The sequence below is a fragment of the Pseudophryne corroboree genome, chromosome 4 (assembly GCF_028390025.1).
Source record: "Pseudophryne corroboree isolate aPseCor3 chromosome 4, aPseCor3.hap2, whole genome shotgun sequence".
NCBI lineage: Eukaryota > Metazoa > Chordata > Amphibia > Anura > Myobatrachidae > Pseudophryne > Pseudophryne corroboree.
This window is the reverse complement of record NC_086447.1, coordinates 322,038,085-322,110,173: the sequence shown is the minus strand read 5'-3', so window position 1 is coordinate 322,110,173 and position 72,089 is coordinate 322,038,085. Positions and strand designations below refer to the sequence as shown.

At 44.7% G+C, this 72,089-nt stretch overlaps 1 protein-coding gene across 2 annotated transcripts; it reads left to right on the top strand.

Annotated features, from left to right (window-relative positions):
- The first annotated feature begins 16,100 nt into the window (after positions 1 to 16,100).
- On the top strand, positions 16,101 to 59,917 carry LAMP3 (lysosomal associated membrane protein 3). 2 transcript variants are annotated; one of them, XM_063916342.1, is made up of 6 exons: positions 16,101 to 16,225; positions 25,281 to 25,714; positions 32,475 to 32,594; positions 44,414 to 44,471; positions 47,173 to 47,340; positions 57,245 to 59,917. In XM_063916342.1, the coding sequence occupies exons 1-6, from the start codon at positions 16,183 to 16,185 to the stop codon at positions 57,376 to 57,378; spliced, it is 957 nt and encodes a 318-aa protein (XP_063772412.1). In that variant the 5' UTR covers positions 16,101 to 16,182; the 3' UTR covers positions 57,379 to 59,917. The 2 variants fall into 2 exon arrangements, with proteins under 2 accessions (XP_063772412.1, XP_063772411.1); XM_063916341.1 differs by lacking the exon at positions 57,245 to 59,917 and adding an exon at positions 51,756 to 52,395.
- Positions 59,918 to 72,089: the final 12,172 nt, after the last annotated feature.

Here is a 72,089-nt window from a genome sequence, read left to right as displayed (position 1 = left end):
ATCCTGTCTGACACTGCAATGCCACTCCTAGATGGGCCAGGTGTTTGTGTCGGCCACTTGGGTCGCTTAGCTTAGTCACACAGCTACCTCATTGCGCCTCTTTTTTTCTTTGCATCATGTGCTGTTTGGGGACAATCTTTTTAATCTGCCATCATGTCTGACACTGCAGTGCCACTCCTAGATGGGCCAGGTGTTTGTGTCGGCCACTTGGGTCGCTTAGCTTAGTCACACAGCGACCTTGATGCGCCTCTTTTTTTCTTTGCATCATGTGCTGTTTGGGGACAATTTTTTTGAAGTGCCGTCCTGCCTGACACTGCAGTGCCACTCCTAGATGGGCCAGGTGTTTGTGTCGGCCACTTGTGTCGCTTAGCTTAGCCATCCAGCGACCTCGGTGCAAATTTTAGGACTAAAAATAATATTGTGAGGTGTGAGGTGTTCAGAATAGACTGAAAATGAGTGTAAATTATGGTTATTGAGGTTAATAATTCTATGGGATCAAAATTACCCCCAAATTCTATGATTTAAGCTGTTTTTGAGGGTTTTTTGTAAAAAAAAACCGAATCCAAAACACACCCGAATCCGACAAAAATTTTCAGGGAGGTTTTGCCAAAACGCGTCCGAATCCAAAACACGGCCGCGGAACCGAATCCAAAACCAAAACACAAAACCCGAAAAATGTCCGGTGCACATCACTAGTTTTAACACAAAACTTAGTAGATTTACTCACGTCCAAACGAAGATTTTTCATCGTTGAAGTGATCGGAGTGTGATTGACAGGAAGTGGGTGTTCCTGGGCGGAAACTGGCCGTTTTCTGGGAGAGTGCGGAAAAACGCAGGCGTGTCAGGGAAAAACGCGGGAGTGTCTGGAGAAACGGGGGAGTGGCTGGCCGAACGCTGGGCGTGTGTGTGACGTCAAACCAGGAACGAAACTGACTGATCGCTATTTGTGAGTAAGTCTCAAGCTACTCAGAAACTGCTAACAAATTTCTATTTGCAATACTGCTAATCTTTCGTTCGTAATTCTGCCAAGCTAAGATACACTCCCAGAGGGCGGCGGCTTAGCGTGTGCAATGCTGCTAAAACCAGCTAGCGAGCGAACAACTCGGAATCATCCCCCATGTGCACTGCAGTGGAGGCAGATATAACATGTGCAGAGAGAGTTAGATTTGGGTGTGGTGTGTTCAATCTGCAATCTAAATTGCAGTGTAAAAATAAAGCAGCCAGTATTTACCCTGCACAGAAACAAAATAACCCACCCGAAACTAACTCTCTCTGCACATGTTATATCTGCCTCCCCTGCAGTGTACATGGTTTTGCCTAACTGCTAACAAAGGCCCTCATTCCGAGTCGTTCGCTCGGTATATTTCATCGCATCGCAGTGAAATTCCGCTTAGTACGCATGCGCAATATTCGCACTGCGACTGCGCCAAGTAATTTTACAATGAAGAAAGTATTTTTACTCACGGCTTTTTCGTCGCTCCGGCGATCGTAATGTGATTGACAGGAAATGGGTGTTACTGGGCGGAAACACGGCATTTCAGGGGCGTGTGGTTAAAAACGCTACCGTTTCCGGAAAAAACGCAGGAGTGGCCGGAGAAACGGAGGAGTGTCTGGGCGAACGCTGGGTGTGTTTATGACGTCAAACCAGGAACGACAAGCACTGAACTGATCGCAGATGCCGAGTAAGTCTGGAGCTACTCAGAAACTGCTAAGTAGTTTGTAATCGCAATATTGCGAATACATCGTTCGCAATTTTAAGAAGCTAAGATTCACTCCCAGTAGGCGGCGGCTTAGCGTGTGTAACTCTGCTAAAATCGCCTTGCGAGCGATCAACTCGGAATGAGGGCCAAAGTTCCTGCTGCGATCAACTCGGAATTACCCCCCGTAGTACGATGGTGTCGGGAGGTAGCACAGTAATGTGGGGTGGGAAGGTAGCACAGTACAGTGGTGTGTGAAGGTAGCACAGTAATGTGGGATGGGAAGGTAGCACAGTAATGTGGGGTGGCAAGGTAGCGCAGTAATGTGGGGTGGGAATGTAGCACAGTATGGGTGTGGAATTGAAGGTTGACCACACTTAGGTCGACAGTGTCTAGGTCGACCACTATTGGTCGATAGTAACTAGATCGACAGGGATTCTAGGTCGACAGGGTCTCTAGGTCGACAGGTCAAAAGGTCGATATGAGTTTTTTAATCTTTTTTGGTGTCGTTTTCACTGTACAGTGACCGGGAACCCCAATTAGTGCACCGTGTCTCCTCGCATGGCTCGCTTCGCTCGCCATGCTTCAGGCAGGTTACTATTCCCAATCGTATTCCACATGGATGGTAAAGTATGAAGAAGTTCAAAAAAGATTTTTTTTTTTTTTTAAACTCATGTTGACCTTTTGACCTGTCGACCTAGAACATGTCGACCTAGAGACCCTCTCGACCTAGAGACCCTGTAGATCTAGTTACTGTCGACCAATAGTGGTCGAACTAGACACTGTCGACCTAAGTCTTGTCCACCTAGAGACCAGATACCGCGCAGTATGGTGGTGTGGGAAGGTAATGCAGTACGGTGGTGGGGGAAGGTAGCACAGTACGGTGGTGTGGTAAGGTAACGCAGTACGGTTGTGGGGGAAGGTAGCGCAGTACGGTGGTGTGAAAAGGTAACGCAGTACTGTGGTGTGGGAAGGTAGCGCAGTACTATGGTGTGGGAAGGTAATGCAGTAATGTGGTGTGGGAAGGTAACACAGTACGGTGGTGTGGGAATGTAGCACGGTAATGTGGAAAGGTAATGCAGTACAGTGGTGTGGGAAGGTAACGCAGTAATGTGGGGTGAGAAGGAAATGCAGTACTGTGGTGTGGGAAGGTAGCATAGTAATGTGGTGTGGGCAGGTAGAGGCAGTGCGGGAATGTAGTCTGGGGAGGTAATGCAGTGAAATAGTGTGGTGATGTAGTGTGGGGAGATAGCTAGGATTACCACCTCATCCCTTTAATTCTATACACATATTAATAACACAGGTTCTATGGCTGGCTGACTTCAAAACTCCATTTCACCTGGTTTTAATCAGCGACAGAACCTGTGTAATTAATATGTGTCCAGAATTAAAGGGATGAGGTGGTAACCCTAGAGGTAGCGTAGTGATATAATGCAAGGATGTAGTGCAGTGATGTAGTATGAATAAGTATCATAACAATATACTGTAGTGCAGTGAGGGGATGCAGTGAGGGGAAGTTACACAGTAATGTAATGTGGGGAAGTAGCATAGTGATGTAGTATGGGAAAGTAGCGTAGTGATATGGGCCCTCATTCCGAGTTGATCGGTCGCAAGGCGAATTTAGCAGAGTTACACACGCTAAGCCTACGCCTACTGGGAGTGAATCTTAGCTTCTTAAAATTGCGACCGATGTATTCGCAATATTGCGATTACTAACTACTTAGCAGTTTCTGAGTAGCTCCAGACTTACTCTGCCTGTGCGATCATTTCAGTGCTTGTCGTTCCTGGTTGACGTCACAAACACACCCAGCGTTCGCCCAGGCACTCCCACCGTTTCCCCGGCCACTCCTGCGTTTTTTCCGGAAACGGTAGCGTTTTCAGCCACACGCCCCTGAAACGCCGTGTTTCCGCCCAGTAACACCCATTTCCTGTCAATCACATTACGATCGCCGGAGCGAAGAAAAAGCCGTGAGTAAAATTACTTTCATCATAGTAAAGTTACTTGGCGCAGTCGCAGTGCGAACATTGCGCATGCGTACTAAGCGGATTTTCACTGCGATGCGATGAAAAATACCGAGCGAACAACTCGGAATGAGGGCCATAGTGTGGAGAGGTAGTTCAGTGATGTAGTGCAGGAAGGTAGCTTAGTGATGTGGTGTGGGGAGATACTACAGAGATATAGTATGTCACCAGGCAGAGGCGGGGCGGGAGGGGGTGTGCCAACGATGTTAGAACGCCGTTGGTGGGGCGCGGTTTGGACAATGCAGGTGTATCCGGACCGTTGCTGGGGCACGCCGCGGTGGCTGTGTGACGTCACATGTAGCCAATGTGAGCCAAAACATGGTGGGTAGGTGCAGAGCTACTCGGCGGGTGCGAAAGCATCGCTGCCATGCGATGCTTTCGCACCTGTGCGCGGGGAGGGGGGGGGGGTTAGAGCCTGACATGCGGGGCGCACTAGCCCTGTGCTGAAAGTCCCCCCCACATGTCGGAGATTCTAATCGTAGATGTGCTAATTTTAGTTTAGTTAATTTCTTCACTCCCTGACGTCACCCGACCCCATAGCCCTGCATGTTAATATGGACGATATTGTCCATATTGGCTTGCAGGCATAAACGACCTGGCACCAATGATGAACGACAGCGGGGCCGCGCATCATTCATCATTGGTGCCTCCACATTGAGCGATATGAACGAGTTCTCATTCATTACTGAACGAGATTGTTCATATCAGCCGCACACAACGGCAAGTGTGTAGGGCCTATTAGTCTTGGTATAAATATAGCGCAGGGAGGCATGGTAAGACATGATAAGGCATATTAAGGTCCTAATTCAGAGTGGGACGAAGGTACTGCATCCCATGCAGACTTCTGATTATGCACACAACGGGCCTTGCGTTATCACCTGCAGTTACCCTCTTCTGCTGCCTGACAGACAGCGGCATGTTACATAGAAACATAGAATTTGACGGCAGATAAGAACCACTTGGCCCATCTAGTCTGCCCCTTTTTTATCCTTAGGTAATCTCAACCCTTTTTTAACCTTAATTCTTCGTAAGGATATTCATATGCTTATCCCAAGCATGTTTAAATTGCTCTACAGTCTTAGCCTCTACCACCTCTGATGGGAGGCTATTCCACTTGTCCACTACCCTTTCTGTGAAGTAATTTTTCCTTAAATTTCCCCTGAACCTCCCCCCCTCCAGTTTCAGTGCATGTCCTTGCGTTCTAATACTCCTCTTCCTTTGAAGAATGTTTCCCTCCTGAACTTTGTTAAAACCCTTGGTATATTTGAAAGTTTCTATCATGTCTCCCCTTTCCCTTCTCTCCTCCATACTATACATGTTAAGATCTTTTAGCCTTTCCGGGTAAGTTTTGTGATGTAGGCCATGCACCATTTTAGTTGCCCTTCTTTGTACACTCTCTAATGTATTTATATCCTTCTGGAGATATGGTCTCCAGAACTGGACACAGTATTCCAGATGAGGCCGTACCAATGACCTATACAGTGGCTTTATCACTTCTTTTTTCCTACTACTGATTCCTCTCCCTATGCAACCAAGCATCTGACTTGCCTTTCTCATTGCTTTGTTGCATTGCTTTCCTGCCTTTAAGTCACTTGAAATAGTGACTCCTAAATCCCTTTCCTCCTCAGTAGTTTCCATTATAGTACCCTTGATACTATATTTAGCCTTTGGGTTTTTGAGACCCAAGTGCATGATTTTGCATTTTTTAGCATTAAACTGTAGATGCCACGTTCTTGACCATTTCTCTAGCCTAGCTAGGTCATCAATCATTTGTTTTACCCATCCCGGTGTGTCTACCCTGTTGCAAATCTTTGTATCATCTGCAAAAAGGCATACTTTCCCTTTAATACCATTTGCAATGTCACCAACAAAGATATTAAAGAGAACTGGTCCGAGTACAGATCCCTGGGGTACTCCACTGGTAACATTTCCTTCCAAAGATTGCACTCCATATACTACAACTGTCTGTTTCCTATCCTGCAACCAGGTTCTTATCGACTTAACTGTTTTGTAATTCACCCTCACGCTTTCAGGTTTATTTAGCAGTCTGCGATGTGGGACAGTGTCAAATGCCTTACTAAAGTCTAGATATGCTACATCTACAGCTCCCCCTTGATCTATTATTTTCATCACAGAGTCAAAAAAGTCAATAAGATTTGTTTGGCATGATCTCCCACCAGTAAATCCATGCTGTTTTGGATCCTGTAAGTTGCTTGATTTAAGATATTCCACGCAGACTTCCTGTCCTCGAAGCCCCTGCTGCTATCGGTCGCGAAGTTGTATCCCAGCTTGCGACATCATCAAGAGTTAAGCATTGACAATACCACTTGGCCAGGGCAGCCACTTTGTCAGTTCCTGAACTCCAGCAATGTCACTGATTGTAGGGATGATGGTGATGATGATGATGATGATTATTAAGAAGAAGAATGATAATGATAATAATAATAATAATAATAATAATAGTAGTGATAATAATATAACTTTTGTATTTCTTATTACGTACTTTTCATTGTTGCACTCTGACAGCGCTGGGGGGTTGGTGAAGTGCTGGCTATTGTTATGCCCTCTGGGTCCTTTCCCCCAGCCAAAGCCAGCATGACCCATTCATTTACATACTGTAGAAAAGGCCATGTTTTGTTAGTCAGTTAAGCAGTACACTCATTCTATGAAATCACAAGTCTTACGGGGGGGTTCTTGGCCAGTTCAAAGTCTGCAGAGCAATCACCAGTGCTGTGATTTGTGGGTATTTAGAGGACGGGGCTAATGCCGTGAAGTGTCCACCCCCATCAGTGGCCTCTACTGTATTCAGGAAAGGTAATGTATCTCCTTCTCATTCCCTCTCTCCCCACTCTCTCTCCCTGACACTGTCTCTCTTGCTCCTCTCTCTCTTTCTCTCTCTTCCTGATGCACTCCCTCTATCTGACACTGTCTCTCTCTCTCTCTCTCTCTCCCTGATACTGTCCCCCTCTATTTACCTCCATCCCTGTCACTGTCTTTCTCTCTCTCATACTGCCCCTTTTTCTCTCCCTGATACTGTGTCTCTCTCTGATACTGTCTCTCCCTCTTTCACTCCCTGATACTGTCTCTTTGCCTCTCTCTCTCCCTCCCCCTAACACTATCTCTCTGCCTCTCTCTCCTTGACACTGTATCTCTCTCCCACCCTGACACTACCTCTCTCTCTCTCCCTGACACTTGCTATCTCCCTCCCTGATGTCCTCTTTCTCTCGTTCTCTCTCTCCCTCTTCTCTCCCTGACACTCTCACTCTCTTTTCCTCCCCTCTGTTTCTCTCTCTCTTCCTCCCTGACACTCCCTCCCTCTCGATCGACTCCATCTCTCTGTTCATCCTCCCCATTCTCTCTCTCTGATACCCTCTCTCCCTGATGCCCTCTCCCCCCCATCCCTTTCTCTCTCTCTCCCCCTCACACTCTCTCTAACTCTCTCTCTCGCTCCTGTCTCTTTCGCTCATTCCCTCTTTTTTCATTAAACCCTCTCTCCCGCTCTTTCTTGCTCCTCTCTCATTCTCTCTTTCTCTCTCTCATACCCCTCACTCTCTCTCCCATAAGGGGCATTGTAGTGACAATGGCAGGAGACGGGGGACACATTTCAAGATTTTACTATGGGGCCCATAAAGTTCTAGTTATGCCCCTGCTGCTACATCTATGGTGAAAGTGATACCATGTTGTTCTCTGCCAAGTTCCTTCAGGATGCAGTCACCATCCCGGCTGTCGGGATCCTGGCGATCAGGCGAGTATTCAAATGACACTTCTATCCTCATATTTTCATGTTCCCTGTATTACTTATCGCATGTAGGTGGGCGCCTCAATCTATCAAACTTGCAACTGCTCATGTTCTTTCTTCTTAGCTTCTTTTTTTTCCAAAGGATGCACCTGAGCAGCTCTGTGGCGATTTTCTAGGCTGCATGGTGCTGTTCCAGACCCCCTGTAAGCCACATGCAGGTGCTATAGGGCAAGGATGGTGCTGCCACCTAGGCCCTGAACCCTGGATAGTGGATCCTATTGCATATCCATACTAATATCTCTAGGAGACTGATCCCAGTTCTCAATGATACCTGCGGTTGCTTTTGTGATTCATACACTGACTAACCATTGTATCTCATGTAGACTTTTTGGTCCTTTTCGTCCTGATCTGTATCTATGCATACTTGATGGGCTAGGATAGGAATTATAGGAATAGACAGAAATGACATGACTCTTTTCTACACTTACAATCCAGCCAAGTTGTTGGTGAAAGTACACTACTTTTTCCGTGTTTTGTAATGCCCACACCTGATTTCACTATAACTAAAATACTATTGACATATGGACACATTTCCATCTCTTTCCTCCTATTTGTCACCATTGGTACTATTTCAGTTTTTGTGCATGTCTTGAGAGAGATAGAAAGACCAAAGGGAAGACATGTGAGTTGTTAATGGTCTGTAATACGCAAAATATTAGTAACTTGTCATGTTATTGGCTTTTGGCATGGGTTAAAATAAGAATTTACTCACCGGTAATTCTATTTCTCGTAGTCCGTAGTGGATGCTGGGTACTCCGTAAGGACCATGGGGTATAGACGGGCTCCGCAGGAGACTGGGCACTCTTAAAAGAAAGATTAGGTACTATATCTGGTGTGCACTGGCTCCTCCCTCTATGCCCCTCCTCCAGACCTCAGTTAGGGAAACTGTGCCCGGAAGAGCTGAAATTACTAGGAAAGGATTTGGAATCCAGGGTAAGACTCATACCAGCCACACCTATCACACTGTACAACTCGTGATAACTATACCCAGTTAACAGTATGAACAATAACTGAGCCTCTCTCAACAGATGACTCATACAATAACCCTTTAGTTAAGCAATAACTATATACATGTATTGCAGAGAGTCCGCACTTGGGACGGGCTCCCAGCATCCACTACGGACTACGAGAAATAGAATTACCGGTGAGTAAATTCTTATTTTCTCTGACGTCCTAGTGGATGCTGGGTACTCCGTAAGGACCATGGGGATTATACCAAAGCTCCCAAACAGGCGGGAGAGTGCGGATGACTCTGCAGCACCGAATGAGCAAACTCAAGGTCCTCCTCAGCCAGGGTATCAAACTTGTAGAATTTTGCAAAAGTGTTTGAACCCGACCAAGTAGCAGCTCGGCAAAGTTGTAAAGCCGAGACCCCTCGGGCAGCCGCCCAAGAAGAGCCCACCTTCCTCGTGGAATGGGCTTTTACTGATTTAGGATGCGGCAGTCCAGCCGCAGAATGTGCAAGCTGAATCATGATGAGCGGATTCGGTTTTACTCGGTTTTACTCGGTTCTCAAAACCGAATCTTATTGGCTCACTGATGTCACGTGTTTTGGATAGCCAATAAGATTCGGTTTTGAGAACCGAGTAAAACCGAGTAAAACCGAATCCGCTCATCACTAGCTGAATGGTGCTACAGATCCAGCGAGCAATAGTCTGCTTTGAAGCAGGAGCACCCAGCTTGTTGGGTGCATGCAGGATAAATAACGAGTCAGTTTTTCTGACTCTAGCCGTCCTGGAAACATAAAGTTTCAGGGCCCGGACTACGTCCAGCAACTTGGAATCCTCCAAGTCCCTAGTAGCCGCAGGCACCACAATAGGTTGGTTCAAATGAAACGATGATACCACCTTAGGGAGAAATTGGGGACGAGTCCTCCATTCTGCCCTTTCCATATGGAAGATCAGATTTCGGCTTTTACATGACAAAGCCGCCAATTCTGACACACGCCTAGTCCAAGCTAAGGCCAAAAGCATGACCACTTTCCACGTGAGATATTTTAGCTCCACGGTTTTAAGTGGCTCAAACCAGTGGGATTTTAGGAATCCAACACACGTTAAGATCCCAAGGTGCCACTGGAGGCACAAAAGGGGCTGAATATGCAGCACCACTGTAACAACGTCCGAACTTCAGGCAGTGAAGCCAGTTCTTTTTGAGAGAAAAAGGGATAGGGCCGAAATCTTGGCCTTTATGGATCCTAATTTTAGGCCCATAGTCACTCCTGACTGTAGGAAGCAGGAATCGACCCCCCTGGAATTCCTCTGTAGGGCCTTCCCGGCCACACACCAAGCAACCTATTTTCGCCATATACAGTGAAAAAGTCTTGTTGTCACGTCTTTCCTAGCCTTTATCAGCGTAGGAATAACTGCATCCGGAATGCCCTTTTTCGCTAGGATCCGGCGTTCAACCGCCATGCCGTCCAACGCAGCCGCGGTAAGTCTTGGATCAGACAGGGTCCCTGTTGCAACATGTCCTGACTGAGAGGCAGAGGCCATGGGTCCTCTGAGAGCATTTCTTGCAGTTCCGGGTACCGAGTCCTTCTTGGCCAATCCGGAGCAAAGAATATTGTTCACACTCCTCCGTTTATTACAATTCTCAGCCCTTGGGTCTGAGAGGAAGAGGAGGGAATATATAGACCGACTGGAACACCCACGGTGTTACTAGTGCGACCACAGCTATCGCCTGAGAGTCCCTTGACCCAGTGTAAAACCTTTTTTATCTTTTTATTGAGGTGGGACGCCATGTAGTCCACCTGAGGCAGTTTCCATCAATTTGCAAAACTGCGTGAAGACTTGCTGATGAAGTCACCACTTTCCCGGGTGGAGGTCGTGTCCACTCCCGGAATGAACACTGCTGACAGTGCGCTTACTTAATTCTCCGCCCAGCGAAGAATTCTGGTGGCTTCTACCCTCGCCACCCTGCTCCTTGTGCCTCCCTGGCGGTTTACATGAGCCCCTGCGGTCTGACTGGATCAGAACCGATTGGTCGCGAAGCAGGAACTCCGCTTGACTTAGGGCGTTGTATATGGCCCTTAGTTCCAGGATATTGATGTGAAGGCAAGTCTGTTGGCTTGACCACAAACCTTGGAATTTTCTTCCCTGTGTAACTGCCCCCCACCCTCGGAGGCTTGCATCCGTGGTCACCAGGACCCAGTCCTGAATGCCGAATCTGCGGCCCTCGAGAAGGTGAGCACTCCGCAGCCACCACAGGAGAGACATCCTGGCCCTGGGGGATAGGGTGATTAACTGATGCATCTGAAGATGTGATCCGGACCACTTGTCCAGTAAGTTCCATTGTCCTTGCATGGAACCAGCCGAAGGGGATGGCCTCGTATGATGTCATCATCCTTCCCAGGACTCGAGTGCAGTAATGCACTGACACCTGTTTTGGTTTTCAATGGATTCATGAGCTCCTGAGCTCTCTCTATCGGGAGATAAACCCTCTTCTGGTCTGTGTCTAGGATCATGCCTAGGCGAGGCAGATGAGCTGTAGGAACCAACTGCGACTTTGGAATATATAGAATCCAGTCGTGTTGCCGTTTCACTTCCAGAGAAGGTGATACGCTGTCCAGCAACTGCTCTCTTGATCTCGCTTTTATGAGGAGATCATCCAAGTATGTGATAATAGTGACACCTTGCTTCCGCAGGAGCACCATCATATCCGCCATTACCTTGGTGAAATTGGTAATGACAATCCCGTACCGCAATTCTGAGGTACGCCTGATGAAGTGGATAAATGGGGACATGAAGGTATGCATCCCTTATATCCCGATTCATTTCAGGCATGCAATGACCGCTCTTAGCGATTCCATCTTGAACCTGAACCTTTTCAGGTATATGTTCAGGGATTTTAATTCAATATGGGTCTAACCGAACCGTCTGGTTTCGGGATTATAACATGGTCGAATAATAACACCCTCTTGTTGAAGGAGGGGACCCTTGACCACCACCTGTTGAAGATACAATTTACGAATTGCAGTTAACACTGGCTCCCTCTCTTGGGGGGAAGCCCGCCGGGTCCTCGGTGAGGGGGCATCTTCTCACAGTCCAGCCTGTATCCCTGCGATACAATTTCTATTGCCCAGGGATCTAACAGGGAGTGAACCCACTTGTGGCTGAACTTACGAAGGCGTGTCCCCACCGGGCCTAGCTCCGCCTGTGGAGCCCCAGCGACATGCGGTGGATTTTTGTAGAGGCCGGGGAGGACTTCTGTTCCTGGGGACTAGCTGTGTTGTACAGCTTCTTTCCTCTGCCCCCGGCTCTGACAAGAAAGGACGCACCTCAGACTTTCTTGTTTCTTTATTCGAAAAGCTCCCCCGGCTCTGACAAGAAAGGACGCACCTCAGACTTTCTTGTTTCTTTATTCGAAAAGCTGCATTTAATAATGTCGTGCTTTCCTAGGCTGTGCAGGAATATAAGGCAAAATATCAGAATTACCAGCTATAACTGTGGAGACCAGGCCCGAGAACCTCTCTCCACACAATCCTCAGCCTTCCATATGCCTCTTAAGTCGGCATCATCTGTCCAATGTATATTCTACAGGACACGTCAAGCAGAAATCGACATAGCTTTTGTCTCTAGGACCCAGTATACTCATGTCCCTTTGGGCATGCTTTATAATTATATATCTATCACTTAAGACAGCATATTAAAATATTTATATGCATACTAGGGTCTCAATCTCTGCTGATAAGGTACCTGTCCACGCTGCCACAGCGCTATAAACCCATGCCGACACAATCGCCGGTCTGGGTAGTATACTAGAATGTGCACGCTATCTGCAGGATCCCTGAGAATAGCTAGTGCAAACAGGACACCCAAGGGGAAGATTCTCAACACATCCTGGCCCTAGTGGGGAAAGGATACAGCCTGAGAATTCTCTTGTGGGAAGCTGCCGTCTCTTGTCTGGAGATTCCCACTCTTTTTCCTCATGAGAGGAGGGAAATTTATCTCAGCATTCTTCCCCTTAACATGTGTACTCTCGTGTCAGGGACAGATGAGTCATCAGTGATATGCAAATCATCTTTTATTCCAATAATCATATATTGAATATCTTTTAGCCCTCTTGGCTGTAACTTTGCATTATCGTAGTCGACAGTGGAGTTAAACTCCGTGTCGATACTTTGTTATTTTGGATAGTGAACATAGAGAGACTCTGAAGAACTCTGTGACATAGGGACAGACCAGGGTAGATTTCCTTTCTGTTCCCTAACCTTTTGTGCAATAATTTTACCTCAGCACTTACACATATCCAAACAGGTGTCGGCGTTGTTGACGGAGACACCCTCCCACACACTTATCCGCTCTATCACCTCCTTAGAGGAGCCTTTTACCTCAGACATGTCGACACACGCGTACCGACACACCACACACACAGGGGATGCTCTATTTGAAGACAGTTCCCCCACCAGGCCCTTTGGAGAGACAGAGAGAGAGTATGCCAGCACACACCACAGCGCTATATAATACAGGGATGTACACTATACTGAGTGATTTTTCCCCTATAGCAGCTTATATACACAGTTTTGCGCCTACATTTATGTGCCCCCCCCCCCCCCTCTCTTTTTTACCCTTTGTGTACCAGGATACTGCAGGGGAGAGCCTGGGGAGCTTCCTTCCAGCTGAGCTGTGAAGAAAAAATGGCGCCGGTGTGCTGAGGAAGAAGGCCCGGCCCCCTCAGCGGCGGGCTTCTGTCCTTTTATGTACTTTAATGGCGGGGGTTAATGCACATATACAGTTTATCAGACTGTATTATGTGCTTTTCGCCAAGTAAGGTAATCTAATTGCTGCCCAGGGCGCCCCCCCCCCCAGCGCCCTGCACCCATCAGTGACCGGAGTGTGTGGTGTGCTAAGGGAGCAATGGCGCACAGCTGCAGTGCTGTGCGCTACCTTAATGAAGACCGGAGTCTTCAGCCGCCGATTTTCAACTTCTCTTCGTTCTTCTGGCTCTGAAAGGGGGACGGCGGCGCGGCTCCGGGACCGGACGACCGAGGACTGGGCCTGTGTTCGATCCCTCTGGAGCTAATGGTGTCCAGTAGCCTTAGAAGCCCAAGCTAGCTGCAAGCAGGTAGGTTCGCTTCTCTCCCCTCAGTCCCACGTAGCAGTGAGTCTGTTGCCAGCAGAACAGGGACCATCAGAACAGAGACACCTTGGCGTGGCCTGGTGGCTTAAACATATTTTTGCATCATGTAGTTTTCAAATGTCATTGCTGGGCCTTTGCAGTGTGCTGGGCAGGAACATAAGCTCATGCCAGGCAGCCAGAGGCAAATAGATGGTGGTGCCTAGAGGCAAAGAAAGCTGTGCAGAAGGGTGTCGAGTGTCTAGGTCGCCAAGACTTAGGTTGACAGTGTCTAGGTCAATCACTATTGGTCAACAGGATTTCTAGGTCGATATGTTCTAGGTCGATAGGTTAAAAGGTCGACATGAGTTTAAAAAAAAAAAATCTTTAGTTTACGATCCACGTGGACTACGATTGGGAACGGCAACCTGTGCCGAGCACAGTGGCAGCAGAGTGAGGCTCCTTGCCTGAAGCATGACGAACGAAGCGAGCCATGCGAGGGGACGCGGTGGACTAATTGGGGTTCCCGGTCACTGTACAGTGAAAATGACACCAAAAAAGATTTAAAAACTCATGTCGACCTTATGACCTGTCGACCTAGAGCATGTCGACCTAGAATCCCTGTCGACCTAGACACTGTTGACCTAAGTCTTGTCGACCTTCAATACCACACCCGTGCAGAAGGCTGCATATCATAGTGAGATCTGTGATTATAGCTGAAGCTGGCCTAATTATCACAGGACTCTGCAGTATTTTTTTTTACACTTTTCTTTTAATAAATTTGCCTAGATCACATTTCCCATTATAAGTACGGGGAATGCAATGTGGGTTACTTAAAAAAAAGAGAATGAAAGGGTTTGGAGCAATTTTTAACGAAAACTGCTCTAAAAACCCTTTTATCCATTCAGGTGATACTAAAACAATGTGAAAAGGGTGTGAGAACATCCTTTTTCACATTTAGTAAATAAAATGTTGATAAATAAATATGCCCATTGGGAGAAACATAATAGACTGTAAGTTTCTGTCACGTTCTATCTCACAGCTACATGTGGTGAGTTTACAGCAAGTTTGTGGCGAGTTAGAAGGTATAGCAGTTGGTGCCTGCTATAATCCATCAAAATGTCATCAATCTTACAGGTCGCTTCATTATATATATCATGTTAGGTTTCAAACGATTGTAGTATTAGTTGTCAGAAGTCAAGTTTCACCTTGTGCAGCCCCCTGTGCACCCGCCAGCGCCCTATTTCTAACAAATTTTAAAAGGGGAATGGCCACATCTTCCCTGATTTGGCCATGTGCCCAGTACCCTGAACTCAGCCTCACAGGTCTGTCATACATTTGTGCAAAATTTGTTCATCCTGTCTTTGCTGCGCAAACCATGTGTAATGTTATGCTACATGACTGGATTGCAATAAAACAGGTTGTCACAGTTCAGTAAGGGCGTGTACTGCAAATCTGGGCCTGCATATAAACTACATACAGTATATGCCTGTTAGCAGGGGTAACTTTGACACCCAGTATAGGGCAGGTGTAACTGATGATGGCTAGTAGCAAATCAGGTGTATATGCTGTCCATGCAGAGTACACAGAGGGGGTCATTCAGACCTGATCGCACGCTAGGATTTTTCGCTGCGGTCAGGTCAGAACTGTGTATGCGTATACAACGCAATGCGCAGGCGCGGCGTACGGCTACAAAGCAGATCGTTGCTGGGCAATGGATTGTACGAAGAATCCATTCGCACAGCTGATTGCAAGGAGATTGACAGGAAGAAGGCGTTTGTGGGTGTCAACTGACCCTTTTCTGGGAGTGTTTGGAAAAACGCAGGCGTGACCAAGCGTTTGCAGGGCGGATGTCTGGCGTTAATTCCGGCTCTGGACAGGCTGAAGTGATCGCAGTGGCTGAGTAAGTTCTGGGCTACTCAGAAACTGCACAAAACTTTTTTGTACTGCTCGGCTGCACATGCGTTCGCACACTTGCAAAGCAAAAATACACTCCCCTATAGGCGGCGACTATCTGCTCGCAGCAGTGCAAAAAACCCCTAGCGAGTGATCAGGTCTTAATGACTCCCAGAGATCAGTACAATCTTTCCATATACTTTGCATTTGAACAATATATTCTCATTTAACTTCCAACTCTGCATTAGCCCCTTTGTCCTCAGGATGCCAACCAAAACAATGAGGACTTTACATATTGTGGGACATTATCAAGTTGTCCACGACCACTACATACTGTAGATGCATCTTTCAATAATACAGTACCGGCAACAGTATTAGTTTTGTTAGGATTTTACAGTCAAATGCCTGCTGTAATATTTAAATACATAAATGGTAAACCATTTGTAAATGTGGTACACAGTAAATGCACCTGAGAATAAAACCTCTAGCAAATCCAAGAGCACCTCTTTGATTAGGAGAGTTTGTGAAATACAGCTTTACAGTATATACTATGAAGTAACTTTCCTTTATCGGTTTACTGTGCACAAAACTTTATTTCCTTGAACTCACGTGACAGCAGCAGGGCAGGGTTTCACAATCCCTTTTACTTCAGCAGAACGAAAGCACAGAGCTTCACCTCTCTCCCTACAGTCCGGCAGCTACTTACACTGAGCCATGTCTCATCTATCACCAATCTGGAGTGTTTTACTTATCTCAGGTGAGTGCGTCTAATAGATGTTGCTGTATTTTACCACTTTTTTTAATACTTTGTGCGAAAGTTGATGCAGTTTCTGCTGACCACATTACTTCCTGATCTGTAGATATCCTATGCATATTTCTATGCCATGCAGTTTATCTCAGGCTCCTAATGTGTATAATGGTGAACTGATAAATTGTTTTACTGTATGTTGCTATTCACGGCCCTCACGGGGTTGCAAGAAATAGGAAGAATTGCGAGCTTGAAGGGGCCTATTTACTAACCTATTTTTTAACAAAACTGCACTTTCCGCCTAATTCTGAACCATGGAGATATTTAACTGAGTTAAGCAAAACAACGCTGCAGGTTCTAATGTTTTTTTGTTTTTTTTATGGGGTCAGCAATCTGTCCAAATTTACCAATCTCCAACATTGCTAGCCAATGCCACCCACAGCTGCTGTAGCCTATGGGTTACGTTCAATATCACCAGAGTGGGATTTTAATATTACTCTCTTGTATCTGGACTGTCCGCATTCACATGAGCTTCCCCAGAGCATTTAGAAAGGAATGAAATCTTTCACTGAAGGTGCTTCACCTGGAAAGCCTCATTTCAGACATGCTGTCCCAGCAAGCTAAGGCCCCCATTTATTAACAATCAATAAATGTATTAACCTGGAGAAGGCATAAAGAAGTGATAAACCAGTGATATGTGCAAGGTGATAAAGGCACCAGCCAATCAGATCATAACTGTTCATTTACATATTGGAGATGATTGGCTGGTGCCTTTATCACCTTGCACATATCACTTATTTATCACTTCCTTATGCCTTCTCCAGGATAATACATCTGCCCCCTTATCACTAGTGGCATATTTAGTTTAGTATCGAAGTGATACTAACAAATAGGCCATTGGTATTTAATATTACTTACCCCTGCGGCAATGTCCAGCCTCGTCCCCCTTCTGGACGGCATCCTACAAGCTGTTGCTGGCAACGGACTGTTGTGTCATGCACATGTGTGACAGCCCATCTGCGCATAGCATGGCACTTTCACCCAGTGGGTACTCAGCAATGCCTGGAAGGCTTCTCTGCAGCCGTATAGACTGTTGCTGTGTCCCCATAGCTGGCAATGGGGACGCTGTGGCTATCGCCATCGATAGATGGCATAAGCAGTATAGTACAAACAGCGGTAAGTTAAGCTTACCTTATTTCTAAATACTGAAAGCCAGTGCTAAAGGGCTAATGTCTCGCTGTTAAATGAGGCTATAAAAATTAGGTACAATAAATTGGAGCTGTGAGTAGCGAGTTCTATTGGTATTTATCAGACGAACAGCCAGATAAATAATAAAAAGGCCACTGAGTCTTTTTAAAAAAACAAAAAAGGGTAATTTTACCTTGAAATGTGCTTTATATATTACTATTAATGTGTATGTACAGGATATAGTCAGGCTCCCGATGGTCACAATCCCAATAGCTGAATTCTAAAAAGTCAGTAATGCTGATGGATTCCGACGGTAAGTATTGGGGTTAGGGCTAGGCACTAGGGGGAGGGTTACGCTGCGGGAGGGGACAGTTAGGTTTACGCTGCCAAAGGGATGGTGGGTTAGGTTAGGGTAAGAATACTCATCGGAATCCGTTGGCATTGTTACCATCTGGATTCTGTTGGTGTTGGGATTCTGACCGTTAGGATCCTGACTGGCAGCATATCGTATCCAACCCATATATACAATACATTGTGCTATATATATTTGTATAAGGGATTAAGAACAAACCACTTCTGATGTTTTACATATCTGCCAACCTATATAATAATAATAATAATAATAATAATAATAATAATTATTATTATTATTATTATTATTATTATGATGAAAAACTGTTTTAATAATCTATTTTTAACATTTTGAATAAGGGATTAACTTGAAACATGAAGTCCACACCAAGTAAAGAATATATTTTACAAATGAAAGTTCTGAAAAAATTCACTGAAGGTTACAAATGAATGGAAGTATAAACATTTTCTTTACAGTTTGTAATAATAAAAAACAGAACTCTCCAGTTGACATCTGAATTTGTTCTTATACTTTCTACCATCAAAAGCTTTGTCTTTAAAAGCATATTATGATATGCAGAGCGATTGGCAATTATATTTAAACGTTTACATTTTAATCTGTAGTTGAAAGTAATTTTTTTTAATTAAAATTGTAATATTATCACATGTTAAAGTCAGGTTGTATTGTGCTAGATAAAATGTATCGTTCTGCATATTGCGATTAGTGCAGCACTCACTGTACCGTACACTGTATGTCATAAACTATCACTGTAATATATGTATCCATTAAGGTAATACAAATGGAGACTGTTCTGCATTTACCACTTCCTCATTTGTGAGCTTCCTTGTTTTGCTTTCATTGTTTGTGCACGTAAAATTCAACACTTGACAAGTTCTTTTTTTTTCATTCTCTGAACCACGAGTAATCTGTTTCACAATGTTTTACAGTAAAAAACAAAACATAAACAACATATAATTTCTGCATTGTTTAAATTACTTTAGAAATCTCCTAAAACTACTATAAAGCACTGTATAATAAGATGTCAGTGCTGAGAACATTTCTGGATTTCTGATTCTGATAACCTCTCATACTTTTCCATACGAAACAAAGCCCACATAAGCAGAAAAGGAGTCTCAGAACAATGGCTTCCCACTTTCTTTGGTGTGACCATTAATCTTGTGACTAGATACTGGAAGGGAATCCTTGACTTAGAATCTTGGAGGTAAATCTACTATGCAGCACTTTTCAAAGCTTCCAAGTCTTCGACAGTTTTGGCCAATGGATTTAAAGGGGCAATATTATTTAATACAAAAGCAAGCCTATTTTGTATTTAATATTATTGCCTTTTTAAATCCAGTGGTTGAAACCATCAAAGACCTAGAAACTTAAAAAAATGCTGCATAGAAGATTTACCCCTAAGGCTCTAAATCAAGAATTACCTTCCAGTATCTGGACCAGACCAGTGCTCACACCAAAGATACTTGGAAGCTATAAAAGTCCCGTATAGTCACAGGCGTGCGCAGCACATTTTATTAGGGAGTGCACGACTGGTGCGCTGCCTAACCCCGCCTACTGGGCCATGCCTAGCCCCACCCACTGGTGTGCCTAACCCCGCCTACTGGGCGTGCCTAGCACCATATTTTCTTGCCATGGATATTACATATTGCTTTTGAATCATTTTGCTGTCTCTGAGTGCTAGTTATTTATGGACCTTTTTATATCTTTCTGAGCACCTGAGCAAGTTGTGCTTTTATGGGAGTTCCGGCTGCTGCTGTAAGGATAGATTTTATATATATATATATATATATATATATATATATATATGTAAAGGTGTAAAGAGCTGGCACTCAATGGATGATCCGTTAGTTGCCCGATTGCCTTCCCCAAAACGCCTTGCAGCGAATTAAAGATAGCTTGTAGAAGGCGGCACTCCTAGGGCTGACTTATAGATAATATAAATGGGTGACGAGCACCACAATAAGCTGTTAACGTTTCAGTTTTATTACAAAAACTGACAAAAGTATTTCTAATAAAACTGAAACGTTAACAGCTTATTGTGGTGCTCGTAAGTCCTAGGAGTGCCGCTTTCTACAAAATATCTATCTATCTATCTATCTATATATATATATATATATATATAGTAATAATAATAATAATAATAACCCTTTAAATTCTTATACACCCCCACCCCCTGCCTGGCCTGAACTGTGCCCTGGTGCACACAAAGACAGTGAGTGAGTGAGTGAGTGAGTGAGTGAGTGAGTGAGTGAGTGAGTGAGTCTCTCACTCACATTCTGAAGGCTCAGGCAGGATACTGTTCTCCTCCTCTCCTCCAGCGGACCAGCAGTCGAAAATGGCAGGGCGGCAGGGCAGGGTACACACTACTCACTGCCACTGTCTAGAAATGCGCACGGGCGGGAGCCGGGACTCGGAGGACAGCCGACAAAGCAGGGCGGGAAGGAAGGAAGGGAGGGCGCGCGGTGTGACGTGCTGAAGTCACACCGCAAGGCAGTCGGATTATGACTGTGGGTGGGCTGGGCTGTGCAGGTTAGGTTACGTGCAGCTGACAGGGAGCTGTGTCAGTGTGACCGGCGGCGGCGCAGCGGGAGGGGGTGAATGCTGGATGCAGGACTCAGGTTTTTCGATCATCGCTATCATTGCACTGCTGCAGTAGCAGTAGCACTGCTACAACAGCAGTACACAGACAGCGATGATCGGATTGCAGGCGTGATGTGCGGGGGGGGTGCCTGTGCGCACCAGGCACCCCCCTTGCGCACTCCTGTGCGTATAGTAAATTTACCCATTAGTTGGACCAGCAGATCTATCTAATTTTGGGTTTGCTATTTTTTTTAGAAAGCTGATTTTGCAAGGTTCTTGTTTTGCACCTCAACTCCTATCTATCTATCTATCTATCTATCTATCTATCTATCTATCTATCTATCTATCTATCTATCTATCTATCTATCTATCTATCTATGTATGCAGCTCAACTACAATATAGAGTACTGCTACAGCTGATTATTCATTTTCCAGCTAGATAATGGGGATGAGGTGTAAATGTGATAGGAGGCAAGACTGTGCTCTTAACCTAGTATATATTGCAAACCATGTGCAGTTGTCACTGTCACAGTAAAAATAAAAATCTGCAATGGTCATAGAAGCAGCTTGCACAGATAACAAACAATCTGCTCTTTACTTTAGCCCATGGGATCACTAACACAAGTTGTTTTACCATAGGTGTTATTACCATAATATACTGCATTCTATTTTTTACTGCTATCTTAACTGACCTACTCTAAGGGCTAAAACACACTACCCGGCATTTGCCGGCCGGGAAAAAGCCGGACGGCTTTTTCCCGTGCCGGCATTGTAGTTAACAGTGTGAGGGCTAGGGTCCCTCCACACTGCACGGCCCCGGCCCGGCTGCCGGGTTGCAGCCGGGTCTCACCACTGGAAGGTCCGGCGGCCGGGCGGCCGCCGGGCCGTCTTTGCAGCCAGTGAACCGTGTGTGTGAAGGGGAGCTTTCACACACAGCGTTTTTTTCTGAAGCCGTGTCTGATGCTGCGCATGCGCACAGCATCACACACGGCTCAAAGCCGTCCTGTGTGCGAGACTCTGCCGGTTTCTCCCGGATGGCAAAAAGCCGGACAAAGTTTGTCCGGCTTTTTGCCATCCGGGAGAAACCGGCCAGTGTGTTACAGCCCTAAGGCTGGGTACGCATTAGGACAACTTGATGGTGGGAGGGGATGATACAGCAGAGCAGCTGATTCAGGTAAGTATATACACTTACTGATTGGACACTCAATGTGTCGTCCTGACGTCACAGCAGTTGGGTGGGCATTTAAATTTGCCCACCCAGCTGTGTCATCAGATACTGCAGCAATGTACACACAGGCAGATGCTGCACAGCCATCGCGATATGTCTGTGAATGACATTCTTCACAGACATATTGGATGCACACCTGCTGACCGGCCCACGATATATTAGTTGTTTGCTTGAATGCCCGATATATCGTCCAGTGTGTACCCAGCTTAAGTTTCTCCCTTCCATCAGGTTCATTCAATTCATCACAAATCATCTGTAATGTAGCAAATGTCTGTAGTAAATTACTCTAGTACACTTGCTTAAGGTAAATAACCTGTAGTTCATCACACATCTTTGAGCACTTAGCCACTCTTGTAGCCATCGGTGTAACTCACTGATGGCTGTAAGATGGGGCCATCTATTCACCCATGGGGCGACAGTGCACCCCACCCCCCCAACTTCCCCCATGGGGACCAGATGGCAGAACAATTGGGAGGTTTGGCACTGTGTTGTGCCCTCCATGCATGGCCTCAGGGAGATTGGCAGAATATTTAGGGAATCAGAGTGACCATATTATCCCTATTACCTGGGATGCTCATGGATTACACAGGTTCTGTGGAGTGATTGCCACTATTTCATTTTCAGGGAGAGTCAGCAAGCTTGACCTAACCTGAGGAAGCTTCATAAAAGTACAGACAGGATAGCCTCTAATGCTTTGGGTACCCATATATTACTTTTGTAAATGTTTGTACATATTGTAATGGTGGCAGAGCTCTGGGAATATTTCTGGTTTGTAATGTTGAACATCTTCCACCAAAAAGGTAAATGTTGCTTATCCCTGATATAGAGCCCAATTGTTTTTATTATTATAACAAGAAAGGGGTAAATTTACTAAGATGGGAGTTCTATTTAAGATGGGATGTTGCCCATGGCAACCAATCAGATTCTACTTCTCATTTATCTAGCACCTTCTAGAAGATAATATCTGAAATCTGATTGGTTGCCATGGGCAACATCCCATCTTAAATAGAACTCCCATCTTAGTAAATTTGCCCCAATGTCCACTGTAATGTCCATTATAATACTTTTCAATGATTTTCGAAAATACAATACGAATCCTTTTCTATGCTTGATAGACTCAATAAAAGAATAAAAGACACTTTTTTAACAAAAAAAAACTGCAATGTTCAGTGATGCTTTTACCTTTACCTTTACATTTACTTTTATGCAGTCCCAGGGCTGCCATCAGAAATGATGGGGACAGGACTGACAAATGAGGCAGCCCCCCCCCCCCCTTCCTCCACCGCATGCACTGCCCCATTGCTCCACCTGCATTCCCAAAACGTACATTTAAAGGGGGCTGGGTGGCAGCATTTTAAGGGTCCCAGTAGGCAGCAGTGAAGATCGGGGACAGGGCCATCTGCCTGTGCATTGGAAGGCAGCCACAGCACGGAGGGACAGAGCTGCGGCAATATTCTTACTACAGAGCTGGCCGTGAGCCAATCGGAGCTCATGGGCTGGCAGCCCATCAGGAGCTCCGATTGACTAACGTCCGACTCTGTAGGAATAGCGCCGCAACTCTGTCCCTCCGAGGCTGCCTGCCGGTGCGCAGGCAGGTAGCTGGCATGGTCCCTGATCCTGACTGCAGCCACCAGGGCCCCATCTCAGTCCGAGCCCAGGACTGGAGTCCCCACCATCCCCACTTGATGGCGGGCCTGTGCAGTCCCACGTTGCTGCACAGACAACTGGTATAATGGTGTGGTGCCCGTTTCGCACATGCTCAATAGGAAAATACCTGGGAAAATGGCGCGGCCAAGACTTTACTAGTGATCACTAGAGCGCTGCTTGCTCTAGAGGAGGGGGACCCAGGTGGAGAATGCACATGGGCCCCCTTCACTCTTTATGCTCCCCTGATCACTGCAAAGCATTTGCAAATCTGGGTGAAGTCTGGAAGGTGACGAAAATTCAAGCAAAAAGAGGCTGTGTTGTGGGTGTGTTATGGGAATGTCATGGGTGTGTTTGTGCATGCGGCTGCATTCTCATTCCCAGCACATCTGCCACACTGGCCATATTTAGAGAAAGTTAGACCGTTGAATCTGTGTGTGACCCAGGACTTGCTTAGCAGGTGAAGTGTCCCAATTTATTGCTGATGGTGGAGTATAAAGACCTGTACTGTGCTCAGATGAGTATAGTGGGCATTTCAAGTTTTACTCACTCTGTCTCACACTCCTATATGTGAGGAAAGCTCAAACTAGCATTTGCATATTTTCTCACTTCAGCTGTGTACAAGATCACAGTAGTACCGCCATTTGCACCCACCTCTGTGCCATGTATTCATTTAAAATAATTTCTCCTGGTTAGCACAGAATACCCTGCAAACTGACACCTGCAAAAATACACTTTAGTAACCTCTCCCCACTTCTGCACCACATTGCTTTAATCACAGTCCTGACAATACTGCAGGTTAGCGTTCTCGGACAGTCAATCAGCTGGAAATCAGTATATGATGTAGCAGAGGATGTGGGTGTTCCCATTCATAGCTATACTTGCCTCAGTCATGGGTATATATGTAATAGGGTCCAAGTTTGCCAGAAGTGCTGGATGTCGGCTGAGAAAAAAACAGTTATGCTTGGGCGACATCCCTCACCTCAGGAAAACTCGGACCTTATTACATATACCCCCTGGACTGTACATTCAGGCTACGTCACTGACATACAGGACCAGGAAGTGGTCAGTGATCATTTGCATTGGATGCCAAATCCAGTTACTGCTCCATCATTGTTTCGCATTAATATTTCTTATAAGGATTTTTCAAGATAGTTTCAAGTTGGAGTGTTCAATCTAACTACACAGGCTATAAGTCTTCATTTTCTAATAACATGTAAAACAATATAACATTTGATTGGTGTAGAATAGTTATTGGCAAACTGTGAAGACTGGACTCATTGGTAAGACTTATCTTCATTTATACTGAACTCAGGGGCAGATTGGGATGGAAAACCAGCCTGGAAAATTTATGGAAGCAGCCCTAAAGGGGGTGGGGTCTGTTGAGGGGGTCTGGATCCCTACTCATAGGGCCTGATTGTACGCAATTGCGGCCTTGTGTCTTTTGCTGCAGTTGTGTCTGAGACCAGGGGTGTATTGGGAACTAAAAGTGCCCCTGTAGAAGTGGACCAACATGGACAGCACAAGAGATATAACATACTGTGTAGCCATGGCAGCATCACTGGATGGCAGAGTTGCTGTACTGCAGAGATGGAATAACAGAATGAATGGGGACAAAGCAGTGTACTGAGTGTGGTGGGCTGCCTGTCATGTGGGGGTGGGGCCACATGACCACACACAGAACAGACCCTACAGACGCGTCGGGCTACCAGGAATCTTATTGGTGAGCCCTATAGCCAATCCATCCATGACTGAGCTTACTTCCTCATGAGATAGAACACTGGTGGGAGACCCTCAGATTATTTCAATGTTGGAAATATTTGTTGTGTTTAGAACTCTGACAATTAACATAGATAACTCTTAGTTCTTAGTGGTAACGAGTGTGTAAGGCTCAGTGAAAAAAGTTGAGAATGGCTCTAACTTCTTTCTCATTGTCAACCAGTAAAACTGGATTTCAGGAGAGCTACAGTATTTGCCTTATCATATGATTACATCTCAGATGATTGATTGATTGATTGATTGATTGATTGATTGATACTGTTTTGTTTTTTAAGGTATTTTCCTGGTGGACACATGTGCAAAAGCATCATCTACAGCTGAACCAACTGTTTTACTGAACACCACGACACAAGCGCCACCCAACACCACCACCACACATGCGCCATCTAACACAACTACACATGCGCCATCCAACACAACTACACATGCGCTATCTAACACAACTACACATGCGCCATCTAACACAACTACACATGCGCCATCTAACACAACCACACATGCGCCATCTAACACCACTACACATGTGCCATCCAACACCACCACACATGTGCCATCCAACACCACAGCACATACAACAGCCAAGCCATCTCCAACCCTTGCACCAGGTCCCTCACCACCAGAAAATGGAAACTACACAGTAAAAAATAAGACTGTGACCTGTATTGTTGCACAAATGGGTTTAGAGCTTGAACTGGAAAATTCAACAAAGGTAAGAGGAGGGTCAAGAACCTACTGGCATAATTCATGTTTCTGCACCTTTTATCAGTAAAAAGTTACATTTGACTTTGAGCTAGGGGACAGGAACTATAAAAACCATATGAGAGTGTTGTGGTGGGGTGGTTAATATTGAGATGTATCAAACCTTCTAGAGAAAACAAGCAAAGAAGTTGCCCATAGCAACCATACAGATTATAGCTATCGTGTATCTAGTAAATAATATCAAATAATACCTAGAATCTAATTGGTTGCTACAGGCAACTTTCCCACCAGATCTCTTTAGAAGGCTTGATACATCTTCCCCTAAATCAGAGGTTTTCAAACGTGGTCCTCAAGGAGCTTGGCCACAGGTGACTTAATTAGTACCACAGTCAATATGATTTAACCATCTGTGCTGAGCCTTGGATATACTTAAAACCTGGACTGTTGGGGGGTTGGGGGGCCTTGAGGACTGCATTTGAGAACCTCTGCCCTAGAAAGAGAATGAGCAATTAAAGGGACACGAACCAAAACCAAAATGGCTTTGCACATGGTAACTGTAGTGTTATCCCTGTGTGGAGAGTATGGATAGGTAGCTATGGGGCTTTGAATTGGGACCTAAATTCATGTTGCTCTGCAGGTGGGGCTGATGTAAAATGTGCAAAGATACTTATATAGCCCATACACTTATACAATATGGCATACAATCCTTCAATTTCGATCACATCTGTGTGATCAATCGCATGATTGTATGTACATATTGAGCACCATGCAACGCGATGCACGGGCACGCCGCTTGAATATCGCGTTGCAAAATAGTAAGTTCTGCACTTAATATTTATCGCATCGCAGTGCGATTGCATGTGTTTTTAAAAACACATGCGCTATATCGCACTGCGATGCACGATGGGCACCCGCCGGGAACGGGGTGATGCCGTGCCCATCACTTGATTACCATGTGATCTATCGCATGGTAATCACTTTGGCAGTTCAGGTGTGATTTCATTGCACCTGAACTGTCTGTGTATTGCCCCGCGATGACGTGTCGCGGGGCATCGCACAAGTGTATGGGCACCATTAGATTTGTGTCCTAGTTCAAATCTCAGAATGCTGTTCATAAGTAAAGCTGTCCATCATTTGTGGGCTTCATGCAAAAGAAGCCAGTATTTACCTGCATGCAAAAAATAAATCAACCAAATTCTTATTACTGTACTTTCTGTATTCTCCAGGAAAGTGCTGACAAATCCGCTCCCAGAGCTCATATATTTTACAAAGTCTGACATTCTCTTTCTTTTTGTTTTGCAGTTTCCTTATTTCCTCCTACAGCTCTCTGATTACAGTGGCTACACATTACAATCTTTTTTTTTTTTTTTTTAACAAATTGTTATAGAATTGACTTACTGTATGTGGGTGAGAATAGATATAATCATGCTTGCCTAGGCTTACCATACTATCCCTTTAAAGTGGGACACTCATGAATTACACAGGTTCTGTGGCTGATTAAAACCAAGTGAAATTTGTCTCACTTGGTTAGTGGGGTATAAATAGTGAAATTGGTTTCATGAGTGTCTCGGTTTAAAGGGACAGTATAGTAAGCCTATGCTTGCCTACTTTTTAAAAAGCGTTTCAGGGAGATAATGAAGGCAACACCTATAAGCGTGGCGATAAAGTGGAAGTGTATTGCTATGTCTGAGCATTGCTGCTCAGTACAGTGGCGGAACTAGCGAGCGGTGGGCCCAGGTGCAACAAAATGCTTTGCCCCCCCCCCCCCCCCATCCCATACAAGTCTACCCCCTCACCCTGGAGACTATCTGGTGAGGGGGGACCTGATCAGGGCCAGGGAAATCAATACCTAGCAACAGTGCCGTAACTAGACATTTTAGTGTTATGTGCAAGAAATGGCATCAGAGCCACCCCCCTCTATGGAAAATAGGGGCAGTGCGCGGCGTAGGCGCGCGCAAAAAATATAGGGGCATGGCTTCATGGGGAAGGGGTGTGGCCACAAAATAATACCAATTCATATAACGGTGCACAGTAATCTCCATTATTCAAATTACGCTGCACAGTAGCACCACTACACCAGGTAGAGCTCTTTTTACACATTATGGCAGACAGCGTCCCCTTATAACACATTACGGCAGACAGCGTCCCCCTTTTTACACATTACGGCAGACAGCGTCCCCTTTTTACACATTACGGCAGACAGCGTCCCCTTTTTTACACATTACGGCAGACAGCGTCCCCTTTTTTACACATTACAGCAGACAGCGTCCCCTTTTTTACACATTACGGCAGAGAGCGTCCTCTTTTTGCACATTACGGCAGACAGCGTCCCCTTTTTTACACATTACGGCAGACAGCGTCCCCTTTTTAACACATTACGGCAGACAGCGTCCCCTTTTTACACATTACGGCAGACAGCGTCCTCTTTTTACACATTACGGCATACAGCGTTCCCCTTTTTACACATTACAGCAGACAGTCTCCCTTTTTACACATTACGGCAGACATCGTCCCCTTTTTACACAGTACGGCAGACAGTCCCCCTTTTTACACATTACGGCAGACAGTCCCCCTTTTTACACATTACGGCAGACAGTCCCCCTTTTTACACATTACGGCAGACAGCATCCCCTTTTTGACACATTACGTCAGACAGCGTCCCCTTTTTACACATTACGGCAGACAGTCCCCCTTTTTACACATTACAGCAGACAGTGTGCCCTTTTTACACATTACAGCAGACAGTCCCCCTTTTTACACATTACGATAGATAGACAGAAAGAATAGATTATACTTACTGTCTCCGCTGCCTCAACAGTCAGGCAGATCGGTGCAGTCAGGCAGATGATGATCCCCGGCAGGGGAGGAGGAGGGAGTGGGACTCGGGACTGGAGTCGCTGCAGCGCAGTGTAATTGGTTGTGGCGCCACTGCAGCTGTCCCACTCCTTCCACATAGGCTGGCAGCCTATGTGGAAGGCGAGGGACAGCTGCAGCAGCGCCTCCACCAATTACACTGCGCTGCTGCGGCTCCCAAGTCCCTCTCCCTCCCTCCTCCTCCTTCTCCCCGTGGCTACGTCCCTGCTGCTCCTCTCCTCTGGCCCGCAGCACACAGCTTGCACTAGTGGTAGTTCCGCAGAAGCTCATTAAAGCCGGAGACGCGGTAATGTCCTGTGTGCACCCCCCGCACACAGAGTTCATTTCGGTCCTTCAGTCCACTTTGCGCCACCTCCCCTAGCTTCCACGCTGTCTGTCTCTTCCCCTGCTGCTGCTAAGTGACATCATCGGGTGAGGAGCCTGGCGGCGGCTGGTGTGTTTACTGTGCGTGGGGGGGGGGGCAGCTTCTGGGTGAGCACTTAGGATGTGAGACAGCAGCCGTGTGTCTGTGGGAGGAGGGGGGGGGGGTGGCGGTAAGAGACAGTGACAGAGTGTATGGGGGGTAAAATGGTAATAACCAAGTTTCGTCTATTAGCCTGGCACAGTGATTTATGTTGGAAAAAGAAAACACCTAATTTCTTTTTAAGATCTTGCTGTTTTAAAGATACATTATTTAACTATGCTTTCACCCCTGTATCAAATGCATCATACAGGATGAAGCCATTTTCATGTCCAAGGTTATTGTGACACGGTGAACTGCGCATAAATGTATGCTCGGGACATCATTAGACCCCACCCCCCCTATAGACCCTAACCCCATTAGGGCTGCATCTAGAAATTTCCCGGGCTGGTTGTCCAACCCATTCCGTCCCTGGATTTATCTGTCCAATCTGGCTTGTTGGAGTGAAAATCATCTGGTAATGGATGAGAGTAAATGACAATTACCATTTGCTTCCAAACACTGAAAAACAGACAAAAATGGTCAATCAGACAAATTGACTAAATCCATTTTATTTAACCAATTTATCTGAACAACCTTTTTGTCAGTTTTACTGCATTTAAAAGCAAATGGTCAAATCTTTAGGTGTATGGGCACCTTTAGATTTGGGTGGGATGTGTTCAAAAGGAAATCTAAATTGTAGTGTAAAAAATGCAGCTGTCTAACATTTGTGGGCTACATGCAGAAAGAAGCCAGTTTATTCGGATGGCGTTTGCTACCGCTGCTTACATATGGGAAGCAGTCCTGGCTTGCGAAAAGGGAACCTTCTGTATCCCCCCACCCTGTCCGGCTCCATCCGCCGGACATCAGTGTTTTGTGCCCACGCGTGAACTATAGTTCATGCAGGCACACTAGCACTGCTATGTCAGACTCTGCGGTGCTAACTTTCAGTACTACGAAAGTAGCAGTGGAAAGATTTGTGGAGACAGCTGATGGCTGTTAGAATTTTAATTGTCGGAGCCACCTGACCCCCTATAATTAACATTATTAATATGCCCCTTGGAATCACATCCAGACCTTTTGCCTGCTTAATTGAGATAGAAATATCAAAAGAATAGTCCAGCACGGACGGTGTAATGGTTAGCATTACTCACAGCCCTGAGGTCATGGGTTCAATTCCCGCCATGGTCCTAACTGTGTGGAGTTTGTATATTCTCCCAGTGCTTGCTTGGGTTTCCTCCCACAATCCAAAAATATACTGGTAGGTTAATTGGCTTCAAACAAAAGTAACCCTAGTGTGAATGTACATGTGGTAGGGAATATAGGGTGTAAGCTCCACTGGGGCAGGGATTGATGTGAGTGGCCAAATATGCTCTGTAAAGTGCTGCGGAACATGTGTGCGCTATATAAATAACTGGTAATAAATAAAAGCCCAGACCTGTCCATGAAACAGCTTTTGAGTCAATTGTCCAATTACTTCTGGTCCCTAGAAATAGAGGGGCTACATATTAAACAGCTGTCATTTTTTTGTGCCTTATTTTGCCACTCTATTTCATACCTCCCAACTTTGTGAAGACTCAAGGAGGGAGGCGTCGAAAAGGGGGCGTGGTCTATTGAAAAGGGGGCATGCCCTTACGTGGATTATGCGATCTGGGGCCACGCCTCCAAATTTTGTCACAGTGGGGGTATGGCCAGCGCCCTGTGAGCTGCTGGCCATGCCCCCAGTCCCTCTGCCTCACTGGAATAGACGCTGTGCGCACGTGCACAGCGTCTATCCACCGCTGCTCTGCTCTGAACTGAGCAGAGCAGCGAGTGCTAGGGAGCCTCTCAACTGTCGTCCCCCCCCCCCCCTTCCCCTACCGCGGGACACTGCAGCCCACGGGAGGGACAGCGGGACAGACCCAAGAAAACGGCACTGTCCCGCGAAAATCAGGACAGTTGGGAGTTATGCTATTTAGACCAATAGTTATGTGCGATATCACTTCGCTATTATTATTGGCCCCAAACTCTGTCCTTGTGAACCTTACATTTTGATCAAAGAAAAGAAAGTATTACTTTGAAAATGTTCTTGTATATACTGTATAATGGGGTAATGATGTCACACAGCACTTTATGCACCAAGTACCCAGCATGTGTCTGCTTCTCAAGGCTGCCTACATTAAACATAATGCACTATAGAATGACAGGAACTCGGCACATACTCTATAGGGCACTTAGCTAAGTACATTTGAGGCATGTACAGATTGTATGTTGAGGACTGAACCATATTTGTTAGTGACCACTAATATCGCTGAGGCATTGTACCATGAGAACAGATCTGTCATGCAGTGATGAAACCATTTTTGCAAGAAATTCATTGATGAAATGCTGCAGTCTGGTACCTAATTCTTGAACTAACTGTATTTATTTCAGCGTGTGTTACTTTATTAAATAATAGACAGACATATTAATAAAATTAGTTTGCCAATTGTAAACCAGTCCACATATCTAAAAAATGAAAATACCCATGAAATGCAGTGTGGACTAAATGACGGGTGCTCTTCAGGTTGCCGACTATCGGGATCCCGGCGCACAGTATACCGGTGCCGGAATCCCGACAGCCGGCATACCGACAGATATTCTCCCTCGTGGGGGTCCATGACCCCCCTGGAGGGAGAATAAATAGCATGGCGCGCGTAGCGCACCACCGTGCCTGCAGCGTGGCGAGCGCAGCGAGCCCGCAAGGGGCTCATTTGCGCTCGCCACGCTGTCGGTATGCCGGCGCCCGGCCTCCCCGCGTCGGTATGCTGGTCGCCGGGAGCCCGGCCACCGGCATACCATACTACACCTTATTCCCACATAATGCTGTTAATGATTAAAGTGTATACAGCATATCTCTAACAGCAGAGTACTGGACTTTCCTGAGAAACTAGTTTACATGGGAGTGTCAGGGTAGTAATTGCTTTGAATATGTGCAGAGTCTTGGCACCTCCTGCTTAGTATTGTGTACAAGGCTTGGGAGGGGTCACTGTCTTCATTTCTGCCTAAGCAACACGTTTGTTTACCACTAGCTCTGTGATCAGGCTGCAGTTCTGATAACGATGGATTGGTCCCTAGGGGATGCTCAATATACTGTAGGTGAAGAAGTGTCTGTAGCTGTGCCAGAGCTTATAAAAAGGCTATTAGGAATAAATGAATAACATGGCTACCTTAAATGTGTTTGGCAGCTAAATATTATTAGTACGCTGATTTATTAGGCATAATCATTGTAACATGTTGCCCATTTGAGAAAGTAATTTGCATTTTGCCTTTGCTGGTCACTGTAAGGATATCATATAAATGGCTTTCTCAGAGCTACAAATAGTACTTAACAGCATATTTATGACTCAGTTTACAATTACTGCCTTACCTGACCAGCTAGCAGTGAAGTAACATTTTGTGTGAACTAAAAATAACTGTTATGTTCATTTCTTTACAGAAAAAAAATTATTTTAATATTGAACCAAAACATACAACTGCAAACGGCACATGTGGAGATAAAAAGGCAAACCTTCTTCTGACGTTCTCAGAGGGTACTATTTATTTTGTGTTTGTAAAGGTAAGCTAGTTTGCTCGTCATATATTGTAACAATATTTTTTATAACATTGCGGCTGTCAGCACAAGTTAGGGATTGCACACCCAGATAGATACTGTATGTTCCAGTCACCTTCATGTGAACATGGTATACAGTGATCCTGAAGCAACAGGCTATTTCAGTGCTCTAGCCAGCATTTCTCTGTGTATCGATCACTATTTTGACAAGCAAATGCAGCATAGGGTGGAGCAGTATGGGCGGATATTTAACAGTCAATGCAATAAATGATCACATGACATGAAATAAATATGCACATACCACCCGGCAGGGGATCTTTAAGAGAGAAGGCCCGTGTACCAGCTCCGTGCGGGGCCCCTCCTCTCTGTCGGTGGCAATTTTGCCAGTGATGTATATCTCCGGAGGCATAAGTATCATTGTACGGGTGCAGGGTGTGCGGTGTGGACCCTGTCACACTTTGCACCCAATATAGATTAGCCCATGCCTCCCGGCTCCCTGCTCCCAAGTACATATGTGACTAGTATCTTAAACTCCCAGGACATTGGGGGTAATTCAGACCTGATCGTAGCAGCACATTTGTTAGCAGTTGGGCAAAACCTTGTGCACTGCAAGGGGGGGGGGGGGGGGGGGATGACGACACACAGATATAACATTTGCAGAGAGAATTAGATTTGGGTGGGGTATTTTGTTCCTGTGCAGGGTAAATACTGACTGCTTTATTTTTACACTGCAATTTAGATTCCAGTCTGAACACACCCCGTCCAAATCTAACTCTCTCTGCACATGTTATATCTGCCCCCCCTCCCCCCCCCCCCCTGCAGTGCACATGGTTTTGCCCAACTGCCAACAAATTTGCTGCTACGATCAGGTCTGAATTACCCCCGTAGTTACCTCTACCATGCACACACTATAAACTTAGAAGTAATACGGGCTGTACGAATGGTGTAATTGTTAGCATTACTGCTCCACGACACTGAGATCATGGGTTTGATTCCCACCATGGCCTTAACTGTGTGGAGTTTGTATATTTTCCCCGTACTTGCGTAAGTTTCCTCCCACAACCGAAGAATATACTGTTAGGTTAATTTGCGCCCAAAAAAAGAAAGAAAAAAAAAGAACCCTATTGGGTAGGGCAGAGTAAATGGGCCAAGTGGTTCTTATTTACCATCAAAATCGAATCTAATACTAATAAAAGGGTAACTGTTTATTTCACTTATCATAAGACAATATAAGTATATCTAATATACATTGCTTAGAAAAAAAATCTATTTAAAAAATAGTAGGAAACTGAGACTCGGGGACTGTACCCCTGATTTCAGCAGGCGTTATTTGCTTTGGTACTAAGGACTTCCTGTGTACATTCCTAATCTGTGCTGGACCTCTGCTTGATCTAATAATTTAGCACAAGTGTTACTGCTTGTAACTGTAATTGTTAAAAGAAAAGGGGGTTATACTTCAGCAGGTAATTGTGCCGTGGCTGAAGTTGTGAAATAGGAGAATTGTTTTGTATGTGTAAAGTAAAAGGGAACAGAGGCCAACTATGGCAACAGTCCTGTGATTTAAAGTGGTGAATGAGTCACTTGTAGCACCGATCACTTGAGATCACTTGAGAACATTTCATGTTACTCAACTGATGGCAGAAATTAGGAAATGTTTAGCTAAGACTTTTCGCTCATTGCTTAATTTTATCATTTTGAAACTCTTTGGCTATATTCTGTCAACCATTAATGCAATAGCAAGAGCTCTCATTTCCTGCATTAGGTTTCCACTTCACATTTTATAGTGTCACAAGTTCTTAGTGCATACTGCTGTGTCAGTCACGCAGGTCACATGCAGGGTAATTAATAGTATCCACTGACTACAGGAAGACAGCTATGTATATGATGGGAACAAATCTTGTACAGAATCATTACAGTGGAAAAGGGTTCAGTATGAATTACCGGTGGCCGGGATGCCGACAGCGGCATCCCGGCCACCAGTATGCCAGCAGCGGGGCGAGCGCTCGCCACAGGTTATATTTTCCTGGGTGTCATGGACACCCACAGAGGGAGAATAGCCTGTCTTGCCAGTATTCCGGTGCCGGCATTGTACTGCTGTGCGTGATTCTGGCGTCGGCATTGTGATCGCCGGGATCCCGCGAGGTGGTGTCTTAACCGCTTCCCGTGGCAAAGTCCAATAGTTTGAATGAGATCTCCTAACACACATATATGGATTGGGTACAGGATAGCTGCAGTCAGATGCTGGTGGTCAGAATACCTGCACCGGCATCCCGACTCCTTGTAATCCCGACAGGGGAGCTGGAGGCAGGTAACCATAATTCTAACCCTCCCCCTAATCCTAACCCTCCCTTCTTGCAGCCTAACCCTCCCCCCACGGCCTAATCCTCCCTTCCCCGCAGCCTAACCCTAACACTCCACCTGCAACCTAACCCTCCCTGGCATACTTACATTCGGGATTCTGGCTGTCGGGATCCCGATGCTGGCATTCTGACAGCTGTCGGGATTCTGGTGCTGGCATTCTGACAGTTGTCAGGATTCCGGCGCCGGTCTTCTGACTGGCAGGATCCCAGCTACATCCCACATATATATTTTACCCAGTCCACCCTTTCTAAATATACCTGATAAAATATTAAACCCTAAGATTATGTGTGTTTTATCAAAAATAATAATGCTTCTTTAGATTTGTTTATTAAGACTACATTATAAACCTCATGCAGTGTAGCCCAGAGCTTCACACATTATACAGGGGCAGCATAACCCTTGGTGCACACTGATGTTGTTTTTTTTGTCACTGCCCTCAGTGCAGTCCAGAGCTCCTAATATAATACAGGGGCAGCATAAACCCTTGGTGAATACTGGTGCAAATAAAAAAAAAAAATGTGTGTGTATTTAGGGCCAGGCTATACCACCGCATTAGTAATATAAATGCTGTGTAAGTTGGAATGTGAAGTTGTCATTTGTTAAAAGATAAATATAAAAATATAAATAAATAAAAAAACAAAGAAGAATAAAAACAATTTGTGTGCCTTTAGAGCCAGGCAATGGCATTGTCATGCCACCCACTGCATTAATAATATAAGCGCTGTGAGTCAATATGGATCACGATCAGTCAATGGAAGAGCAGGAGCATCAACAAAGTACTAGTACTGGAGATGCCATCTGTAGGCTGAAAATTTTGGGACATTGTTGGCATTCAGCAGCTTCATATAGGAGATTTCAGCGGCTGCAAGAACAGTTCAATTTGCCATGCCACCAACTGAAGCAAGATGTAGTAACATAGTGAATTCCACCCTTCATATGCTTCAGCGAATGGATGAACAGCAGCTAGCCATCCAAGTGTACACAACAAGCCATGACATAAGGAGGGGGGGTGCGGTCATGTGACCGTCACTCGGGATCCCAGCGGTCACCAATGCCGACGCCAGAATCCCGAGCTATCACAATGCCGCACGCCTGAATGCCGACAAACAGGTTTATTCCCATAGAGTGGGAATAGAACCTGTGGTGAGCGTATCAAGCCACCCGCCCACCCCCCACCCCCTCCGCCGGCATTCTGCGGCTGGGATCCCGCGGTCAGTGTGCTTTACCAACCCAGGAGAGGAGGGGGAATGTACCTTAGTCCAGTACAGTGGAGAATACTTTCCATCTTATGAAAGGTACTGAAACCATTTGAAGTAGTAACCTATGAAGTGAGTTCAGTCACTGCCAGCTTGAGCCAGGTGATTCCCTTAGACTTATGGAAAGGCAGCTCAAGAAATTGTAGGAGGAGATGAAACAAAGTGATTCCGCTAAGTATGTTGGAGATCAAGTTCTTTATTTGCTTCTCCAAAACCCAAGGGTTGTCAACATCTTGAAATCGGGACACTACATTTTGGCGACCACACTTGATCCTAGGTTAAAGTCATATGTAATATCTTTCCAACCGACACAGATCTTAAGAGATGCAAAGAGCATCCCACTGTAGTAACAAAACAACACTTTTAGCTGCCTTAAGCCTATTGGTGCCTTGTTTTGTGGGGGCTTCATAGCCTTTAAACGTGCCTTTTATTCTAGCCTGCCACTCCTCCTACCAGCTTTGCAGTCCCTGATACTCCTTAAGGACAGTGTACATTTTTACAGACGATACTAAAATATGTAGGGTAATCAAGTCAGATGTGGATGTGATGGGCCTAATTCAGACCTGATCGTAGCAGCAACTTTGTTAGCAGATGAGCAAAATCATGTGCACTGCAGGGAAGGGGGGTGGGGCAGATAAAACATGTGCAGAGAGAGTTAGATTTGGGTGTGGTGTGTTCAAACTGAAATCTAAATTGCAGTGTAAAAATAAAGCAGCCAGTATTTACCCTGCACAGAAACAATATAACCCACCCAAATCTAACTCTCTCTGCATATGTTATATCTGCCCCCCCCCCCCCCCCCCCCCCGCCTCCCCCTGCACTGCACATGCTTTTGCCCATCTGCTAACAAAGTTGCTGCTACGATCAGGTCTGAATTCGGCCCGGAGTCTCTTCAGAGCGATTTATTTAAACTGGAAGTTTGGACAACAAAATGGTGCATGAGGTTTAATGCGGAAAAATGTAAGTTATACACTTTGGGACTAAGAATAAACATGCAACCTACCAATTAAATGGGGGAAATATAGGGGAAACTGTATTAGAAAAGGATTTGGGGTGTTCATTGATAGTAGATTTAGCAGCAACACACAATGTCAAAGTGCAGCAACAAAAGCAAATAAGGTGTTAGCGTGCATGAAAAGGGGAATTGAGACAAGGGATGAGAGCGTAATCCTGCCACTGTACAAATCGTTGGTACGGCCGCATCTTGAGTATTGTGTACAGTTCTGGGCACCGCACTATAAAAGAGACATTAGAACTTGAAAAGGTTCAGAGGCGAGCTACCAAATTGATTAAGGGGTTGGAGACTCTGGACTATGAGGAGAGGCTTTCTAGATTAGATATGCTTACACTAGAAATGAGACAACTAAGAGGAGATATAATTAATATTTACAAATGTATAAAGGGGCAATATGCGGAGCTATCATGTGATTTGTTTACTAAGAGACCTCTACATAAAATGCGCGGACACCCGCTAAGGCTTGAGGAGAGAAAATTTCATACTCAGAGCAGGAAGGGATTCTTCACTGTAAGTGCAATACGAATATGGAATACACTGCCAGAGAAGGTTGTAATGGCTGACTCAGTTAATGCATTTAAAAATGGGCTAGATAAATTTCTAACGGAAAAAGATATACGAGGATATAGCCTTTAACCTGAATAGAATAGGGAATACAATATAAATCAGGTTGAACTCGATGGACTACTAGTCTATTTTTGACCTCACCGACTATATTAGTATGTTACTATGTTTACCTTCTCTACATAATTATGCTAATTACACTCTGTAATTATGTATTTATGCGAATCTATTGATGTGTTAGTTAGAGATGAGCGGGTTCGGTTTCTCTGAATCCGAACCCGCCAGAACTTCATGGTTTTTTTCACGGGTCCGAGCAGACTCGGATCTTCCCGCCTTGCTCGGTTAACCCGAGCGCGCCCGAACGTCATCATGACGCTGTCGGATTCTCGCGAGACTCGGATTCTATATAAGGAGCCGCGCGTCGCCGCCATTTTCACACGTGCATTGAGATTGATAGGGAGAGGACGTGGCTGGCGTCCTCTCCATTTAGATTATAAGAGACTGAGAGAGATTTACTGGAGCTGACTAGGAGGAGTACTGTTACTGTAGAAGTGTAGAGACTGAGTGGAGAGAGTTTACTAGTGAGGACAGTGCAGTTTACTTTATAATCCGTTCTCTGCCTGAAAAAAGCGATACACAGCACACAGTGACTCAGTCACATACCATATCTGTGTGCACTGCTCAGGCTCAGGCCAGTGTGCTGCATCATCTATTATCTATATATAATATTATATATATCTGTCTGACTGCTCAGCTCACACAGCTTATAATTGTGGGGGAGACTGGGGAGCACTACTGCAGTGCCAGTTATAGGTTATAGCAGGAGCCAGGAGTACATAATATATTATATAGTGAGTGACCACCAGACACACAGTGCAGTTTATTTAATATATCCGTTCTCTGCCTGAAAAAAGCGATACACACAGTGACTCAGTCAGTCACATACCATATCTGTGTGCACTGCTCAGGCTCAGGCCAGTGTGCTGCATCATCTATATATATTATATATCTGTCTGACTGCTCAGCTCACACAGCTTATAATTGTGGGGGAGACTGGGGAGCACTACTGCAGTGCCAGTTATAGGTTATAGCAGGAGCCAGGAGTACATATTATATTAAAATTAAACAGTGCACACTTTTGCTGCAGGAGTGCCACTGCCAGTGTGACTGACCAGTGACCTGACCACACTGACCACCAGTATAGTTAGTAGTATACTTATATTGTGATTGCCTGAAAAAGTTAAACACTCGTCGTGTGACTTCACTTGTGTGTTTTTTTTTTTTTATTCTATAAAAATAAAACTCATTCTGCTGACAGACAGTGTCCAGCAGGTCCGTCATTATATAATATATAATATATACCTGTCCGGCTGCAGTAGTGATATATATATATTTTTTATATCATTTATCATCCAGTCGCAGCAGACACAGTACGGTAGTTCACGGCTGTGGCTACCTCTGTGTCTGCACTCGGCAGGCAGTCCGTCCATAATTGTATACCACCTAACCGTGGTTTTTTTTTCTTTCTTTATACATACATACTAGTTACGAGTATACTATCTCTTTATCAACCAGTCTATATTAGCAGCAGACACAGTACAGTGCGGTAGTTCACGGCTGTGGCTACCTCTGTGTCGGCACTCGGCAGCCCGTCCATAATTGTATATACCACCTAACCGTGGTTTTTTTTTCTTTCTTTATACATACATACTAGTTACGAGTATACTATCTCTTTATCAACCAGTCTATATATTAGCAGCAGACACAGTACAGTGCGGTAGTTCACGGCTGTGGCTACCTCTGTGTCGGCACTCGGCAGTCCGTCCATAATTGTATACTAGTATCCAATCCATCCATCTCCATTGTTTACCTGAGGTGCCTTTTAGTTGTGCCTATTAAAATATGGAGAACAAAAATGTTGAGGTTCCAAAATTAGGGAAAGATCAAGATCCACTTCCACCTCGTGCTGAAGCTGCTGCCACTAGTCATGGCCGAGACGATGAAATGCCAGCAACGTCGTCTGCCAAGGCCGATGCCCAATGTCATAGTACAGAGCATGTAAAATCCAAAACACCAAATATCAGTAAAAAAAGGACTCCAAAACCTAAAATAAAATTGTCGGAGGAGAAGCGTAAACTTGCCAATATGCCATTTACCACACGGAGTGGCAAGGAACGGCTGAGGCCCTGGCCTATGTTCATGGCTAGTGGTTCAGCTTCACATGAGGATGGAAGCACTCAGCCTCTCGCTAGAAAAATGAAAAGACTAAAGCTGGCAAAAGCAGTAGCACCGCAAAGAACTGTGCGTTCTTCGAAATCCCAAATCCACAAGGAGAGTCCAATTGTGTCGGTTGCGATGCCTGACCTTCCCAACACTGGACGTGAAGAGCATGCGCCTTCCACCATTTGCACGCCCCCTGCAAGTGATGGAAGGAGCACCCGCAGTCCAGTTCCTGATAGTCAGATTGAAGATGTCAGTGTTGAAGTACACCAGGATGAGGAGGATATGGGTGTTGCTGGCGCTGGGGAGGAAATTGACAAGGAGGATTCTGATGGTGAGGTGGTTTGTTTAAGTCAGGCACCCGGGGAGACACCTGTTGTCCGTGGTAGGAATAAGGCCGTTGACATGCCTGGTGAAAATACCAAAAAAATCAGCTCTTCGGTGTGGAAGTATTTCACCAGAAATGCGGACAACAGGTGTCAAGCCGTGTGTTCCCTTTGTCAAGCTGTAATAAGTAGGGGTAAGGACGTTAACCACCTCGGAACATCCTCCCTTATACGTCACCTGCAGCGCATTCATAATAAGTCAGTGACAAGTTCAAAAACTTGGGCCGACAGCGGAAGCAGTCCACTGACCAGTAAATCCCTTCCTCTTGTAACCAAGCTCACGCAAACCACCCCACCAACTCCCTCAGTGTCAATTTCCTCCTTCCCCAGGAATGCCAATAGTCCTGCAGGCCATGTCACTGGCAATTCTGACGAGTCCTCTCCTGCCTGGGATTCCTCCGATGCATCCTTGCGTGTAACGCCTACTGCTGCTGGCGCTGCTGTTGTTGCTGCTGGGAGTCGATGGTCATCCCAGAGGGGAAGTCGTAAGACCACTTTTACTACTTCCACCAAGCAATTGACTGTCCAACAGTCCTTTGCGAGGAAGATGAAATATCACAGCAGTCATCCTACTGCAAAGCGGATAACTGAGGCCTTGACATCCTGGGTGGTGAGAAACGTGGTTCCGGTATCCATCATTACTGCAGAGCCAACTAGAGACTTGTTGGAGGTACTGTGTCCCCGGTACCAAATACCATCTAGGTTCCATTTCTCTAGGCAGGCGATACCGAAAATGTACACAGACCTCAGAAAAAGAGTCACCAGTGTCCTAAAAAATGCAGCTGTACCCAATGTCCACTTAACCACGGACATGTGGACAAGTGAAGCAGGGCAGGGTCAGGACTATATGACTGTGACAGCCCACTGGGTAGATGTATGGACTCCCGCCGCAAGAACAGCAGCGGCGGCACCAGTAGCAGCATCTCGCAAACGCCAACTCTTTCCTAGGCAGGCTACGCTTTGTATCACCGGTTTCCAGAATACGCACACAGCTGAAAACCTCTTACGGCAACTGAGGAAGATCATCGCGGAATGGCTTACCCCAATTGGACTCTCCTGTGGATTTGTGGCATCGGACAACGCCAGCAATATTGTGTGTGCATTAAATCTGGGCCAATTCCAGCACGTCCCATGTTTTGCACATACCTTGAATTTGGTGGTGCAGAATTTTTTAAAAAACGACAGGGGCGTGCAAGAGATGCTGTCGGTGGCCAGAAGAATTGCGGGACACTTTCGGCGTACAGGCACCACGTACAGAAAACTGGAGCACCACCAAAAACTACTGAACCTGCCCTGCCATCATCTGAAGCAAGAAGTGGTAACGAGGTGGAATTCAACCCTGTATATGCTTCAGAGGTTGGAGGAGCAGCAAAAGGCCATTCAAGCCTATACAATTGAGCACGATATAGGAGGTGGGATGCACCTGTCTCAAGCGCAGTGGAGAATGATTTCAACGTTGTGCAAGGTTCTGATGCCCTTTGAACTTGCCACACGTGAAGTCAGTTCAGACACTGCCAGCCTGAGTCAGGTCATTCCCCTCATCAGGCTTTTGCAGAAGAAGCTGGAGACATTGAAGGAGGAGCTAACACGGAGCGATTCCGCTAGGCATGTGGGACTTGTGGATGGAGCCCTTAATTCGCTTAACAAGGATTCACGGGTGGTCAATCTGTTGAAATCAGAGCACTACATTTTGGCCACCGTGCTCGATCCTAGATTTAAAGCCTACCTTGAATCTCTCTTTCCGGCAGACACAAGTCTGCTGGGGTTCAAACACCTGCTGGTGAGTAAATTGTCAAGTCAAGCGGAACGCGACCTGTCAACAACATCTCCTTCACATTCTCCCGCAACTGGGGGTGCGAGGAAAAGGCTCAGAATTCCGAGCCCACCCGCTGGCGGTGATGCAGGGCAGTCTGGAGCGACTGCTGATGCTGACATCTGGTCCGGACTGAAGGACCTGACAACGATTACGGACATGTCGTCTACTGTCACTGCATATGATTCTCTCACCATTGAAAGAATGGTGGAGGATTATATGAGTGACCGCATCCAAGTAGGCACGTCACACAGTCCGTACTTATACTGGCAGGAAAAAGAGGCAATTTGGAGGCCCTTGCACAAACTGGCTTTATTCTACCTAAGTTGCCCTCCCACAAGTGTGTACTCCGAAAGAGTGTTTAGTGCCGCCGCTCACCTTGTCAGCAATCGGCGTACGAGGTTACATCCAGAAAATGTGGAGAAGATGATGTTCATTAAAATGAATTATAATCAATTCCTCCGTGGAGACATTGACCAGCAGCAATTGCCTCCACAAAGTACACAGGGAGCTGAGATGGTGGATTCCAGTGGGGACGAATTGATAATCTGTGAGGAGGGGGATGTACACGGTGATATATCGGAGGATGATGATGAGGTGGACATCTTGCCTCTGTAGAGCCAGTTTGTGCAAGGAGAGATTAATTGCTTCTTTTTTGGTGGGGGTCCAAACCAACCCGTCATATCAGTCACAGTCGTGTGGCAGACCCTGTCACTGAAATGATGGGTTGGTTAAAGTGTGCATGTCCTGTTTATACAACATAAGGGTGGGTGGGAGGGCCCAAGGGTGGGTGGGAGGGCCCAAGGACAATTCCATCTTGCACCTCTTTTTTCTTTTCTTTTTCTTTGCGTCATGTGCTGTTTGGGGAGGGTTTTTTGGAAGGGACATCCTGCGTGACACTGCAGTGCCACTCCTAGATGGGCCCGGTGTTTGTGTCGGCCACTAGGGTCGCTTATCTTACTCACACAGTCAGCTACCTCATTGCGCCTCTTTTTTTCTTTGCGTCATGTGCTGTTTGGGGAGGGTTTTTTGGAAGGGACATCCTGCGTGACACTGCAGTGCCACTCCTAGATGGGCCCGGTGTTTGTGTCGGCCACTAGGGTCGCTTATCTTACTCACACAGTCAGCTACCTCATTGCGCCTCTTTTTTTCTTTGCGTCATGTGCTGTTTGGGGAGGGTTTTTTGGAAGGGACATCCTGCGTGACACTGCAGTGCCACTCCTAGATGGGCCCGGTGTTTGTGTCGGCCACTAGGGTCGCTTATCTTACTCACACAGCTACCTCATTGCGCCTCTTTTTTTCTTTGCGTCATGTGCTGTTTGGGGAGGGTTTTTTGGAAGGGACATCCTGCGTGACACTGCAGTGCCACTCCTAGATGGGCCCGGTGTTTGTGTCGGCCACTAGGGTCGCTAATCTTACTCACACAGCTACCTCATTGCGCCTCTTTTTTTCTTTGCGTCATGTGCTGTTTGGGGAGGGTTTTTTGGAAGGGCCATCCTGCGTGACACTGCAGTGCCACTCCTAGATGGGCCCGGTGTTTGTGTCGGCCACTAGGGTCGCTTATCTTACTCACACAGCGACATCGGTGCAAATTTTAGGACTAAAAATAATATTGTGAGGTGTGAGGTATTCAGAATAGACTGAAAATGAGTGGAAATTATGGTTTTTGAGGTTAATAATACTTTGGGATCAAAATGACCGCCAAATTCTATGATTTAAGCTGTTTTTTAGGTTTTTTGGAAAAAAACACCCGAATCCAAAACACACCCGAATCCGACAAAAAAAATTCGGTGAGGTTTTGCCAAAACGCGGTCGAACCCAAAACACAGCCGCGGAACCGAACCCAAAACCAAAACACAAAACCCGAAAAATTTCCGGCGCTCATCTCTAGTGTTAGTATCAGTCTGTACTAATGTAGCTTGTTGCCTGTTTTATTTCCCTTCTATCATGCTATGGATCCCATGTTCTGCCTTATAAATAAAGTTAATTTCACTAAAATAAATATTGGGACAAGTTACTATGTAGTTCCTTCAGGCTGCACCATACAGTGTTTTATTGTTCCTTCAAAGCAATAATTACTTTTATTTATTAATATCCTTGTTTAAAAAGACACAGTACTGTGACAAAGTAACATATAAGGCTGTTATAATTATAGATGAATTATGGCACTGTTTCTTTTAATATCTTTTATTCCTTTCTATAATTTGCAGGAAAGTAAGGTTTATTACATCAATGAGGTTACCGTGAATTTTTCTTTGGCATCTGCAGGTAGGATATCTTCTTATACAACAAAATCGTCTGATGATAAAAAATATGTCATCATGTTGGCATGTAGCGACATATGATCTTATTGCTGAGCTCATGGGTTTGATTCAAACTATGGCCCTAACTGTGTGGAGTTTGTGTATTCTCCCCATGCATGCATGGGTTTTCTCCCACAATCCAAAATATACTGTTATGTTAATTGGGATGCGGTTATGTGACTGGCGGTCGGGAGACTGACGGGATCCCGGCATCTGAAAATCCCGCTGGTTGTCAACAGGGACTATTCCCATATCCACGACACCAGTAGAGTGGGAATAGAATCTGTGGCGAGTGCAGCGTGCAACTGAACCCGCTGCGTGGCGATCGCAGCGAGCATACAAGCGGCTTCGTTGCGCCCCCCGCTAGCCATGTAACAGCCGGGATCCCGCCATCGGTATTGTGACCGGCAGTCTCCTGACCACCAGTCACACATACCCAACCTGGTAATTGGCTCCCAACAAAAAATTAACCCTAGTGTGTAAGTGTGTGGCAGTATATGTGTGCACAGCAGACTAGACGGGCCAGGTAGGTCTTATATCTATATATAGGTCTGTTTCTGTGTAATCCTACAACCAGTGTCAGAGTTGCACAGGAGAGAATGAGGGGGAGATAATACAGCAGAGAGAGACAGTGGCGGATGGAGAAGGAGGGGTGGGGAGAAAGTGTCATGGTTGGGAAGAGAGTAAGGGTGGGAGAAAGAGAGTGAGGCAGTGACTTTTACTTACGGTAGGCAGGGGAGGCAGAGCCTGACCTGTCACACTCCAGTATACATATATTTTACTATAAAAATTATCAGAATGATACAAAGAAGATATTTTAAGTCCCCTCCTATACGGAAATAAAGCATATACTGCTGCACATTTCTATCGTGCCTACATGAACCATCAGGTTCATATGTACAGTATATGTGTGATACTAGCCAGTGCCTCCCCAGCCATTGACCTCACTGCACATCACTGGAATGAGGAGAAAATGACGGTCAGGGAGAAGAAGTGAGATGGCAAGTAAAAGAATTAGAGAAAAAATAAATCAAAGCAGGAAAACACCAGGCATTACGGCGTTACAACTAGTTTACTACTAATGATATTACACTAGTAAAGGGACTTGGTATATGCTGGGTTACCTCTCTCAGCCTCCCGCTCCTCCCCATCCTTCCCCCTCCCCACTCCATCCCTGATTAATATTTGCTCCATTCCCATCTCAAGCAGAGTGATCCTCTATTTCCTAAGGAATGTCTTATCACTGCAATGGGAGCTGTTGGCTCCTGAGGAGAGCACCCCGGCTCCCATTGCATAATTTGGAGAAGTGACAGACCTAAGCAGATTATTATATAGATCATATTAGACATGGGGTGTAGTTATGTGACCCGCCGGTCACAATACCACCCCCTACATCCTACACCCTGACAATCCCAACAGTCAGCAGGCCGACTAGCAGGGACTATTCCCAATCATGGGTGTCCACAGCACCCATAGAGTGGGAATAGAACCCACTCGCCACCTAGCCTGCAAGGGGCTTGTTGTACTCGCGTCCCCCCAGCCATCTTCATGCCGGGATCCCGGCGTCGGTATGCTGACCTGATGGTCTCCTGGCCGCCGGTCACGCATACCCAATCCATTAGAAATAATAGCTATAAAACAAACATGTCTGCACATAGAAGAAAGACTGGATGCTGTCTCCCACTGTGTTCTTTTCATCTGTCTGCAGAATTGCTGTGACAGGTCATGATTGAATTAATGGCTTGTCCTCTAATAACAATAAATCCATTTTATTATGTTTTCATTTGGTGGATGAGTCTGTCATTGTTCCTAAAATTCTTCATCTTTCACCTCCCGTATTTCCTGCAACACCATCACCTGTGTAGTCCTACCAGGGGTAGCCAACCTGGTCCTCGAGAGCTACTAACAGTTCCTATTCTCCAGACCACTTAGCTGGTGCACAGGTGTAGTCATTACTGCCTGTCACATATTCAAACATGTGGTGCATTAATTCCTAATGCTGGGCATACATGCTACAATTATCTGGCCGATATGCCTGATATCAGCTGATACGCCAGATAATCTCAGCGTGTATGTGGTCGACTAACCTGAAAATACCGATCGGTCAGGCATGCCAGATTGTCTATGACCAGTATGTCTCTCTGATATAAATTTTGTCCGGTAAACCGCATTGAGCAGTATATGCCCTACTGCGGCCAACCGACAGCCATTCCCCTGAAGGAACAGGGAAATGTCTCCTCCCCGGGGGTGGAGGGCCGAAATCCTGTGACCTACATTGTGAGAGATCTGGCAATGTATGTCTCAGAAATCGGCAGTGGCAGTTAAAATGCTTGTCAGGCATTTTATCTGCCCATGTATGCCCGACATAACCGACACATGAACTCGAGGACCAGGGTTGCTACCCCTGTGGACCTACACCATGTCATCTGTGTGTCCATATTGTCTAGAGCTGTCCACTGGGGTTTCTAGTTTCTACATACCATCACATCTTCTACACCTTATAGTGGACAAATGCACCTACAGCTCATCTTGCATTCTTCTACCATGGTACCACTTGAGGACACTACATATGGCCACTTCTACATACTAACATATATATATATATATATATATATATAAGATTTGGTATCATTGATTAACCGTGTCCACTATCTGTTTGCTTTCAGGACACTGGAATGGCACTGCTAGTAAACTGAAGCTGCTAAGTACAGATGAAGGGTATTCTGTGAAGTGTAAAAACACACCAACAGTAAAGCTGGCAAACAACATGCAGCTTGTAATGTCTAATGTGAAACTCCAGGCTTTTGACATAAAAAATGGGGATTTTGGCAAAGGTAAGTGCACAGTTAACACAATATACAGTACTATCCCCATTTGATATAACAGGTATCAATAAAACAAGAGCCATTAGTTTTTACTTTATACATAGAAACTCTATGGGGGGAATTCAATTGCAGATGATAACTCGTTTTTGGCGTGAAAAGTTCTACCTTCATGAAAAGTGGTTATTGGCCAATTCAATTGCAGGTGAAGTTATTGTGATAATTCTCCATAGGATTTAATGCAATTTTTTTTTTCACCATCTCGTGAGCAGGTGCAAAGTTAGGCAAAATCTTTATTTTAAGGTAAAAATGTCAGGGCTTGGTTCAGAACCAAGTGGGACAGTTGAGAAGTATAAAGGTTTGACATTTCTAAGAATATACAGTCAACAGTCATATTCAGCTTCTTCAAGTTATGTTATCAACATACCAGTTTAACGTACCCTCAGTCTCACCCCCCTCCAACCACTATCTGGCTGACCTTGCCCCTTCCTGCGTATCATGGCTCCATTACAACCCCCCACCCCTCCTCATGTCCAGACTTTGTCCTGACCCATCACCACTACGTTCCAATTAACCCCTTCCCTCTGTGTGGCTCCATCCTGACCGGGTGCCCCCATTTCAAATACTTACCCCGGTGGCTGGTCTTTCGCTCCCAAGGCTACCCTACCATCTTGCAGTAGGAGAGGTTGGGGCTCACATATTGAGGGTATAGAACAACCTTACACAATTACTATGTATATCTATTAATAGATAAACTAAATAATTATAAATCACTTTCTTAATATACTTGTACTATTTAAACCAACATACATTACTTATTTTTGAATTAATAAACCAGCTCCTGCTACATTGTGAGGCAGCCATGATCCTTTTCACAGCACAGTGGCCCTCAGCCAGATGTGCTCGGAGTTACTTCTATGTGATCAGCAGCGATAGCTCTAATGTAGTAATGCAGCAGAAGGTGTGCTTGCATTACTGATCCGAACTGCATCTTTGGGTGCAGTATTGGATCATCTCCAAACCATCCGCCGGCTGCATGACCCATGGGTTCGCGCAAATTGGCCGCCGCATTTGCTACACAGAGGCCAGGAAATCTCTGTCCTCTGACAGAGATCCTGGCCTCTTCCTTCCCCCGCAAAGCTGGCAACATGCCTCCGCTATAAGAAACAGAGGCCCTCCCAGCCCCCAAATGGCATCAGACTGTCAATCACTGACTCCTTCGCGTGGCAAAGCCATGCGTGACCAAAAGGGATGTGGCCTATGGAAAAGGGACATGGCTTAGTGGGGGTGCTGTTTCGTGAGCCACGCCCCCATTTTCTTGAGGTGGCATGGCCAGTGCTCTGTGAGCTGCTGGCATGCCCCAGTCCCACTGCCTCCACTGAATAGACTCTGCATAGTGATTGACAGGAGCCTCCCTACTACCCCCCACACACACACACCGTGGGACACTGCAACACGTGAGTGGGACAGTCCCGAGAAAATCGGGAGAGTTGGGAGGTATGCTTATGCCGTCCTGTGTCAAACAATGTAACCCGTACTGCACATGTGCAGTACGTGTCTGGCACAAAGTAGTGAATGAAGGCCAATGGGTGTTGTCAGTTACGTAATCACTTTCTCAAGTCACTTCAGTCACACGCATACTTTTCATGGTGAGTCTCATCATTTAATGCTTCCAGGGATTGGGATGGAAAATTATCATGAGTAAAATACAAACATATATGCTGTTAACCCACTAAGGCTTATTTACTAATATTATATTTAGCGGCAAATATTACACTGTTCATCAATTAGCAATTAACTTGCATCTATTTATTACTGGAATAAAAGAGTCTGGTTGGTTGCTGTAGTTTACCGCATATTTTGAGTAGAAATGCCAAGCTCTTACATAAATCCTTCTTTCCTGTGATCTAGATTTAGGAGTTTGTACTGTGGGGTGTATTCAGTTGCGATTTATATGAAATTTTAATCCATCGTTAATCAGTGGTTTTGAAGCACAAACTCCATTATTTATTAATTTGTGGTTTGCATAAAATTATATCATTCGGCTTTTTTAAAAGACACAAATGACCTGTGGATAAGCACACACTGTACACTGTAAACTGGTCATGTAAAAAATGCTCTCACTACTATTTTAACTAAAATCTGAATTCCGAACCTGGACTCAGTTTGGACCGGATCTCCTCTGAAGATTTGAATCAGGTTTTAGTTCGGATTTACAAAAAATGGGTAGATTCAGATTTCTGGAGAACAGAACCACACAGCTCTATATGCTTTTATGAGGCATAGTTGTAGAACAAGCACCGTTATACTATATATGTATCATGCTGTGTATATATCATGATGTGTATGTATCATGCTGTGTATGTATCATGCTTGGGACACTGCAACATTTATGGATCCCAGGTCACAAAACAGGCGCTGTAGTCTGCAAATTGTCAGCTTGAAAAAAGGAATTAAATTAAACTTTGTCAAATTGCAAAAAAAGATTGATTTTTACATTGTGGTTTAGAAAAACCATACTTTAGTTCACCCCCCATGTGTTTCAATGGTTTGCATATGTAGTGCTTGCTTGCCGTGTATATTTATAAATATGCATGTATATTCCAGCTATTGTTTTGTTTTTAAACAGAACTTTCAAATAAACGAGCCATATATATATTTCAAATAGATTTCACATCTGAAATAATCCTGTGCCCAAATTCTCCTTTTAACTATAAGAAATAAGGACTACCCACCAAAGACCTAACAATGATGTGAGTGGGAATTTAGGCAAAGTACTAAGGAGCATATTCATGAACATTATTTTTACAAAAAAAAAAGTAAAAAAGGGTGTTTTCACACTCCTATAACATTATTAAAGGGTGTTGGAAACAATTTTCGTGAAAAACTTCTCCAAACCCTTTAATTATATATTTTTTAAGTAACCCACATCGCCTTATAATGGAAAAAGCTATATGGCCGAATTTACTAAAAATATATATTTTTAAAACGCAGCATTGTGCGCTGTGATAATAACGCCAGCTCCAGCTGGCATAATCACAGGGCAGCACTGTGATAAGCAGCCTTTTGCACAGCTTTCTGTGCCTCCCGGCAAAGTGCGGGACCGGGCTCCGGTGACTACTCTGTGTTTCTGATGGACACACAAGCTGATCACCTTTAAAAAAAAAAAAAAAAAGTTTTTGAAAAAGAAAAATTCATACTTACAGCACCAGTCCCAGGAGCCAGGGATCAGTGTTCCGGTGAGCGCTGCCAGGCACCGGTTCCTCCATGTGCTGTGCTGTGTCAACGCTTTGCAGTAAAGTGATGCTGCAAAGCGGCAGCTCACTTCACAGCATCAGGGGTTAAAGCACAGAAACAGGATCCGGCGCCTGGCAGCCTCCTGCAAGCAGCGGACACTGGTTCCTGGGACTGATAAGTATAAATCCCCTGGGGGAGGGCTGTTTCGCGGTGGTAGTCGCGATGGGGGGATCCCAGAAGGAGGTAGCGAAGGATGGTGGTGCATGAACAGCAGGACATCTGTTTTTTTTAATGAAAAATACCCCAATGATGCTGCGGAAAGGCATCTCAAGGACAGAGCTTTCTCGTAAGCTCTGTCCGTGCATGTGATAATTTATACATCCAGGCAATGTACTCAATGCATTGCGAGTTTGGCAGATATTATCACCTGTCATCCGCTTCATCAGATGCGGATGATGATAAATTGGCCCCTAAAAGTGTAAAACCCCATTAAATATCACTGACATCACTTCCATAGGTGCAGGGGGCGGTGTCTTTCTTGTCTCTTCCATATTATTTTTGCCATTGGGTGGTAGTCGGGGGCCCTTACATATGTTGCTATGCCGCCCACATATGTCTAGTTACACCCCTGCTGACATATGTATTTGCAGGACATGTTTATTATATTAACATTAAGGGCTTGATTCAGTTAGCCGTGGTAACTAACAGGGGCTAATTGGTCTGCCGATGCTATTCAGTTACAGCCTGCGGCAGCGCACATTACGCTTGCAGGCTGCACGTAACACAGATTTCTGTTTGAGACCGAACAAGGCTTGAACAGAAATCCGCGGAAAGTGTCCTTATCGTGGGTGCCGCAAACGCGTTAACCCATAGCTGCTGCCACTTATTCCCAGAACCTATGGTTTAACACACATTAGTGGCACATTTACTGTGCGAGAAAAAGGGTCTGTAATTGAATAACCTCCAGCGTAAAAGCCCGCGGCTACTACCCTTTTCCCCGTGTGGTAATTTACAGCGGTTAATTGAATCCGGTCCTACCTGTGCTTTGTTTCTATGAATATGTACTTTGCTTTTGGGGACATAAATTATTCTTTCACAATGTGTCCGGCACTGAAATGCAACTGCTCAAAAAGATCATCTCTGAGTATTAACATTTCACGTGCAAATCTCTGCTGTGACTTTAATTGCAGAAACAGTCTGTTATCCAGACAGAAACAAAATATTAGTTCCAGTGGGTGTGGCCTTGGCGATTGTGGGGCTGATACTAATTATCCTTCTCGTGTTCCTGCTTGCAAGAAGAAGGCGGATGTCAGGATACGAACAAATATGAGACTTTCCCATTCACCATTCAAAGCTGACTACATCTATCTCACATTAACCTTTGTTGTGGCCCCTTCACTCCTGCAAGTGATAGATATGAATCACTTTACTTGCATTGAAATGTCACTTTGTAATATTTGCTATCCTTCTTGCAATACTGATTGGTATGGCTTTTTGTTTAACAGATGAACACTACGAGAACCTAACATTTTTATTATAGTTATTAGAAGATCCCCTAACAATAAAATAAACTTTTTATTCAGACCATAACAGAAAGAGAATGTTCTTGTTGAAATGCTTCTCTGCAAGTGTGTTGTTTCCAAGTTCTGCAGTGTACACTGAGTGGCGTCCGTACAGCGCCTGTTCCAGAGGTGGATGCAAGTAAAACACCAGGCTCAGTATTTTACTTCTATGCATGAGGTCCGACCAGAGCCGACCATAGGCATAGGCAAACTAGGCAATTGCCTAGGGCATTTGATATGCCTAGGGGCATCAGCAGCTTCTGCTGATTAAAATGATATGTGGCATGTCTATATTCTGTATGTAGCATTTCATATGCAGATACAGCTACAGTCTCACACAGTATATTGGCATGCTGCATATTATTTTAATCAGCAGAAGCTGCTTGTGCATCCTAGCCACATAGCAATGCAAATAAGATGCATTTTCATTAAAAAAAAGGTGCCCGACGTTAGCATTGAGGCAAGATTTATAAGGAAACATCCGTATCCAAGCAGAGGCAGAGGTCACAGTGTTAGTGGCAGTGTGAGTTCTGTGTAAATGTGAGTGGGTTGGTTGTGCAGTAGTGTTCGGAATATGAGTTAGGAGCATTATGTGTGTCATGTAAAAATGCATTAATAATGTGCACATATGTGTAAGGGGCACTATGTGTGTCATGTGTATAAGGGCATTAGTAATGTGCAGCATATGTGTAACAGGGTACTACTGTATGTGTGTCATTATGTGTATAGGGGCACTAATAATGTGCAGCAAATGTGTAGGGGGCACTATGTGTGTCATGTGTATAAGGGCATTAAATATGTGCTGCATATGTGTAAGGGACATTACAGTATGTGTAAAAGGGCATTAATAAAGGTTGTCATAATGTGTAAGGCGCATTATGTTTATAAGGACATTAATAATGTTTCTCATGTGTAAGGGGCATTACTCTGTGGCATTATGTGTATAAGGTGCATAAAGAGCAATAGGGTGTGGTGTAATGTGAATAAGGAGCAATTCAGTGTGATGTAATGTGAATAAGTGAGTCTACTGTGAGGAGTAAAGTTTATAAGGTAAAGTGATACTACTGTGGGATGTAATATGAATTATGGACACTATCGCATGATCAAATGTGAATAAAGTTGCAGTACTGTGTGGCGTAAATGGAATTGGAGTTACTATTGTGTGGCCATGCCCCTTGCCAGCAAAAACACACCCCTTTTTGGGCTGAGCGTCAAATGTGCGAACTGCTCCTATTTAAAATATAGGGGGTACAAACACCAAAATAAGGACTGCTATGGGTGAGGGGTGATGGTGCTGGGAAAGAGGTGCAAGGTCAGGCGAAACCAGCGGTGGTACTAGGGGGCATCAGCGAAAATCTTGCCTAGGGCCGGCTCTGGGTCCGACACACTACGCTTGCACAATGGTGGTTATGTCCGGGTGGTGGTGGAGGGGGTGGCTTTGATCGGAATTACATGGAGATCCATTCAAAGCTGGATTAAGGATCCGGTAAGCCGGGGCACTAAAGAGCAGGGGCCCCCATGGACTAAAATAACGATATATATATATAGTTCCAATAGTTTGCCACTCCACCTACAACAGTATGTGCCCCGTGCCCTCTAGATACAGATGGATATGTCAAACCAAGACACAGGTGGCAGCACTCATAGACTTTTTCAAAGTGCTAGTGTATTAAAGCGTCATAGATACAACCGACGCCTGCTGTATCTATGACGCTTTAATACACTAGCACTTTGAAAAAGTCTCTGAGTGCTGCTGCCTGTTTAGTGTTTTCAGAGATATATATATATATTTATATATATAATGTATACAATATGGTGATGCGAATTTAAGTCACTTAGAGGCCGATTTATCATTGTATATTTGCGGCTTTATCCCTGAATACACCCATTTTCAGATGGAGAGATTTTGAATTATACTGTTAGCTAATAATAAAAACAATCTCATGATGAGATATCACAACTTGTGATAAGGTGTAATAATCTAGGATTCTATAGAACTCTAGCATGTGCCACCTTATCACGAGTTGTGATACGTTATGTTATTGTCTCTAACATATAACGCAGTTACGCAAATGACTGATATATATAATAAATGTAATTCCAGTTATATACCTTCCATTGTGCGTGTTGTAGTCCAGTATAAATAGTCATTTCTCATTTCAGTTCTTAGATTATTACTTACAAATTTAATTGAAGTGCATTCCTTCAAGATTTCCTTTTCTCTAAGGTGTACACTATGGATCAAATGAAATAGGCTCGGATTTGCTGGTCCCAGTGCGGTATTGGCAATACAGTCTAGTATTGCTCTAAAACTAATTGGTCTAATTGCACCAGCATCAGCAAATCAATGCCTATGACATTTGGGCCTATATCTGGACTTGAGAGACGTAGCTTACCTAAACACACATGTGAATAGGGGCAATGAAGATAAAGGGAGACGCTTTTCTCTGCAGTTACCTCCTATCCCCATTTGTTCCCAGTAGATGTTACTCTTTAGTAACTATTGAGACTTGTTGGTTGCACAATATGAATTTCTAGTCTAAAGACATATCACATCAAGTGTAGATATATGTAGAATTAGGGACCTCATCCCTATTGGTCATCTGCTTGCTATAAGGAATCTTGTTATAGAGCACGTAGCAGTTCTTTTCCTCAGGTACAATGCAGGCTAATGCCCCTCATAAGAAATGTACCATGTTGATTATAAAAACAAGCATTTAATAACACTACACACAATTAAAAACACAGACCAGTGTGTCTATTACCACCCAACATTGATGGAACGTGCAATATAGTACATGACAGACTTAGATGGAACCCGGGTATAAGTCTATCCCGCCTAAATCGCGAAAAAAGTTGGTGAATAATAACACTCCTATACCCACTCAACCAACTTGTTTCATCTGCCCCTGCAGTCTAGTTCAAGGTAAGTCTTACCGGCGGTTGAGGTGTATGCACTTATACTCGGGGTCCCTAAAATGGCACAATTGCTAAGTTCCCCACAGCGTACATAGGACATAGGAGTGGACAGACGTCTGTTGTAAATCAATTCACTTAATACGAGTGCTGTATTGGACTTAAACCCCAGAGGGAGAGTACTAATACTGTGGACAGATGACAGCTTTGAGGTGATGGTGGGACTCCTGGTCACTACTGTGTGTAGCTGTATTACACATTGAGATCTCCAGCTACAGTGATGTGCAATGCTCACCAATGTCCCACAGAGATATCAGAGCTCATGAAGGACATGTGTGACTGCCAGCATCCTGTGAAGAGTGTTTGGTGATGCCGGGATACTTCTCCCTTATCTCTACCCATAGTATGTTTGGAGACACTCTCTATGGCTGCACAACTGCTTAGTGGCCTCACACTTGTTGTAAATTGATTTCAAGAGCTTGATTTGCTTCGACAGTGGTTTTGATGAGGGGCGGCTAGTGAAGAATGGGCCAATACTATTATGTGGGCAGGAGGGAGACACTATAATGGTGGCTGTAACACAGAGAAAGAGGAGACCCTATCATGTGGAATTTGATGGGGCTAGTTACAGGTGTATTAGCTCGTGGCAGACACTGTAATTAGTTAAAGGAATGGTACTTTTGCCATCATAAGCAGTTCAGTCACAGTCAGCATACATAGCAGAACATCTGTGAAGACAAACATCTAAACGATTACCAGGATGCATGTTCCGCGTCTAGCCACACTCACATTAATGTATGGTAAAGACACTGTAGATCTCTACCTTTCTTATGGTTTGTATATTACTCACTGTGTGTAGTCTGTGTAAAGAATATGTTTGTTGTGTATGTGTGTGTTTATATTTACTTCAGATTAGTACACTTGTGTTAATTGTAGATAGCTTCTTAACTTCCATCACACTACCTGCTACTCTGTGTTTGAGAAAATAATGATTCTTTAACCCACTTCAACCCAGGAATGTATACACTCGTATTATGTAAATATAAATAACATTTTCCAAGCCATAATAATTTACTGGTGCCGACATAGTATTCACCACATTGCACCAAATCTACATGGTGTGTATTTGTGCATCATAGACAAGAGTAACATGTAATTCCTATATACTTCCCACCACTAGAGACAGAACCAGGGTGATGTTCCGCAGTAATTCAGTTATGTACTGGAAGAGCAGTGTCTAGTCTGATTAGCTGCCAGTAGGCCTAATTCAGTGGCCCGGAACCAAGGCTGGTAATGGCAAAATTAGGCCCTATGAGTCTATGTAAACATCCACAGTTTAAAAAAAAAATAATTAATTTAACAATTTTTTTAGTAAAATGACATGTAGAAATAACACTTTGTTATTATTTATACAATATTTTACTGAAGTATAAATGTAAACAGCCACAGGAGAAGTAGTGCGTTGTTCCTATAAGTCAGAAATTAAGACGTCTTATGAGTATTGAAATCACTGGCGCAATAGTTTTGTGCTATGACGTAATATTTGACTGTCATACAAATAAAAAGGTTCCTGAATTTACTGACAGTGGAACTTCTGAATACGGTTTACATATATTCTTAAACACAGCTTTTATATATATTTTTTTTAAATTGTAATTCCTTAGACCACTATTTTTCACATTGCCAAAATGGATAGGACTTCCTCCTGTGCTTTACACAGCAGTTCACTGTCTCTCTGTACAGTACACAGGCAATGTGATAGTTACCAGCTTGTCACAAACATGACCTGTCCTTTCCCGTGCATGAAAAGCCTAACCCTAGCCCACCTTTCCTGCAAACTAACCCTAACCGTCCACTCCCGCAGCCTATCCATAACCCTCTCCCTAGTACCTAACCCTTACTCCAGTACTTACCGTCGGGATTCTGGTCGTCGGGATGCAGCTGTCTGCATTTTGACTGTTGAGATTTTAACCACCAGGATCCTGACCGCATCCCAATATGACGTGTATTCTATTGGTACCGTTCCCAAACAAACACAGGGTTAAACGTTCAGAGGATGGATAAATACATTGCATCAAATTGTTACTAATTCCTCTCTGGATATTGAGGTTTTTTTTAAAATAAAGAAATAAAGTGAAATATTATAGTTTTGTTTCTGTTAAGCAACAAATATCTTACGGTGATTTGTTTTATCTTTACAGAGGAGATGTGTACATTCGATCGCAATATAGTAGCTGTGGCAATTGCTGTTACTGTAATCATTGTTATTATAATAGCAATAGTTATCTACTTCATTTGGCACAAGAGAAGATCATCTGGATATCAACATATATAGTCAGTGCAAGAATAACAATGAAGACAAGGAAACTTGAACATATAGTAGTACACCAAAGCATACTCAAAGAAGGAAGATTAAAGACTGTAATAATGCAACTTTCTTATTGGGATCTATTAGCAATCTGAGCACCAGAAATAATTACATTTGTTGGTTAACAATAGACAGAAACACCATTTTGGAGAGTCCTCTACCAAACTGCTTTCAGATGAATCCTTCACCACCTACTATTTCTGTGACACTTAGTAACGAGTTGTCCCTAGAAGTGTGCATCTATTTCGATAATACTTTCCCAGCCATTTCCAGTTTAATCCTGGGGGTCAACTCTAGCACCCATGGTAATGTTTTAATATGATTGATTACTTTAGAATTGTCTACATGCATCTAATACGGTATAAAATGTTAGGAAATATGGCATATGTGTACAAAAGATTCACTGGTATTATTGTAAAATGTTTTGCCAAAGACACATTATGTGGGAATCCACCTGCAGTGAGATGGGAACCCATTTTTGGGTAGTAACCCAGTTTAAATAATCTCAATTTAGATGGCTTAACTCGTGTATTAATAGGACTCCTACAGTGGTGCTCCTCACTGCTAGGGGCATTTTGTAATCATCTTTGCAATAACACAAGGTACTATAAGGGTGCTGAGATGTTCCACTCTCCATGCTTTCCAGTTCTCACTAGTCATCCAAATATCTCTATTACTTACATGCTAGATATATACACTTTCTGCAGCAACTGCTGATAGGCAAGTACAGTATATGGAGGACAGTTCAGATTCCTGCAGGAGATGAGCAGCATAGAAATGGTCCCAGCTCACTGTACTAATCTTTAGTCATCAATGCCTTGGGAATGCAGAGCTAAATACTTCTTACGATGTACTAGATTTGTAACTTTAGATGGAGAATCTTCTTTAACTATTCTGTTATTTATAGTTTGAGGCACTTTGATTTCCACTAAATTGAAATCAGTTACTAACTGCTACAGGTCATGTTCTCAGGGCACGTCTAATGAGTGACATATAGCAAATACCATGCTGAAAAAGAATGCTGGGAACAGATGATAACAAGTAGGTTCTAAAGTATTCAGATACAGTACAAATATCACTGGAGAAGTTAAAGTATAACTCCACTCCAAATGAAAAATTAAGCTCTGGGTGAAGTTACAGTTAATATGACGCAAAATTGTACATACCATGGATGCAGCATATGCCAGATCTGCCATGATTCTTTCTTTGTGTAAGGATACCACTATGCCATTGTTTCCCAACCTCAGTCCTCAAGGCAGGTGTTAGTGATATCCATGCTTGAACACAGATGGTTACATCAAAATAGCTGAGGTACTAATTAAGATACCTGTGCTCAAGTATCGCTAGCCATAAAACATGGGGCCTAATTCAGACCTGATCACATCAGCAAATTTTGCTAATGGTCAAAACCATGTGCACTGCAGGTGGGGCAGATATAACATGTGCAGAGAGAGTTAGGCCCTTGGTCTGTTAATGTGCATTGAGGACCGTATTTGGGAACCCCTGCTCTATGCTCTACTCTCTTCTCTTGTAAGGAAAAGACTGAGTGGTAAAAGGGAGCTGTTTCCTCAACTGCTATGTAACTTTTTTTTATATATATACAATTAACTCTCTAATCATTAATTTTATTTTTTGCATGGGTTTCTTCTTCAAAACCAAATATAAATCAAGAGAATGTGTTATACTATTTTTAAAGTGATATTACTGAGGAATACAATTGTTGCAAGATACTAAGTTAAAAAAAATCATTAATTGAATAATATGTGACATTTGCCAGATTTAGCTAGACTTGACATTATGGGTACTTTTACTGTATGTAATGCTACAAAAACATTACACTCAAGATGAATTTACATTTTTACATAATTTTTGTGTATGTCTCTTCTTTAAATTGCAGCTGTTTAATGTTTAGTCTTAAAAAGAATATTTTATGGAATTACAGTACTTTAGAAGATTCAGCTCTCACTTTTTCTTTGGGAAATTAATTTTTTATGCAATCTTTGTGGCAGATTCAATTCCCCACTATGTTTATTGCAAGGGTAATGCTCCAGGTTTAATACCAGAAGCTATTTAATTATTAATCAAGTTACCTGTGTGGTAAACCCATGGGTAACGTGTTAATTCATAGATTCTGCATTAATTGTCTGGAATCTATGGGTTACCCCACTAGCTAAGTCCCAAAGGGTGCATTTAATGCAGATTTTTCCTATTAGCTGCTGAGGCTGCATGGAAAAATCTGCATTATGTGCGCCATCTGCGGCTGACTATGCTGGATAGCAGCCCTTAATTGAATAGCTCAGTGCTGACAATTAGCCTTGTGGTAAACCAAATGGATAACTGAATCTGTCCCTTTTGTATATGTAAAATGCGTGAATTTTAGCAACTGAAATAGTTATAGATTTAAATGAGTACTTTTCTCTTTCTTTTTAAAATCCGTTCTGAAACATGAAAGCAAGCTAAACGACATTGTTTTAAATACAATAAAAAATGAAAGTGAAATGGTCAATATTTGGTTGTAAAGTTGTTGCAAAGGAAATATTTATCTTTGTTTATAAACACCAGGCACAAGTTTGGGCAAGCAACGTTGCTGCTGGTTGAATAAAGGTAATTATTTACTTACAGGGTAATATTCCACAGATAAACATGTTGGTTTTCTCCCACAAATATCTTTATTATGGCATGAACCAATACAGTATATGTCATTCAGATTAAAGCTGGACATAAGAAAAAAATCTGTCAGTAAAAGGGAGTACACAAATAAGAAAAATAGAGTTGGGGAGCAGGATATAATTCCTGAGGCAGAAAACAAGTCCACATATGTTCCACATTTTCTGAACGTAAAAGTAATAGTTAATTTGAGCTAAACGTCATCATCAAACAAACAACAAATGCCATTGCTTATTTGGGGCCAGAGGTCAATAATCCATCCACCAAATTAGATCGGATGTAAGGGTTTTAGGGAGTGAATATCATGTGGGGAATGTAAAAATGGGAGTAGATGTGGTCAGAGGACAATAGGACTATGATCCCCTAACACAGTGGTTCTCAAACTCGGTCCTCAGGACCCCACACAGTGCATGTTTTGCAGGTAACCTAGCAAGTGCACAGGTGTACTAATTACGCACTGACACATTGTAAAAGGTCCACAGGTGGAGCTAATTATTTCACTTGTGATTCTGTGAGGAGACCTGCAAAACATGCACTGTGTGGGGTCCTGAGGACCGAGTTTGAGAACCTGTGCCCTAACAATTGCTAATAATAGCATGTAGTGAATTGGAAACAGCACAGAATAGCCTGCTTGGTCAAATGGGAAAAAGTGTGAATAGATTTTTCCAGCATTGACATAGCACATGGGTCAGTAGCACTTTATTCTGCATGGCTTAAAAACCAGTCCATGTTGAACTACTGCAAATACATGCAGGGATGGCAGTGAGTGGAATCCAGACCGACTAGCAGGTGGCACTGTGGTGTATAGTCTCATGACTATGTCATTATGGTACACTCTCTCTTAGGAGACACTCGGGCATGTCCTTACAGTCTTGGGGACAGAGAGGAGGACAAGCGGTAAAGGCATGCATGCACAGTGGCGCATTGTATTGAAGGTCGTGCGTGGGCAGCAGTGCACCTTGGTTACTATGGGGGCTGCACAGCTACTAGGAGACACAGGACTGGTCAGCCAAATAGCCAAAGTTAGCTTAGTGGGCAGTACCGTTCAATGGAATTATACAGAAGAAATGGAGTCACATTATTATGACCAGCAGCTAATAGCCAGAGTAACAGCCGTGTGCAGCACGGACAGCATCTAGACGGGCTAAACTGTTGTTTTAGACAAACGTCTGGTAGCTCCCAGGTTCATTTTGATGGTGAGCTGTTCCACTGTAGTGTGTCGGTCGGCCCTCAAATACCTTTGTAGCCGACGTTCATCTCACATCAATGGAATGTGGTGCTCCGCAGTTTCCACCTCAGTTATTAGCAATGGTGTCATTTGTCACAATACACCTTCACCAGAGCAGCACATGAACAGTTCACAAACTGCGCTGTTTCAGAAATACTGCCACCCTTGGCCCGAAAGCCAATAATCATCCCTTTTTACAAGTCACATAAAACACCCCTTTTACCCATGACAGTAATGAGTGATATGTGTGCAGACAGTCTATCACACCCCTTATATACCCACCAAGCCAGCGCATGACACGTGACGTACTTCATGGGCTACACGCTGCCGATGTCAAATGTAGGAGGTGGTCATAATAATGTGACTCAACCGTGTATGTACAGTGGCAGTCCTAAAAGCAGTGTAAAAAATTTGCTTCCTCAGCCTGGCATTTTGGGCATTAGGAACATGAAGAGGCTAAAAGATACCGTCTCTTAGGGAAAAAGTTAAGCCTGATGCAAAATTATGAACACTATGGGGTATATTTACTAACATTCGTGAATGTGCCGATTTCAGCTGAGATCAGTCTCGGCTGACATCGTCCGTTTGAGATTGCAACTTTTTTGGGAAAAAATGGTAATTTACTAAACTACCGTGTTTTTTTCAATTTCAGTTCACCGATGTCAATGAAATTCGTATTGTCGGCAGTGTTTTACGGGAGAGAATAGTAAAACACTGCCAGACTTCACAGAGTGAAGTCCGGCCAGATCAGTGAGATCCGCGCAGGGCTTCATTGTTTAAAAGTACTGAAATAGTTAAAAATTTTGAAAAAAATGCGTGGGGGTTCCCCCTCCTAAGCATAAACAGCCCCGGGCTCTTTGAGCTGGTCCTGGTTGTTAAAATACTGGGGCAAAAATGCGTAGGGGTCCCCAGTATTTATACAACCAGCACCGGGCTCTTGGTCCGGTCCTGGTTCCAAAACTATGGGGGACAAAAGACATAGGGCTCCCCCGTATGTTTAAAACCAGCACCGGGCTCCACTAGCCAGGGACATAATGCCACAGCCAGGGAACACATTTATGTAGGTCCCAGCAGCCTTGGCATTACCCCCCCCCAACTAGTCACCCCTGGCGGGGGTTTCCTGGGGGAGTGGGGACGCCTTAAATCCAGGGGTCCCCCCTCCAGGCACCCAAGGGCCATGTGTTAAGCCTGAGGCTGTTCCCAGCACCCCTGGGCAGTGGGTGGCAGGCTGACAGCCAAAAGTGTGTAAAAATAGAATATTGTCTTTTGCTGTGGAACTACAAGTCCCAGAAAGCCTCCCCTGCATGGTGAAAAAACTGCGGTCTGCAGCTAACTGCGAGGTTAACTGAGGTGACTCTTGAGGTCACTCTGTTAGCCGCCTGATTGACAGGCCAGGAGTGCACAGCCAATCAGGAGAACGCTATGACGTGGCACTCCCTGATTGGCTGCCAGGTCCTCTAGTGACAGTAGTCATGGGGGGTTCAGGCATTCGGGGAAAGGGGATCCATGTGTAAACATGGATCTCCTTTAGTGCGATGATTTGGGTTGTTCAGTTTGGTATTTTTTTAACCCATGGATGCCTACAGGGAAAGAAGAGGACCTATCTACACAGGATTTTTTTGAGTATATATATATATATATATATATATATATATATATATATTTATTTATTTATTTATATATATTTATTTATTTTAAATGTACCCTATTGGATTCTACATGGACAAGTGGACGTGAATGGCGGCATGGGATGTATGTAGGTAAGTATGTATGAGTGTGTAAGTGTGTTTTAATAAAACTTTACTGTCATGATGTGTTGTGTCTTTTTTGGGTATTTATTTTGTTGTGGAACTACAGGGATCAGCGGGCCCGTTAATTCCCTGCATGCTGGTACTTGTGGTTCTCCAAGTACCAGCCCGGGCTCTTGGTCCAGTCCTGGTTCCAAAAATATGGGGGATAAAAGACATAGGGGTCCCCCGTATTTTTAAAACCAGCACCAGGCGTGAAGACCCACGTGAAGATTAACCCCCTGAGGGCTTTTAAATAATCACACTGACAAAGTTTAAAGTGACATTTTATACAAGTGCAGAAAGGATTTATAACACAGAACACAGCATGAACTTTGCTAAGCTGAAAGGTTCAGAGAACTATGCTACATGGAAGTTTGCCATGGAGATGCAGCTTAAGCTGAAAAAGTTGTGAAAGGTTACTATAGACCCAGGAGCAGGTCCAAACCCAGATGACATAGACCGAGCCATCGGGACAATAGGTTTAGCTGTGGAGCAGCATGTCTACTCAATAGTCAGTGGGAAAGTGTCAGCTAAGAACATGTGGACAGCTCTGCAAAATGTATATGAAGATAAAGGTCTAATGAGAAGGATAAGTTTGCGATGCATGCTATATGGAACGAAACTGAATGCCTGCAAGGACATGAATGATTACATTAATAAGTTATAGTTGATAGCTCAGCAGTTGGCATCTCTGGGGGCACAGGTGGATGAGGAAGAAGTGGTAATGGCTATGTTACAGAATCTGATGCCAGAATTAGATTTTTTGTTGGTTGTGTTAGAGTCAAATGACACTAAGCTGACAATGGAAATTGTAAGGGCCAAGTTGCTGCAGTTCCAAGAATGTATTGCAGTCGAGACCATAGCTGAGGGTTCTGCCATGATCACAAAGGGCACAAAGTCCAAAAAGCACAAATTCAAAGGTTTTGAAGATAGGACTTAAAGCTTCAGATTGCAGAATGAGAAATTCCAGTGGTGCGCAGAAGCAGCGTGACAAGCCCAACGAGTCAGCACTGAATGTAGCAGATAGTCACAGGAAGGATTGCTGGTACATGGACTCAGGGGCCACTAGGCATTTCAGCTGCAATAAGCATTGGTACAATTCTTTAACACTGTGTGTTTCCACTACAGTTACAGGGATTGGAAATAAGGTCCTTACTGCATCACAAGCTGTTTAAGTACGTATAATAATTGGAGGAGAACCAGTTGTTACAGATATCCAAGATGTGTTGTACATGCCTGACTTAGGAAGTAATCTCATTGCTATCAGCGTCCTAGAGAAAAAAGGCTAAAAAGTCAAATTTCAGAAGGGCAAGTGTATGGTGCAGAATAAAAGAGGGACTATTAGTGCTTCAGCAACCCAGTGCAACCAACTATATGTCCTGGATACTGAGGAGTGTACTGCAATGATGGCTGCTGATGAAAAATAGTCAATGGAGCTGTGGCACAAACGCTTGGGTCATCTGGTATATGACAACATCCAGAAACTGCTAGATGGAATGGTAACAGGGATCACCATGAGCAACGCTGAAAGACCCATGTGTGAGAGTTGCATTAAAGGCAAGCAAACTTGCAACCCATTTCCAAAGTCAGTTAATAGAGCAGAGACACCGTTAGCTCTAGTGCACACAGACGTATGTGGTCCAATGGAGGAAGAATCAATCCGTGGCTACGGGTATTGCATGACTCTCATTGATGACACCACAAGAATGACATACGTGTACTTCCGTAAAGAAAAGAGTGACGTGGTCAACAAAATTGTGGAATACAAAAACCTAGCGGAGAATCAGACAGGTCTGAAACTAAACATCATGAGATCAGACAATGGTGGAAAGTATGATAACAAAGTCTTAGCCGCATTCCCTAGGAAATATGGCATAAAGCATCAGCTAACAATTACTTACACACCGCAACAGAATGGCATGAGTGAGCGGGCAAACCGCACAATTGTTGAAAGAGCACGAACTATGTTAAGTGATGCTGGCCTGGAAAAGAAGTTTTGGGCAGAAGCAGTATCTACTGCAGTATACCTAAAGAATCGTGCACCTACGGTGGATGTCAAAGGTAAACCGCCACTGCAGGCGTGGCCCAGAAAAAAAGCCAAGTATCAGTCATCTTCGTGTCTTTCGGAGTAAAGCTTTTGCACATACACCAAAAGAGAAAAGGAGAAAGCTAGATCCAAAATCCATAGACTGTATAATGCTTGGATACTGCGACAAAAGCAAAGGATACAGACTTTGGGATGTTACAAATAAACGTCTTAAATCCAGAGATGTGGTATTCTACGGGACAGCACCACTAACTGGAGCAGTTGAGCAATAAAAAAAATGTATTATTAGGTGTACAGGCAGCAGAAAGCTTGTCTGAATCTGAGAGTGTCAAACTAGACAACAAATCAGCGAATAGAAGTTCCATGAGGAGCAAAAAGGTATTCCAGCCAAGAAATACAGTGAGGAGTATGCGAACATAGCTTACTGTGAACCTCAAAACATATAAGAAGCAAAGTCAAGCAGTAATTGGACAGATTGGAAGTCAGCAATTGATACAGAGCTATCAGCACAAAATTATAACAGTACATGGACTATGCTTGATAGACCAAATGACTGTAAAATGATTAAGAACAAGTAAGTTTTCTGTAAGAAGAAGAAGTTGAATGCAGATGGGACAGTAGCTCATTACAAAGTCCATCTTGTTGCCAAGGGATATACCCAGAAGTATGGAATTGATTACGGAGAGATCTACTCACCAGTCACAAGGTATAGTACCTTAAGGCCAGTGATTGCTATTGCTATACTACATAATCTACTGTTATATCAGCTACACTTTGATTCTGCATTCCTGAATGGAGAGTTAGTTGAAGAAATTTACATGGAGCCACCTGAACACTATGATGTGGACATATTCCAAAATGGGAAAGTTTGTTTCTTAAAGAAGTCACTATACGGCCTCAAGCAAAGTGGTCATTGCTGCTATGTAAAGTTGGATGCAGTGTTACTAGAAATGAACTTTGTTAGGTCAGAGACTGATCACTGCCTATACCACAAAACTATCAAAGAAAAGTTGTTCATCATAACTGTCTATGTGGATGATTTACATTTTGGCAGGTCAAGAAGATCACGTCACTGACGTCAAGCACCAGCTTAAACAACTCAAGTTGACAGATCTAGGCCCCGCAAATCATCTATTAGGTGTGAAACAGTGGCGTGCGGTGAGGTCAGAGGCTGGTGAGACACTACAGCCATAATAACCACTGAATCCTGCCGATGACCCCTACCACCACCGAGCCAATGCCCGCTACTGCCTCTGAGCCGGTGCCTGCTGCCACCGCCAATGGCTTACAAACTTGCCCACCATCAACTGACCTAGCCCTCCGCCACTAATTTGCATCTCAATCCGATGCCGCCAATACCCGCTGCCTGCCTGCTCATCATACTTGTGATATATTGTACATTTTTATAGAAAAAAAATAAAAATTAGTGTTTGGGAAGGGAGTGGGATGAGGACATGAATGCAATTTTGTTGTCCAGGGCTTCGATTAACTTAATGGAGAAGGGTCTGAATGGGTTAAAAAATAAATAAAAAAATGCGTGAGGTCCCCCTTCCTAAGTATAACCTGCCTCGGGCTCTTTGAGCCGGTCCTGGTTGTTTAAATACTGGGAAAAAATTGGACAGGGGTTCCCCGTATTTAGACAACCAGCACCGGGCTCTTAGACTGGTCCTGGTTCCAAAAATATGGGGGACAAAAGATGTAGGGGTCCCCCGTATTTTTAAAACCAGCACCGGTTTCCACTAGCCAGGGACATAATGCCACAGCCGGGGGACACATTTATGTAGGTCCCTGCGGCCGTGGCAATACCCCCCCAACTAGTCACCCCTGGCCGGGGTTCCCTGGAGGAGTGGGGACCCCTTAAATCAAGAAGTCCCCCCCCTCCAGACACCCAAGGGCAGGGGGTGAAGCCCGAGGCTGTCCCCAGCACCCCTGGGCGGTGGGTGCCGGGCTGATAGCCATAAGTGTGTATAAAAAAGAATATTGTTTTATGTTGTGGAACTACAAGGCCCAGCAAGCCTCCCCAGCTTGCTGGTACTTGGAGAACCTCAAGTACCAGCATGCGGGGAAATAACGGGCCCGCTGGTACCAGTAGTTCTACAAAAAAAAACCAAATAAAAACACAACACACACACCGTGAAAGTAAAAATTTATTAAAACACACTTACACACTCACACATACTTACCTACATCCCACGCCAGTCACGACCACTAGTCCATGTAGAATCCAATAGGTGGTTCCTGTAAAAATGAGAGAGAGATTACTTACCTACATCCCACGCCGGTCACGTCCACTTGTCCAGTAGGGTCCAATAGGGCCGGTACCTGTAAAAATGAAAATTATACTTACAAACAAAGTAATCCACAGGAGGAGAGAGAGAAATTAATGAATATTATACACTCGCTGACGCGAGAGGACGTTAGCACAGACAGGGGAGACTGCTACTGCTAGCTGGGATGATGGAGCAGGCGCCCCCGATAGTTGTGAGCCTAGTAGCTGTACCCCTAGTAGCTTTGCCCTCTGTAGTAGTGCCCCCAGTAGCAGTGCCACGAGTAGTTGTGACCCCTGTAGCAGTGCCCCCAGTAGCAGTGCCCCGAGTAGTTGTGACCCCTGTAGTTGTGCCCCCAGTCGCTGTGCCCCTTGTAGCTGTGCCCCCTGTAGCTTTGCCCCTTGTGGCTGTGCCCCCAGTAGTTGTGACCCCTGTAGCTGTGCCCCTTGTAGCAGTGCCCTGAGTAGTTGTGCCCCCAGTCGCTGTGGCCCCTGTAGCTTTGCCCCCAGTCGCTGTGCCCCCAGTAGTTGTGACCCCAGTCGCTGTGCCCCTTGTAGCTTTGCCCCCAATAGCTGTGCCCCCTAGCTATGCCCCGAGTATTTGTGCCCCCTGTCGCTGTGCCCCTTGTAGCTTTGCCCCCAGTAGCTGTGCACCCTGTAGCTTTGCCCCCAGTAGCTGTGATCCCAGTAGCTGTGACCCCAGTCGCTGTGCCTTGTAGCTTTGCCCCCAATAGCTGTGCCCCCTAGCTGTGCCCCGAGTAGTTGTGCCCTCTGTTGCTGTGCTCCCTGTAGCTTTGCCCCCAGTAGCTGTGACCCCAGTCGCTGTGCACCCTGTAGCTTTGCCCCCAGTAGCTGTGACCCCTGTAATTGTGCCCCCAGTTGCTGTGCTCCTTGTAGTTGTGCCCCCCAGTTGCTGTGCCCCTTGTAGTTGTTCACCCCAGTTGCTGTGCCCCTTGTAATTGTGCCCCCCAGTTGCTGTGCCCCTTGTAGTTGTGCCCCTTGTAGTGTGCCCCCCAGTTGCTGTGCCCCTTGTAGTTGTGCCCCCCAGTTGCTGTGCCCCCAGTTGCTGTACCCCTTGTAGTTGTGCCCCCCAGTTGCTGTGCCCCTTGTGGTTGTGCCCCTTTTGCTGTGCCCCTTATAGTTGTGCCCCTGTTGCTGTGCCCCTTGTTGTTGTGCCCCCCAGTTGCTGTGCCCCTTATAGTTGTGCCCCTGTTGCTGTGCCCCTTGTTGTGCCCCCCAGTTGCTGTGCCCCTTGTAGTTGTGCCCCCCAGTTGCTGTGTCCCTTGTAGTTGTGCCCCCCAGTTGCTGTGCCCCCAGTTGCTGTGCCCCTTGTAGTTGTGCCCCTTTTGCTGTGCCCCTTATAGTTGTGCCCCTTATTGTTGTGCCCCCAGTTGCTGTGCCCCTTATAGTTGTGCCCCTGTTGCTGTGCCCCTTGTTGTTGTTCCCCCCAGTTGCTGTGCCCCTTATAGTTGTGCCCCTGTTGCTGTGCCCCTTGTAGTTGTGCCCCTTTTGCTGTGCCCCTTATAGTGTGCCCCTGTTGCTGTGCCCCTTGTTGTTGTGCCCCCCAGTTGCTGTGCCCCTTGTTGTTGTGCCCCCCCAGTTGCTGTGCCCCTGTTGCTCTGCCCTTAACACAAACACATAAAAAAAAACCACACACACATACTTACCGCTCCTGCAGCGCTGTCCTCCGTCTCTGTCCGCCGGCTCATCTCAGCTGTACTATGGGAGAGACGTCATGACTTATGATGTCTCTCCCATAGTAGCGCCGCTCAGACACTAGGGGTCAATTATGACCTCTGGTGTCAGTCAGCGGCGCTGGCTGCAGCGGGCGCCCACACAGCCCACGGCGCCTGCTGCAGCCGGGAAGGGGGCTCGCTAGTGATTGGACAGCGTATCCAGCACTGTATCCGCTGGGCCAATCACATCTGGGGCACTGACAGGGGCGTGCATTCATCGGGGCTGAATGCACGCCCCTGTCATTGCGGCACCAGTATAGGTGCCGCTTCCCCATTCATTTTCAATAGGCTTTCACAGCCCATTGCTGCGCCCCGCCCCCTGCCCGCCCCCCGCTGCCCGGACTTTTAGTGTTAGCAGCGGGAGGCACCTCTCCCGCTGCCTCCCAGCTGTCCCTCACACGCAGCCACAGGGGGGGAGAATTATTAAAATAATAAAAAAATATATTTACAACAGACTGTGTTATAAATATCTTCTTTTTATTATTTTAATCTTTATGACAGGGGAGGCACTGCCTCCCCTGACTGCACGTCCCTGGTGTGAAAATTGTACAAAACCTGCAAGAGGGAACTGTCACAATTGACCAACAAACAGATGCAAAATGGAATGACAGATGCAAAACCAGTAAATACTCCCATCGATAAAAGTACAAAGATGGTCAAGGCCATGCCACCAAGTAGCAATGGGGAGATAGAGGAAATGCAAAAATTCCCTTATCAAAATGCTATTGGTAGTTTGTATGTATGCAAGCATTGGGACATGACCTGATATCACACATTCACTGAGTCGGGCAAGCCAGTTCACAAACAATCCTGGGAGACAACACTGGACTGCAGTAAAGAGAATACTAAGGTACCTCAAAGGTACAAGTTCACTAAAGCTGAGATTTACAAGATCAACAGATATCAGCTTAAAAATATTCTGTGACGCTGACTGGGTATCAGATGAGAATGATAGACGTTCTAATACTGGATACCTGTTTGCATTAGCAGGTGCAGCCGTAGGCTGGGCAAGTAGGAACAACCCACAGTTGCTCTTTCTACAACAGAGGCAGAGTACATGACGCTCACAGAAACTTTAAAGGAAGCGCTTTGGATAAGAGAGACTTTATGTGAATTAGGTCTTCTTTACCACAGTGAGCTCATCAACATAAAGTGTGATAACAAGGGAGCAATTGATCTTTCTTGTAGCACAAAGTATCATGGACAGTCTAAGCATATTGCTATAAGACATCCGTGAGTTGGTGGAAACAAGTCCGTCAATGTGGAATATGTTGCAAGTGAAGAAAATATTGCCGACATGTTGACAAAAGGACTGTCATCACACTTGTTACATGCATTCCTGATGAAATGTGGACTAGAATATGGTTAATGTTGATTTATTCTTACTGTTTTGCTTCACATTATGTTTTCGGTTAAAGGAATTACTTTATTGATTTGTTTGATAAAATGTAATGTTCTTTGTGACCGGAGACAGTCTTAAGCAAGGGGGAGTATTAGGATATGGAGCGCTCTGTGCCTGTCTCCTTCTACAGAGCAGTCTATGGGCGCATCCCCTAGTGTTAATTCCCTACTGCCAAGAGTCACTCGGAGGCAGAGCTATGTGATGTAATCCCTGCTTCTCCAGAGTGAGAGAGTAAGAGAGACTGAGTCCTGGTGTGTGCAAGTGTGCAGAGCTGAGACCGGGAGCGGATCTCAGCTACAGAGACTCACAGCATTCAATTGCATGACGCTGACGCTGAGCCGGGCGCCGCATTATCTCTAAAGCAGGAGTCAGACTGCATGGCTGTGCAGACCTCCGTCCCTCACTACCAGAGACAACTCTTGATAAGTACCGCTACCACTGCTGTTACCTTGTCTGATATAAGGGCTCCTAATTGCCTATATCAGTATTACATCTGAATAAACCTGCATTACTGTTTAAGTCATTAAGTGTGTGGACTGACTGCACCAGGCAATTCCAATACACTCTGCCAACACCTCTAAATCTAATCCAGTAAAGGTGGGTAATGTTATAATAATTTATGCTGGGCAAGTTAACCTTTCACCTACCAACAGGTATCTGTATTTTTGAAATGCTAATCCAGCTATTTTTTTATTCCAAATAAAATGCAAAAATAGTTTATTAAATTTCAGTAGGCCATCTGCAAAACATGTAAGGGAAGTTAGTCATCTTAATAAGATTGCAAGAACACAAAGAGTTCAAAGGGAGTCATATACAGTTTCAAGTTCATGTCTGATCTGCTGAATGACTGGATTGAGATAACTGTACAGGCGGGAATGGTAAGAGTGATGGGCAATACAAAGGAAAATAATAGCTCTAGATGCCCATTGAAAGGAAAGGCAACCTGCCAGATTTGTAAAAATAAGAGGAAAAACCTGCAAAGGATGCAAATCTGCAAATAGCGTCAATTAACTAAGGGAGAGACTGTTTGGGATTGCATTTAAACAGCAGTAAATCATCTGCAAATACAGGAACTTTACTTCACTTACCAATTTTTATGCCATGTAAGAGAGCCACTAAATATCAAAGTAAGGTGTCTATAGCAAGATTAAATTGACAAAGAGTATATGCCAGGTGTTGATTTGGCCTACAAGTTCCCCAGATCTCAATCTGATCGAGCATTTGTGGTATGTGCTGTAAAAAAAAGTCCGACCCATGGAGGTTCCACCGCACAACTGACACCATTCTTAGAGGACTTAATGCTTACGTCTTGGTGCCAGACACCACATGACACCTTCAGAGGTAGTAGTTGCCATTCCCTGGCAATGCTGGTAAATACAGATTAAACTAATGTAAAATTAAAAAAATTGTCTGTGTCTTTTCCTACTAAACTGTGTGTATGTATTTTGTTGGGCACTTCTCTTTGGTGAACTACAGGTTCTATGGAAAGCTGGTGCTTGTGGTTCTACATTTGCCGCCAGGCCCTCAAAGGATACTGTATGT

Coding starts and splice junctions, on each gene's coding strand:
- LAMP3 (XM_063916341.1), top strand. CDS start 16,183: ATGTCTCATCTATCACCAATCTGGAGTGTTTTACTTATCTCAG. Junction 25,715..32,474: donor AACTGGAAAATTCAACAAAG/GTAAGAGGAGGG, acceptor ATTTCTTTACAG/AAAAAAAATTATTTTAATAT. Junction 32,595..44,413: donor TTTATTTTGTGTTTGTAAAG/GTAAGCTAGTTT, acceptor TATAATTTGCAG/GAAAGTAAGGTTTATTACAT.